We start from the raw sequence: 72,089 nt of genomic DNA, 5'->3' as shown, positions 1-72,089 counted from the left end.
GAGACGATCTGCTCTGTACCTCTCCGAGCTTTGCGCGACCTCCCAGTCAGTCAGACACAGTCAGACGCGCTGTCACTCCTGTTAGCAATGTAGCTAGGCTCAGTATGGCTAATGGTATTTTTTGGGGCTGTAGTTAGATGCGACCAAACTCTTCCGCGTTTTTCCTGTTTACATAGGTTTATATGACCAGTGACATGAAACAAGTTCAGTTACACAAATTGAAACGTAGCGATTTTCTATGCTATAGAAAGTCCGCACTATAATGACAGGCGTACTAACACCTTCTGCGCGCTTCGGCAGCGCATTGATATCTGAGCTCCGTATCAATGCGCTGCCGAAGCGCGCAGAAGGTGTTAGTATGCCTGTCATTATAGTGCGGACTTTCCATAGCATAGAAAATTGCTACGTTTCAATTTGTGTAACTGAACTTGTTTCATATCACTGGTCATATAAACCTATGTAAACAGGAAAAACGCGGAAGAGTTTGGTCGCATCTAACTACAGCCCCAAAAAATACCATTGGCCATACTGAGCCTAGCTACATTGCTAACAGGAGTGACAACGCGTCTGGCTGTGTCTGACTGACTGGGAGGTCGCGCAAAGCTCGGACAGGTACGGAGCAGCTCGTCTCAACTCAGATAAGAGCATATTTCATTATGGAAGTATGGTGGACTGTTCCTTTAAGCTGTACACTCCACAGAGCGGGGCTTTATGGAAGAGTGGCCAGAAAAAAGCCATTGCTTAGGAAAGCACATTTGGAGTTTGCCCAGCAGCATGTGGCAGACTCCCCAAACACATAGAGGAAGATTCTCTGGTCAAATGAGACTAAATTTGATCTTTTTGGCCATGATGGGAAACACCATGTGTGGCGCAAACCCAACACTCTGAGAACACCATTCCTACAGTGAAGCATGGTGGTGGCAGCATCATGTTGTGGGGATATTTTTCATCTTCAGGGACAGGAAAGCTGGTCAGAACTGAAGGAAAGATGGATGGCACTAAATACAGGGCAATTCTGGAGGAACTCCTGTTTGAGTCAGCCAGAGGTTTGAGACTGGGACGAAGGTTCACATTCCAGCAGGACAATGACTCTAAACATACTGCTAAAGCTACACTGGAATGGTTTAAAGGGAAACATTTAAATGTCTTGGAATGGCCTAGTCAAAGCCCAGACATCAATCTAATTGAGAATCTGTGGCATAACTTGAAGATTGCTGTACACCAACGCAACCCATCTAACTTGAAGGAGTTGGAGCAGTTTTGCCTTGAGGAATGTGCAAAAATCCCAGTGACTAGATGTGCTAAGCTAATAGAGACATACCCCAAGAGACTTGCAGCTGTAATTGCAGCAAAAGGTGGCTCTACAAAGTATTTACTTTTTTTTTTTTGGGGGGGGGGGGGGATACCTATGCACACTCCAGATTTCTGTTTTTTCATCTTAATTATTGTTTGTGTCACAATAAAACAACAACTTTCACCTTTAAAGTTGTAGGCATGTTGTGTAAATCAAATGGTGCTAACCTCCCAAAAATCCATTTTAATTCCAGCTTGTAATGCAACAAAACAGGACAAACACCAAGGGGGATAAATACTTTTGCAAGACACTGTGTATGTTGCAGAGTAATGTAACAAACTTTCTCTTGAATGTTCTGTATGCCAACATATTTTAAGCAAGCTAACCGCGACCATTACACTTTAGGATTGATGTATAGTACCAGTCAAAAGCTTGGACTCACCTACTCATTCATGGGTTTTTCTGTATTTTGACTATTTTTTACATTGTAGAACAATACTGAACACATCAATACTATGAAATAACACATGGAACAAATGTGGAATTATCTGATAAACAAAAAAGTGCTTGAAAACATCTCATTTGAATGCTTTTCAATTAACAGGTGCCTCATCAAAAGTTAATTAGTGCAATTTCTTGCTTTCTTAATGTGTTTGAGATCAAACAGTAAATAATAAATATACAGTAAATAGCCCTATTCCACAAGTGTAGTAATCCATATTATGTCTAGAGCCGCTCAACTAAGTCAAGAGAAATAACATCCATCATTACTGTAAGACATGAACTGCTTTTTAATTAATAAAAATAAAGGAAAATTATTGCAGTCAAAGGTATGTGCAAACTTTTGACTGATACTTTGCTTGTTTGTTTGTTTGTTATTGAGAATTGCTCACTTCATACATAACATTTGTGCTTTTCATTCTTGCTGTCCATTTATAGTATTCCATTTTCAGGCAAATTAGATTTGATGTATCCTCCAAACCAATAGATGGCAGAATCATGAGATGCTTTGCTGTAATACAACAATGACTGTTCTTTCTTTCTTTCTTTCTTAATTTATTTTTTAAGTGCTAAGGTTTTGAATCTAAGATGGTGGACAGTACCAAAAAATGTCTCTAGCATATGTGTTCATGAAGAAAATCTCTGCATTCTCAGAAACCTAAATAATTTACAGCCTAAAACCTATCCAGAGTTACCATGTGATTAACAAGCCTGAATGTGTTTGCTGAGAAAAGCACAAGTTTTACACATGAAGTCGACCTTGACATGTTAAAAAATAGAGGTAAACTGATTTATTATATATCAGTCTTATTATAGCATAGTGGTAGAGGTTAGCTTGATTAAAATACTGTACGATGGTGCAGAATGTGGCATACAGAGCATGAAAGCTTGATATGTTTCTATGTGTTACGGGTCCCGTGAACGGGGACCACGGCGACAAATAAATTACCTGTAAAAGCAGGTGAAAAGCAGAATAAGGAAGACAGGATGCGTCTCCGTTTTCCTCCAGAATGTGTCTGAGTCTGATTTATTTTCCACAAAATAAAAGTTTTGTAAACAATAAACATCAGTCTTTGCCATACAATTCAGCCAATTCTTTGTTCACATCATGGACATTTAAATATTCCACATCTGTTCTCTATAGACTCCTTCAGTTTCTCTAATCTTCACATTTCTCTTTACAGTTATATTCAATAACCAAAATAAGTAAATACATTATATGTTTGTCTTTTTCAGTAATTTACTGGTAGAAATCACTATTCACAGTGCATTATGAAAATCCAGCATGTTGAACGCATTGGCCCTTTAAGCGCGTCTCTCAGCTACACAGAATTGCTAATCGAATGCTTGTGCTACATCAGCTAATCAACTCAGTCACTTTTAAATATAACATGAATTATTCACATCTTAACAAAAAAATACGTTAAAGGAAAGATACAAATAATAACCCACCGTTTGTAAGCGTGTAAAGTGTACAGGCTCACGTTAGCAAGTGCTAAGCTAAGATGATCTCGACCTGTAATGGTGGCCATGCGGGAAATTTCTCCCTTTACTATTACGTTTCTCCTGCAATAACTTCGGCGAACCATCTGAACCTCTCTTGTTTATGTTAGTGGTGATAAAAAACAGTAAAATAAAACATTTTTTAACACACCGTTTACCGACCTGTAAAAGCAGAATAAGGAAGACAGGATGCATCTCCGTTTTCCTCCAGAATATATCTGAGGGAGCGGCGGGAGGTGGGGCTCCCTTACCGTACCCCTGAACACCTGAAGCAACAACAAATGTTCCGCCCCACTGCTTTTAAACTAAAATTACCCCTTTAACTGGTTCTTCACTTTTAAACTGAAACTGAAATTGAAACACATACATTAATGAAATTGTCCCATTAATTTGCATAAAATAACATTAATGTGGCCATTCCCTCCCAGGGGTGCCACATATGCAACATAGTATTCTAGGAACAGAATGTTGATATTCAACATATAGAGCACGTGCTGCAGATAAGTTTTTCTGCAGAAAGTTTTTCTGTGAGACTGGGTTGAGTAAAACACATGTGATAGGTAATAGCAGTGTTGTAGTCAAGTCCATGGGCGCCGCCAGGGGGGGAAAGGTTAGAACAATTCTAGGGGCCCAGCACTGCCATGGGGCCCTTTAAGGGGCTGATAATATGCTTTTAATGATTTTAATAAGACTTTTGAAATAACAACAATGCAATATTCCATCTGGTAAAATGAGCTAATTGAACAAGGTTGTCTATTTCTTGAGTTCTTCAACATATTGTCATTTAACCCTCCCCCTTTTGCGAAATGGTACGGTCCAGTTCTGGTAGAAGCGCGATGCGTTAAATCTGTGTGCTGATCAGTGCAACGCTACTTGCTGCTGTGTCGCGGTGCAGCAGCCAGCCAGCCAGCAGTGGAGTGCGTACAGTCTATGATCGCTAAATATGAAGAGTGGCTGTCAAAAACGTAAAGAAAGGCAGCTGAAAGCTGAGAGGGACCGGAGAGGCAGGCAACTGGTCACTCAGTTTTTCCCAAAGAAAGGTAGCTATCGCTCACATGTGTGTTCAAAATATTAGTGAATGGTAAATGAACAGTATGAACGTGGTTGGATTAGCCTATCAAGAGAACACTTTTACAGTTTGTACAGTGACATTTTTTCCATTTTAATAACTGAACTGACTTGTGTGATAAACAAGATGAAATATTACATTATACTGGTGCTAATGACTAGTGCTAATAACCAGTTTCATAACTAATGGGATGCCCTAAATATGCACAGATTCAGCCTCAGGGGTACCTCCGCCCTACCAAACCACTGAACCCCCCTTTGGAGAAGGAGGTAAGCAGCAATACAACCCATAAATGCTTTAGGATTGAAGTTTTTAATGAGCGAGCACCATATACAGTTTGCTAGATTAAAGTGTTGCTAATAATGGACACCAGTCAAATGTTTGACATGGTTACGTGTGTGGAATGTTCACACGTTCTAAACCATTGGTTTCAAATTGAGGAGCTGGAGAAAGCGCAGCACACATAAAAGAGGGATAGAGGTTACAACATATGAAGAAATACGTACGTAATTGATCAAACATATTCCCTTTTTGCAGAACAGTACACACAGCTTTCTACCTAACACATAACAATCCATGGGATTTCCATAGGTATTTTGATGCTGCGTAGAAAACTTTTTCTATGATTTATTAGCAGTCACATTTCACTACCAATTGTCCTAGCACAAGAAGGCATGTGGCAAAATCTTGAATTTTCATTTGTGATTGTAAATGCACCAGAATTAGTCACTGACCAGTTTTCATCTAGTCCCTGGTAGGTTAATACATAAAATGTAATAACAAAGTCACAAACTCAAGGTCCATGGGCTATCAAAAGTCAAATAATGACAATAGTGCAATTGTGACGAGGGTGGGCAAAGTTGGGGGGCCCAAAATTCTAATCTTTCATGGGGCCCAAAATTTCTGGTGGTGCCCCAGGTCGAGTCACTCAACCTTGAGTCTGAGTCCAGTATCGAGTCCACTGTGTTGAAGTCCAAATCAAGTCCAAGTCAAGTCTGAGAACAAGACTCCAACTTCACCATTTGACGGTGGCTGTTGCTGCCTTTATGTGAAACTGTCTCTGCTGCTGTGTTGGACTAATGTTACTGCTTGACTGCCCCATTTTAGTTAATAGGCGACAGATAAAAAGCTTGTTCATTGCTCAGCAAGCCCCGCCCACTATCAACAGGGCAAATAACATGAGAGAGGGTTAACACTCACTAGTTCATCGGTCAGCAAGCCCCGCTTATCAACAGAGCAATGAACATAGTGTGTCACTTCCTTCTCTGGGGGGAGTCTTGCCAAATGGCGATTGAAGTTCGAGGTTGTCCCCGTCATCTCCTCAATAGTTCTTCTGCATATGGAACACATAGCAGTGCATTTTTCCCACTGCATGAGAAGTCTGTATAAGCAAAGTGGACAATCCTGGGGCTTCTCTCCAGGCATTTTAGCGCCATTAACATTAGTTTGTTCCTGAACATAACATATGAACAGGTGAATGTGCATTCTCTTGCACAAAATTAGAATAAAATTAATGTTGATATAAATATCTTATACCAAATTATTATGGCATGTTACAAAAAATAAAGAAAAAATCAGAGTCCTCGTCTCCAATTTATGAGTCCGAATGCCCTTAGTGCACGAGTCCAAGTCCAAGGCCGAGTCATCAGTGCTCAAGTCTAAGTCAAGTCACAAGTCCTTAAAATTAGGGCACAAGTTGGACTCGAGTACTACAAGCCTGGGTAATAATTTTGAATGTCATCACATGGAGGCTCCAGTTACCAGACATGTACAATTCCTGCTAGAAACAGAAAGCCATTCTTGACATTCTTTATACATATAAGATAATAACATTCATTTGGAATGTTATAACATGGAGAAATATGTAAAAAAGAAAAAAAGACACATATTTAAATCATTTTAAGAACAAAAACAATGTATTTATAACCTCTCTTGGGTAGTGTTTTCCAAAACAGTCACATGATTGGTGTGAAAGCTGAGAAAGTACATGATTGTGATTCCTTGTTCTGTAAAGCTTGCACTTTCATTTATATATAAAGAAATAATCTCTGGTATATACACTGCATAATCTTCTGTGTTTTAATGAAATGTGATCCTTTTGTAAGAACAATGTTTGTGTCTGTGTTTATATTTCTGTCTTCGTATTTCTAAGTAGCTAAGCTTCTCACAATCTGGTGTAATTTCTCTGACTCGTTCATTAAGCTGTATTCCAGTCATGATACTTTCTTTAATATTCAGATTCTGCTTGTCATTCCAGGACTCTCTCTCTCTCTCTCTCTCTCTCTCTCGTGCGTGCATGTGTGTGTGTGTGTGTGTGTGTGTTTCACACCTGTGTGAGACCCTTGCTGTGCTACAAGCCTCCCTGCATAGAGACACAACACCAGTAAACACACATCAGTGTCCCTCAGCAGGAGAGGACAAACAGAGAGAAAGAGAGAGAGAAAGAGAGAGAGATTAAATTACACTTCATGGAAGGTTTTTCAAATATAAGGTTCCTTTTGTTATTATAGGAGGAAAAACAAATCTCATTGCAATGTCAAATGTTTCATTTTTGTTTATTATTTTCAGGCAAGTCTCTCTCTCTCTCTCTCTCTCTCATCTCACTAACTCTCTTTCTGTCTATCTCTCTGGTTTTGGGTCAGCTCCAACTCTCTGACGCTTTCTGACAGTATGCTAATAAATGTAAATGAGATTTCAGGCGAGCCAAGCGGCACCTGACCTGCAGAGACCGGGAGTGACCTGTGTGTGTGTGTGTGTGTGTGTGTGTGTGTGTGTGTGAGAGGTGAGAGAGAGAGAGAATGACCGTGCCCCTTCTAACACAGCACACTTTGTAACCCACACCATCCTCCTTGCTCAGAGCCCTGTGTATGCATAAGGACATCAGGACACCTACCACATTATATGGCTTTCATCTTAGCATGGCGACAGTGCAGTAATTGTATGTGAAGGTCACAGTTGATTATCTAGTTATGGAAAGTGACTACAAATTAACATTTCTTCAAATATATCAGATTCAGAAAAGATTAATTAATTTTATTTTTAAAGGCGGCACTGCTGAATAGTATATGTATGAATTATATATGAATTATGCTTTTTAGGTTGAGGCCTGCTATACATTCTACAGCCAATATCCAGTATAATTTTGTTTAGCTCCTACCCAACAGGACCTTAATGCACAACCTTAATGCGCAAGAGGACTTTTAACTTTTCACCATGCATAAAAATCGCTTATAAAATCCAGCATGACCATACACTGTCAGAAATAGGGGTACAGTAGGAGTCCATTTCTGTCCCCCAAGGTTCAGTCTAAACTAATGTACCCCCTAGGGCTCATTATTGGACCTCGAGGTAACTATTGCCGCTTTTCCACTACAAACGTGGCTGAGTCGGGCTGAGCTGTGCCGTGCTGAGTCGGGCTGAGCGGGGCTGTTGGAGTTGCATTTCGACTACAACCGCGCTGAACCGTGCTGGCTGGAAGTGGGTGGACACATTGGGTGGAGTTAGTGAAAGTGGGTGGACGTCAGGTGATGTCATTAAGCAGCGCAAACAGTGACATCAGTGATCTTTTAAGCGGTAGTCTCACGACCCGAATAGTAAACAATAAACATGGAGGACATGGAGTCGTTAGTGTTGCTGGTCTTGGTGCTGTGGCTTGTTGTCACCGACAACGCGGACAGATACTGGCAAGAGCGTATAGATGAGGCGAGGCGCATAAGGCTTCAGAAATTCTCGTAATTCTTCTCCTTCCGGGTTTGCAGTGTTTACAGATCCCAGCGCGCTCGCGGGGCGTGTGTGAGCATGTGAGGACACTCCTCCTCACCAATCAGTGCACAGGGGAGTGTCTGCTCATGCCCCCAGCCTCACTCGGCTCGCTTTGGCTCGCTTCAGCCCCACTCCAAAACGGTGCGAGTTTTAGGGGCTAAGCAGGGCTGAAGCGAGCTGAGTCGTGCTGGTTTTTGGTAGTCGAAACGCGAGCCGTGTCGGGCTGAAGTGAGCTGAAGTGAGCTGAAGTGAGCTGAAAAAGGGTAGTGGAAAAGGGCCATAAGTGTACCCTTTTTAGGGCCAAGGAGGTACATATAAGTTCCCAAGCAGTACATAAAAGTTACAGATAGAAGGCACTTAGAAGGTACTGCTTCAGTGACACCCCTAAAGGTACAATAATGTACTTTATTTTCTAAGAGTGTAGCTGCTGAATGAAAAACACAATCCTGGTGGATAGCCAATTCTCACTCATGAAATAAACAAAAGATGAGCAGCCACTAAGATAAAATAAGTAATATTATTTTTTTCATGGTGCGGTTTCCATCAAATCCTGCTCTCTGATTGGCTGGCAAGCGGGTCCGTGTCCTACGGTATGGACCCCGGTTACGGACCCTGGTTATGGACCTCTGGCGACTCGCTCATTTACAATAACATAGTAGAATTTTTTTGTCAACATTTATTTTTTTTAAATATGATTTATTTATAAGATTATCAAAAATCTTATACATTTTTGCCAGCATTTCTCAGGAGAATAGCATTAATTTTACAGCATGGATAGCGATAACGACAGTGTTCACAGTGAAAGCGAGTTTTACTACCCTGAGGAAGAAGAAATAAAAGAAAACATTTCAGGAGAAAGCTAAAAACCTCTAACTTGCTAACGCCGAGCAAAAACATGGCTGAATCCTGAATGACTCAATTTTGTATAAATAGGGGACTACATAGGCGGCAAAATGTAGTTTTTTTTCCCTGCCATGGAAGTGCACTTGTATACCAAGGAGGAAGCAATTTGCATTACAGCCATGAATGAGGATTCAAAATGGCGGCTCTCCTCGGCTCGGTTTTCCCTTTCGGGTGCTCTCATTTTCTGTTAGAATTTGGTAAAGAAAAAATATATTATTTACCAGCTTAAGGTCGGTCCGTATGGTGAAATGCTGTGACCTCGGCCTTAAATACTGATCTCAGCCTAGAGGGCCTCAGTCAGTACTTTCAAGACCTCGGCCACAGTATTTCACGATACGGACCTCTCAGCTGGTAAATAACATATATTTATGTAGGAACATAAGGAGGCTCTATAGCTCACCAATGAATCTAACTTTAAAGGTTGTATGTGCTATCTTTGCTGTTGTATATCAAAGCCCACAGTAGAAATGTAAGTAACTTTGTGTAAACTAAACTAAACTAAACTAAACTAAACTAAACTAAACTGTGTGTGCCACTAAATGGTCATTCCTATGGATCAGTTGTTATTTCCAAATCCACATGGACTCTCTCTGCCCTTACAGCTCTCGGATGGTTTTTAAAAATTAGTTAAAAAAAACTCATTTAAAATGGCTACTTGTTTGTTTGTTTGTTTCCCTCTTATGGCTCACTCGCGTCACATAGAAGTGACAGCTAACTTTATGGAAAACGCATGTCCAGAAAATGCAATCAAGAGCAGATAACGCTTACACTGTGCTGGTTCTGAGAGTCATGTTTAGGACACATCTTTGTGATGGAATGTGGAGTAATGATTTAATATTTTGTACATACAGGGAATTCTGATTTTATAGGTCTTACTTGATAAATAAAACTGATTCTACTTCTCTAATTCATAAATTGCACCAAAAATAGCTTGTTTTTGAAGACGTCAAACACCAGCACAAAGGCATTTTGTTGTTTTGCTTCTATTGCTACTTTTAAATATTGATTAAAAAAGTGTGTTATTGATGTATAGTAGCTATTTCAGTGTCTACTGCAGGTGTAGACTGATAACATCTCTGGTTTCTCTCAGTGTCTGTGAATGAATTATTACAGGCTAATTAAGTCACTATCACCACTATAGAAAAATTCAGTCTATCTTGTCTATACAAATGTGCAGCCACGCCATAATTTGTAAAGTTGGGAGTAATTTACATTATGGCCCAGTTTAAGAGGACAGCCACATTTATGAATTCTGCTGAGCATCACGCTTTGACCCTGCCGGCTGGTTTTGGCATTCCAGCAGGCTGGAGAAGAGAAGGTCTGACCCTGCTCCTCTCATCTCTCTCTCTCTCTCTCCCCTTCTCTTTGTCCTCCCTCATGTTCCCTCTCTCCCTCCCTGCAACTGCCCTTGGGCCGCTGTGTCTTCAGGTTTGTGCTGGTCAGCACAACGTCTGTCTGCCTTCTGGCTGAGTTCTGCTGTCAGTACAACTCCAGAGGGTGTGTGTGTGTGTGTGTGTGTGTGTGTGTGTGTGTGTGTGTGTGTGTGTGTGTGTGTGTGTGTGTGTGTGTGGTTTGGCACTGATGTCCGTTTGCCCCAGAAGAGAAAAGAGGTGTATATGTTTGGGGAGGGTGGAGGGGAAGAATGGTGGAGTGTGAGAGGAGGTTGAGGTAAAGTGGCTCCAGTCCAGACCTTGTCTATAAATGACACACTCACACACATAAACCGTTTGCCCTTTGCTGTCTCCATCTCTGATGTGCAGCAGAGTGCACCAGGGAGATAGAGGAGGGCAGGACAGCATCACTCACACTTACAGCATCACTTGTTCACATAAACACTTGTGCTCTCTAACACACACACTCACACACTGCAACCATTTCCTTTAAAAGTAATAGGGATTATAATAAAACAATTTTGGTTTGATATAAAAGAACTATAGAAAATTAGATAATGGAAAAACTGAAAATTTAATAATAATAATAATAATAATTATTATTATTATTATTATTATTATTATTATTAGTAGTAGTAGTAGTAGTAGTAGTAGTAGTAGTACTATTTAATATAATAACATTTTTGCAATTGAATATACTAATTGACTTTATTGTCTCTCCAAAATAACAGCAGTATTTTTCCCACTTTTTCATAATCACATGAAAAATCTAACTTTTACCTAATGTGTGAAAAATCCACTTAAAGAAATATAAATAAAGAGTTCTATTCATAACCTATCATTTTATTTATTATACTGGGTGATGTTCAATTAAACTGCATCAGTTACATTTAGATATACTGTATATATTACTGTATTTGAATTAAATTACTATATATGCTAACTGAAAATGTAAATAAAATAAATATTAAATTCATTTTTATTTCTATATTTTAAAAAAACACAGAGCTCAGTAAAATTTGTGCAGTGAGAGTAGAGCAGAAAATATCTTATAGCTTATACAGTAGTTTTATAAGCCATTCAAATGATTAAAAAAACTACATAAAAAACATCCTCAAGGTCACAAATGCATTTTACATTTTACATGCATGTTTATAATTTTAAATAAAACATTTGAATTACTGCACTAACTAAATCATGTATTCATGTAATTTTTTTAGAGTAAAAATGTGAATATGGACACACACACACACACACACACACACACACACACACACACACACACACACACACACACACACAGACACGCACGCACACACACTATTTACGATTCTCTTAAGTAGTGTATTGTGCCTTTCTCCTACCAGTACTTATTCTATGTGCTTAGCTCTTACGGTGAAGTGAGATATATAGCTAATGTTGTTTGGGAATCACTTGTAGAGAAGTGAGATAGATAGTGTTTGCTAGGCTGCCTCCACAGAGTTCTTTATTTCTCTAGACCCTATTAATGAGGTGGACCTCTGGGGTAAGCGCTTGTGGATTGGTTCATTTATGTTTTAGCCTAAGCAACAAATCCTCGGCTGTTCTCAGATTGGTACAGTTTATGATGACTGGCTTATATAATATTGAGTCGCTGATCATGTTGCTGACATTTCAGGTACAACTGGAAAATTATTTGATCAGCATTTCATGAATTTAATCATATTGACAGTAATGTGTAACATTCCTTAATACATTGAAACCTCATAAAACATAGCTCTCTTCTTCATATTTTCTTCCCTAATACAGTATAGTGTGCATTCACAGTCAATTAAAACTCTTGATTTACAAAATTATATCAAATTAGATCTAAGGCTTAAAGGACATATTTAAGGTCAAAAACAATGTAAGGCATTTAAATGTAACGATTTTAAAAGACTATTGTAAATAGAAGCATAGCCTACCAAACTATATATATACGGTATATTCCATGAACTCGAGTTGTACATGAGCTGATAGCTGATGAGTCACATAGCACAGAGTTAGCTATAAGCCATTTACAACAAGATTGAGTGGAATAACTGTTTTATTCTATCCACGTTCACTGAATTTTGAGAAACTGAGCATTTTTATTTTTTGCAAATTCAATAAATATAAACTTTATACAAAATGTCCGACAAAATCATTTCCACTGAGAATGTAAACAAACCGGCAAAATGACAGTAGCAATTTGTGGGGAAATGCTATAATAATAATAATAATAATAATAATAATAATAATAATTCTTGAAAAAAAGATACGTTCTTACCATCAAATACTTTCATTCCATATTTTCTTGCTTTTTTGTATTTTTTTGGGTTTTGTTTTTGAGTAGAGTTTTTATTTCATCTTCGGTTGGTTCAATAACATGCGCCACCATTTTCTTCTTCATTTGGCAAACCAACTTAAAAGTGCATTACTGCCACAGACTGGGCTGGAGTGTGGAACAGGCGATATTGGGGGTGGGACTATATTCTTTTAGCTAAAATTCTATTTCTTTTAAATACTTGATAACAAGGTGATATATCTGACTTGATGTGTTAGGCCACATTGTTTTTCTCTACTCACGGTATATGAGCTGATATCCTAGCAGTAGAGTAGCCAATCACATACAGTGGTATGCAAAAGTTTGGGCACCCCGGTCAAAATTGCTGTTACTGTGAACAGTTAAGCAAGTTGAAGATGAAATTATCTCCAAAAGGCATAAAGTTAAAGATGACTCATTCCCTTTATATTTTAACCAAAAACAATGTTTTATTTTCATCTTATACATTTTCAAAATGACAAAAAAGGAAAAGGGCCTGAAGCAAAAGTTTGGGCACCCTGCATGGTTAGTTCCTAGTAACACCCCCTTTGGCAAGTATCACAGTTTGTAAATACTTTTTGTAGCCAGCTAATAATCTTTCAGTTCTTATCTGGGGGATTTTCACTCATTCGTCCTTGCAAAAGGCTTCCAGTTCTACAAGTTTTTTTGGGCTGTCTTGCATGCACTGCTCTTTTGAGATCTATCCACAGCAGTGGCGGCTGGTAGTCTTTCAAACAGGGGAGGCTGGTCGGTTACGATATTTCCAGATTTTAAAAGAAAAAACACATCAATTTTGCCCATACTCTTGCCTCTGATCTGGCTGATTGTTGGCAGCGTCACAAACTGTGAAATAACAGGTTCTTTTGGCCCATTAGCCTACTGTCCAATATACATGATGGTGGTGCTGGGGGGGGGGGGGGGGTATATTTTAACATTTTATATTTTAAAATTGTGGCATGTTGTTTAAAAATTGATCATTATTGAAAGCAGCTCTTTGTCAGGAACCTCAGCAGTAGGGCTGGGTGCCACACATTTCATTCAATGACACTTTCCCTATATTTTACTTATTTTGACTGAGAAATGTTTTATTGACAATTTTGATAACCCTTCACTTTTAATCCAGGTCTGTAGTGTGAAATGTTCTCGGCTGTGTTTTTGTTTAAAAATGTTTTCCAAATTGTAGCTGTGTTTAATTCATATCCAGAAAAATATATACTCCAATATAATATACTCAGCATAAACATTTTAAATAGATTCTATATTTTTGGTCCATCCATGACATATTACTAAAGTAGCCTATTTACTGTTGTTGATGTGGGTCACTTGCTGTTAGCCAATTCATTTTCTCGTACCAGGAGAGCTGAAAGGAACGAGTATTATTCCCTACCTTTTTCACCAAGTCAGTTTGAGGCGTTGGTCTACCCTGCTCTTTAATTTTAATTTTTTTCCTCGAAAGGAAGACTGGCAAATGGCTTCACCAAAATTAAATCAGCAATGCTTGGCATCCGTGCGCAGCTTTCTTGCTAGCTGACTAGCCCCCTCAAGTTCAAGTTCAGTCACTCAAATAAATGAAATTTCTGGAACTAAGATAGCAAACTTGACAACACTATATTTACACTTTATTTACAATGAAAATATATACAAACTAAAAAAGCTGGTAGAAACCGTATGTAATGAATGAAATCGAAATGTAAGCCGATCTCTTACAATACACCACAGCACTCGCGAATCCGCATGGGACTGAACTGATGTTGCCAGATACTGCCGACGTTATCCAGCCCAAAATATGTTCAAAACCCGCCAATATGCACTTAAAACCGCTCAATTGAGCGAGAAACCCCCAATCTGGCAACACTGTACCGCTGCCTGTCTATAGTTGAAACGAGCTGTCAATCAAAGAAAATATCCGGCTGCTTTCACCAATCACCAGTCTCCTCGCGGAAACTGCCATGTCCCTCCCACTGTGAGGCTTGGAGTCCGTGGGCGGGCGTTTTTGCAGTATTTGTCCAATAACCGTCTTGCATTTTGAGATTGAAAAGCGCAGAGCTCCCAAATGCCATTGAAGTCCACTGAGGCTGGGAGTCCGTAGGCGGGCATTTTCTCAGTATTTGTCCAATAATCGTCTTGCATTTTGAGATTGAAAGCGCAGAGCTCCCAATGCCATTGAAGCCCACTGAGGTTGCGCTGCATCGCGCTGTCATGAGGGGGAGAAACTCACGCACACATTAAAGTTATAAGGGCATTTTTAGAGGAGGCTGAGCCTCCCTCGTTGTCTTAGAGCAATCGCCCGTGATCCACAGATTTTCAATGATGTTTAGGTCAGGGGACTGTGAGGGCCAGGGCAAAACCTTCAGCTTGTGCCTCTTGAGGTATTCCATTGTAGATTTTGAGGTGTGTTTTGGATCATAGTCTTATTGTAGGACCCATTCTCTTTTTAACTTCAACTTTTTTACAGATGGTGTGATGTTTGCTTCCAGAGTTTGCTGGTATTTATTCGAATCCATGCTTCCCTCGACCAATGAAATGTGCCCTGTGCCACTGGCTGCAACACAACCCCAAAGCATGATCGATCCACACCCATGCTTCAGAGTTGGAGAGGTGTTCTTTTCCTGGAATTTGGTACCCTTTTTGCTCCAAACATACCTTTGCACATTGTGGCCAAAAAGTTCTATTGTGATTTCATCAGTCCACAGGACTTGTTTCCAAAATGCATCAGGCTTATTTAGATGGTCATTTGCAAACTTCAGACGCTGAATTTTGTGGCTAGGACGCAGGAAAGGTTTTCTTCTGATGACTCTCTCATGAAGGTCATATTTGTTCAGGTGTCGCTGCATAGTAGAACAGTGCACCACCACTCCAGGGTCTGCTAAATCTTTCTGAAGGTCTTTTGGAGTCAAACAGGGGTTTTTATTTGCCTTTCTAGCAATCCAACGAGCAGTTCTTTCAGAAAGTTTTCTTCATCTTCCAGACCTCACCTTGATCTCCACTGTTTCTGTTAACTGCCATTTTTAATAACATTACAATCTAAGGAAACAGCTACCTGAAAACACTTTGCTATGTTCTTGTAGCCTTCTCCTGCTTTGAGAGCATCAATTATTATATTATTCAGAATGCGAGGGAGTTGCTTAGAGGAGCCCATGGCTGTTGATTTTAGTTTGAGGAGTCAGAGAATTTATACAGCTTTGAAATCTGCATCATCTGACCTTTCCTAATGAAGAATTTGAACAAGCCACAGCTCAATAAACTAATTAAGGTCTGGAACCTTGGTAAAAGTTACCTGAGAACTCAAATGTATTGGGGTGCCCAAACTTTTGCATGGTGTTCCTTTTCTTTTTTCACTCTCCAATTGTACAAAACAAAAATAATACACAAATCTCATAGAAAATGCTGAAAAGAAATGTGTCGTCTTTACCTTTATGCCTTTTGGTGATCAGTTCATCTTCTGCTTACTTAACTATTCACAGGAACAGACATTTTCAGTAAGGGTGCCCAAACTTTTGAATGGCACACACACACACACACACATATACACACACATATACACACACACACACACACACATATATATATATATATATATATATATATATATATATATATATATATATATATATATATATATATATATATATATATATATATATAAAACTGCCTATAAATAAATTGCTCTAGGAACATACTGCTTAAAGCATATATGCAGAGCCATGGCCTCACTTTCGTTTATAAATGCCTTGAGACCTCAAGAATGGCACAGGAATAGTTTTAAGCATTAACAATATATCTAATATAGTAATTTTTACAATTAAAGTGATTCATATAGGTAGCGGTCTGAGTGAATGACCTTGACGTCCATAACGTCACAACAGGAAGTCTATCGGTCTCATCGCCATTTCCGCTATACTAAAACACAGAGCTGACTGCAACTCTGATCCTCCATTTTGAGCTATTTTATCGCCATGCCATGTAGATGTGTTGCTGCACCCACCAGAAACACGACAGAAAGTGGATTTACGTTGCGTTCATGGCCCAAGAATGTTCAAACTACAAAGATTTGGATGCGTTTTGCAAGAAGTTCATGGGCACATTGGGCGCCTATGAAGTGGTCTCTTCTCTGCTCTGCATATTTTACTGAAGACTTGTACGAGACCTCTGATCTGTTGAGGAGCGTTGGCTATAAGCCCGTATTGAAAGAGGGTGCAGTACCTACAATTAAAGAAAAAGAAAACAAGAAAAGGAAAGTATTCATTTAATTTTATTTTTTTTAAAGTGAGTTCAGTTGCACAAGTTCTCCCGGAGCGTGAGCTGAGGGTTGTTGGTAAAACCTGGGATGGAACAGGACGGGACATACCACTCGGGCAGTGACCTCCCTGCAGTTGTTGCTAAAACCAGTGACGTCCCGTTCTGTCCCGGGTTTTAGTAATTGCCTGAGCCAAGCAGTAATGGCGGAGTACTCAGTATGGAGAGAATGAGTGGAGCAGCCATCTGATTTTCTCTACTGGATATTGCTGCCATCTCGCCCTTACGTGGAATAAGTGAATGAATGAAGAACTGAACGAACAACTCAAAGTCAGATTGTTTCAAAACAATCGGCCACAAGCTCGGCCTTCAAGAAGCGAGAACACAGACAGGTAAGTTCCGACTCTCATTTGGATAAAAAAAACAACAAAAACCACACTCGTTCTTTACCTGCATTTAGATTAATACATGTAACTTGCATTGTATGTTTAAGTTACTGGTATAAGATTATTTAATTTGCTTCAGAATGTGATTGTCTCAGTTCATCTGATTATTTAATTAGCCTTTTACGTTTTATCAGTGAAAATGCATGTATGTACATGTATGTTGTATAAGTTATAACACCTATCCTGTTTTAATGAGAGTCAACCCACAATCAATGAAGTCAAATCAATCTAAGTTGAGCAAGTTGGTAACAGTATTTCTTATTTTCACCATAAATATTTATTTATATGACTTTGGTTTATAGCTGTCAAAGACCTCGGCCTTAAAACCGATTACCGCTGTGACGTCATGCACTCAGGGCTGGCTGGCAGCTCGAATGCCAACTTTGTGGTCAATTTTAACTCTCAAAAATATGCTTTTTTTTTTTAATTCCCATTGATGCAGCATACAAGAGTCAAAGATGGAGATACTCTCCACTCAGAAATTTATTTAAAAATAAAGGCCCTGCGTATATCCTTTAAGAAACTAATTGTGACTAAGGTAAGTCTTCTGATAGTAAAATATTGCTGATGAGACAATATTGCCTAAGTAAATTTTACAAGACCCTAAAACTGGATTAGGAATTTGGCGATAAAATTTTGTCATCCTAATTCTGTCCCTGTAGAATGTCTAACCAAGCAGCACTAACTGTGAAAAACTAACCCGTCTTGCAGGGCACAAAGGCCAGCTAACCCTTGCTCGGTGTCTTCCAACACACACACACACACACACACACACACACACACACACACACACACACACACACACACACACACACACACAGACTCCCCACGACGTGGCGGCGGGTTGACAAGCCTGTCTGCCAAACAACTCAATTAAGCAGAAAAGAAGGGGAAGAAAAGCCAAGAGAGAACAGAGGAGTGAGAGAAGGGGAGCGAAAGAAAGCGGCCTGTTCCCTGTCAGCTGCACGGCCAGGGTGAAAGGGGGCTCACCAAGAGAAAAGAGTGGAGCATGGAAGAAAATGCAGAGTGAGAATAGAGGCTGAGCTCTGTGATGTGTTAACTGGCATTGCTGCCCTCAGGCAAGCTCAGGGACACGGGTCAAAGTGGGAGCCACAGGGTTATTGCCACGCCAACACAGACACCCAAGCTGGAAAGTGTGTTATTAAGTGTATGTGTGTTTGCTCTTCTCTTCACGTTAACTGAGTTAACTGTGCCAGAATGGACACAAGAAAAGTGTGTTTGTTTGTTTTCCTCTAGACAGACTGAAACACTTAAGGATCTCATCATAACTTTCAAGCATAGCTTATTCAACACTATAAATCACCAACACATAAACTTTTAAATAATTGGCACTGATGCTCATGATGTTATGGCATGTGGATTAGGTTTAACAATAGCAATATGTGGCTTGAATCCCTCCTGGAGGCTCCATGAGAATCTTATGAGAAGTCAGTATCCTGAGTTACAAAAAAAAAAAGTGTGTGTTAGGAGTGGGATAGAGTGGAGGGTTAATGGCACAGGTCACTATCAGACCCAGTATAGTGAGAGTACTGGGTTGAGCTGTGCTGTGGTCAGGAATGTAAGGGGATTGGGGGGGGGGGGTACAGGAGGTGTTCAGTTAAAGAGATAAATAAGAGGGGTGGGAAACGAACAGGGTCTGCAGGTCCACCCTCCTCCTCCTCCTCCTCCCCCCTTAGCATTCACATGCTCAAATTTATTGCTCAGCATTTCCTATCCCTGAGACTCCCCACGTTGCATCCAATGACTCTGAGAAAAGGTGGAAAGACAGTCAGATGAGAAGAGAGGAGAGAAGAGAAGACAAGAGAAAAGCACAAAGCTAGAAGACAGTAGCTTTTTGAAGAAGAAGAAGAAGAAGAAGAAGAAGAAGAAGAAGAAGAAGAAGAAGAAGAGTTATTACAGTGGAGGAAAAAGAAAAGCTTAAAAAAAGAGGAGCAGATTCCAAACCTACATTGTTGATAGGACTTATCTCCAGAAGAGCCTTAGTTCTGCCTTAATCTGGGAGTCACTCAACAGCCCTCTTAGAAATTGCTAATCAAGATAATCTGTTTTAAAGAAATAAATTTACTTTTGTTTGTGATTTTCCCCCTTCTACATATATGTGTTATTTTGTGTGATACATAGAAGACTCTCATCCTGTGTGACGCAGTGGGAGGTTAGAGATTTGGCTGGAGTAACGAAAGAAAGAATCCAGGTCAGGGAGAAATAAATCTTCAAAATGTCCAGTGGGTCTGAAAGGAGGAGTGGAGGCCTTCTCACACTCATTCTTTCACCCAAAAGCCAAACGATGGATGGCCCTCAATTAGTCTTCAGCTATGTTCACACACAGGGAAATAATTATAAATAAACCAGAACTATACATTTTTACAATACTACATAAAAAAATCTGTATGATGTAAAGTTATTGCAAACTAATAATGCACATTCTCAGTTATTAAAATATCTGAAAAGCTCTTGATGGGCAATGTAGATTTTCACAAAAACATTTTATCAACGTGCTGCTGAAAATCAATTATGATTAATGAGAAGGTGTTGATTAATTTTCTTTAACATTATGGAAGCACTTATTCTAATATACTAATCATTTCTATAGTAACAGCTTACGCAGGTAGTTGTATACAGTGGTGCTAGATAAAGAGAACTGAGTTAAACAAATCAGACAAAAATATTATACTTGGTCATTTATTTATTGAGGAAAATGATCCAATATTACATATCTGTGAGTGGCAAAAGTATGTGAACCTTTGCTTTCAGTATCTGGTGTGACCCCCTTGTGCAGCAATAACTGCAACTAAACGTTTCTGGTAACTGTTGATCAGTCCTGCACACCGGCTTGGAGGAATTTTAGCCCATTCCGCCATACAGAACAGCTTCAACTCTGGGATGTTGGTGGGTTTCCTCACATGAACTGCTCGCTTCAGGTCCTTCCACAGCATTTCGATTGGATTAAGGTCAGGACTTTGACTTGGCCATTCCAAAACATTAACTTTATTCTTCTTTAACCATTCTTTGGTAGAACGACTTGTGTGCTTAGGGTCATTGTCTGAGGTCCACAGAAATCTCCTTTTTTCATGCCATGATACACTTCCACAAACATGTGCTGTGAAGATCAGACTTTGATAGATCACTGTTCTTTAAATAAAACAGGGTGCCCACTCACACCTGATTATCATCCCATTGATTGAAAACACCTGACTCTGATTTCACCTTCAAATTAACTGCTAATCCTAGAGGTTCACATACTTTTGCCACTCACAGATATGTAATATTGGATCATTTTCCTCAATAAATAAATGACCAAGTATAATATTTTTGTCTCATTTGTTTAACTGGGTTCTCTTTATCTACTTTTAGGACTTGTGTGAAAATCTGATGATGTTTTAGGTCATATTTATTCAGAAATATAGAAAATTCTAAAGGGTTCACAAACTTTCAAGCACCACTGTAGTAGATGTTCCATGAATGAATGAATCAACTGCTTTTGACCAATCAGATTAGAAAATTCAACAGAGCTGTATAATATATTATACATTGATACAATTATGTTCTACAATACACAGGCACCTAGTCATGTACTGTATCAGTGGGCTACCAATGACATATGGGCATTTAGTAAAGAACAATGAGACAGCCCTCTTGTCTCCTGCGTGTTTCTCTTTATTTTGGCTGAATTGCATGTGAGTTAAAGCCAGAACACAAAGAGAGAGAGAGAGAGAGGTCTGAGTTGAATAAGATAGTAAAACTTGAAGCAATCCATGTCAGGACAGCTATATGTAAATATAAAGAAGCACAAGTTAATGTGCATTTATATGTGTCCTTGCAAGAATTGAGATTTCAAGTCGGGAATCTTTGATCTTTCACACTTCTTAGCAACCCCCTCCTTTTTTCCTTTGTAAGAAAATCAAGCTCTATTAGGCTTAATCTTGCTTAATGGCATCTACCTCACTCTTTGTCTCACCCTAAGGGTAACAGGCTCTCTCCATTCAACCTGCTGCCCTCTTTTACTTGCTTGTCCAAGATAATCCCCCTCTCACCACTGGGCCAATTATTCCTACTATTTTATCATCATTATTATGATTATGATCAGCATTATCATGCACACCGCCCTTGTCCCAGAGCTGGGACTGTCTTCGCTTTCACCGCTGCCTCCTTTTCTATTCTGAGTGAAAAGAGGTGCTCTTTACCACTGGGGTGCTAGATGTCAGAGTCTTGGGTGCTTGTTTCTAGTTTCACAGGGTGAACTCTTTTGATAGAAACACATTTTCTGGGCATTTGAACGTATTGTGAGGAGAGCGTAATGAGTAATGAGTATGCAGCACACCAGCCCAGCTAAACGGCCCTTTACCTCTCCAAGCAAGGGATGAAGGAGGGAGGGGAGGAAGAGAAGGAGTGTGCAGTAATTATGGGGGCAGGTTTTGATGTTGGGGTTTTATTTAGCAGGACTGAATGGAGGTTTGAGGTGGGGTAAAGAAGTAAGGCTGGGGGTAAGAAGACGGTTATAGTGTAAGCTGTAAGCTGGACCTCCTTATTGCATGAAGAGGGTTGGAGTAATTATTTCAACCTGCTAGGTCTTGCATTCACTTATATGAGGAACACACACACACACACACACACACACACACACACACACACACACACACACACACACACACACACACACACAATGAAATGGGCACAAAAACAGGATGGAGGAAAATGTATAAAATGGAAAAGACTATAGTGGGTAGCTACTGTGTTATTTATCTCTATGCTACAGGAGTACACACATACACACAGAAATATATATACTCTGCTCTTTCTTCATAAATGTTTATTGTATTTGATGAGGATGATCAAAGTCCATAAAAAGCTGCCGTTTTTCCATCTTTGCACATTTAACTAACTGTCAGATTTTGGACTTATTAAAATTCATTTCCAAAACAAGTATATTTTGTCAAAATACACTTCAGAAAAAATAACTAAATAAATTGTTATAATATTGCTCTATATGTTTCAATTGGATACCACACTACATTGTTTTATAATGATTTTATAAAAACAATTTTTCACACAATCAAAAGTTAAAAAAGAAGTCAACAAGAAAGGAAATATGAACAGCAGAAAAAGACAGGATTACTAACTTGGTTGTATAAAAGCAATTTTAAAAAAATGAGCAATTACTGTCATTCACTGATAACATTTTGACGCTCATTTCTGGAAGCGAGATGTAGGAGCTGCATGCACCACTCTGGGTACTCGACACACTCGACAAGGGCATAATGGTGCCCCCACCACCCCCCGTGAACCCCATGGTGTAGACTCTTCCAGGGCCGGGGCACCATTCAGTGGCAGTGAAGGACACTGTGCTAGACCAAGTGGCTGTTCTGGTGAACTGAGCAAGAGCTGTCCTGGCCCAGAGAGAAATGGCCACCCTCCTGTCAGGAGCAGGTGTGGTACAGTCCCCCCGATACTGACCTCACCTAGCAGCCGCCTCATCTCCTGGAGGGAGGAGCCAAGGAGCAGGATGTAGTTGCGGGCCAAGACCAGTGTGGAGATCTTGGAAAGACGGCGGCCATTCGGAGACGCTCCAAGGGGTAGATAAGGGTGTTGCAGCCCTCCTCCTGCACCCAAGGATGAGGTTGGGGAGGAAGAGTATGGTACCATCACCTCCCGCAAAGCATCCATGGCCAGGTTTAGGTCTTGCATTCTCTTTCTCTCACGGCTGTTGATTTTCCGTCTGAGTTCCTGCTGCTCCTCCTGGCTGAGCTCTCGAGGAAATTTAGGGTGTCTCTGAGGTCCCTGAAGACCCCCAGAACTAAAACCTGATCCTCCTGCTCCTGTACCCCCAGTAACCATTCCTGATCTGGGGATGAGCTCGTGAAACGTGCCCTCTCCCTGTCCGTTGCCCCTGAGACTAGACACAGGCTGCATGCTTCTGAAAGCTCAAATGCACCTCCTCACAACTACACTTGCACCACAGACCAAGGATCTGCTCACAAAAGTCCTATCCACAGCTAGACCACAGCAAAGATCCAGGAGAGTCTAAGTCCATCCAGGAGAGTGATAACTCTTGATCCTTGATTAAACACGTCCACATGGATTAATCCAATAATGATTCCAGAATTTACCCTCCAGTGAAGCAGTTTCTGAAGTTCATACTCATCCACTGAGTAAATGCCAGTTATGAAATACTGAATGAATGAACACAATACAAAAGGAATATAAGGCAAATAAAATGTGATCTTGTAAGTCCTCTAGATGATATCCTTTTGCTGATACTTTAGTCCTATGATGACAGATCTGTCCAAGTATACATCTCTGTCAAGCAGTCTCTATCTGGCTGGACCACATTCTCAGCGCATAGGGAGCAAATGAGGAAGAGAAGACACAGGTAATGAGCTAATGCTGTAATTAACTCGCTCTCTTCTTCCCCTCTCCTCTGAAGGCAGAAAGCTACAAAACAGTCACATCCTATATTTTGACATTCTGTCTATGATCCTGCCCCTTAAGGGATGTTACAAAGAAAAGAGGGAGAGAGAGAGAAAGTGTGAATGATGCCATGTTCAAAACAAGGAAATGAAGGAAGTGTTTTTGAAATGAAAGGATGCGAATGGTGAGGAGGTTATAGCAAATGGTTAGAGCAACCGGTGCTGTCTGACTGGTGAATGGTATTATGGCATACACACACACACACACACACACACACACACACTTTTACACATAAGCAGAGACAGGAACTGCATTAAAAGCGCAATCACCATGCCAGGCACCTGCAGAGCAACAGAACACAACCTGCCTGTATTATGTGGATGTGTGTGTGGGGGGCTGTGTGTTTTTCTACAATCTAACCTATAAAAGCCAGCCTGTGATGGATTAGAGCTGGGTGTTTGTCCGCTGTGTGTGTGTGTGTGTGTGTGTGTGTGTGTGTGTGTGTGTGTGTGTGTGTGTGTGTGTGTGTGTGTATACATGTCTGTGTGTGTGTCCATGAAAAGAAATAGAAACAGAAAGAAGGAGCGAGGGACAGGCCAGAAAGGGACACCTGCACTGCCACAGAGACAGAGAGAGGAGATGAAAAAGAGGGGCAAAGAAAGAACCTGGTGTCCACCCACCCCACAGGCCCCCCTTCCACTCTCTCCATCCTTCCTTCCAGCTTGCGGGGGCTGAATGGGGTGGTGTGGGGGGATCACATCCGTACCCCTGCCCCCAGCATCCACTGCTCCCCTTTATCACCAGGCTGATGTGGGTTAGGGCCCGTTGGAGCCAGGCAGGGGCATGAGGGCTGTCTTTGTGGGGTTCTCGGTGTGCTCCGGCTGGGCCAAGCTGGCCGGCCAGGCCTGGGTTTCTGGAGCTGCACCTGGAGCTTCAATCAGCTCATTCACATCAAGTCTGTTTCCTGTGGACACTATTAAACATTACAACATGCCTACGGTAGATGAGCACGGCTCTGCTAGCTGTTTTCAGACAGACAAGTCCATTTATAAATGTAACCAGCAACATACATGCACACATATTCTAAAACTCTTCTAAACGGACATCATCTGTATATTATCTTCCAGTGCAATATACTTTGTGCAATACACTTCGGGAGATTTCACACCTGTTCGATTCTATCTGATTCATTTGTTACTTGATTTGGTTTATTTATTTATTTTTTAACAAAAAAGTTGACTGGAGGATGTGTAGTGTTGAAAACGTAATCATAAAAATCTTTCATTATTTGGTCAGAAAAATGGCATCATATGAACCTTTGCCAAGTGAGTGTGTAAGTCATAAAAGCTACCCAAACATGGAGAACACAGAATCAGCACGAAATAAATTGCTCTACAATTACAGTACATAAATAATCTGTTTAAAAAAATGTGTATGTGTCTACCATTTATTTTCTCTTTTTATATAGTGGTCCAAATTTCTAAAATGCATTGCATTTATGTAGCACTACAGCTCTGGGGTGGGTTTCCAGAGCCTCTTAAGGCTAAGAGCATCTTTAATTACCTCTTAATATCCATCGTTAAGCTAACATGGTTTTCCCGAACAACATCATAGTCAAAGTAGTACTTTAATTTGCTCTGAACTTACAGTGGACCCAGACCACTCTTTCACAACAAAGAGCATCTCCTCACAGCCGAATACACAGAATGCGCATGCGCCTCTGAGGGACTCTCACCGTCAACAGGGGAAACTGGTGTTGAATCTGCTGCCGGTGTTCAGTTATTTTTCTTGTACATTGCAAGTACATTTTATATATATACAGGATGTTTCAAAATTTTTTAATTTAATTTCACAATCTAATAACTTTGCCAATTCTCGTTCAATTGAACTCAAATTTTAACAGCATGTGTGAAAACAGGTCAAAATTTTATGTTTAATGTTTTTTTGTTTTTATTTTTTAGGTATAGAAATGCCATTCACTGGAAAAGAAAAGGCGTTTTGTGTGTTAGAGTACGCTTGAACACAGTCGAACAAGGCTGCAGCGTTCATTTATGAGAGAATTCTCTAAAAATGCACCAACTGCAATGCAGATTTGGACACGGCACAAAAAGTTCAAAGAAGAAGGCTGTCTGTGTGTCTGTGTCTCAGGCGGCATGCATATTGAAAATTTGTGAAATTGTTCATGGAATTCACATACCTTTAAATTTTTCATTCAAAATTTGAGGAATAAATCTTATATTGCTCAATATTAAGCCTGTTCAGTTTCATTTGCCTAGACTATGTAGTTTCTGGGATATTTACATCTCAAATAATATCACATTTTTTAAACACCCTATATATATATATATATATATATATATATATATATATATATATATATAATCTCATTATCTCTAGCCGCTTTATCCTGTTCTACAGGGTCGCAGGCAAGCTGGAGCCTATCCCAGCTGACTACGGGCAAAAGGCGGGGTACACCCTGGACAAGTCGCCAGGTCATCACAGGGCTGACACATAGACACAGACAACCATTCACACTCACATTCACACCTACGGTCAATTTAGAGTCACCAGTTAACCTAACCTGCATGTCTTTGGACTGTGGGGGAAACCGGAGCACCCAGAGGAAACCCACGCGGACACGGGCAGAACATGCAAACTCCGCACAGAAAGGCCCTCGCCGGCCACGGGGCTCGAACCCGGACCTTCTTGCTGTGAGGCGACAGCGCTAACCACTACACCACCGTGCCGCCTGGTGTGTATATATATATATATATATATATATATATATATATATATATATATATATATATATATATATATATATATATATATATATATATATATATGTGTGTGTGTGTGTGTGTGTGTGTGTGTGTGTAGATTGACATTGTGGATAACAGTTGAAATAATCCTGGGTAATAGTGAAATGAGCAATGATCAGGCACAGGGAACACATTTACTAAATTATTTAGCTTATTATTTGCTCATTCTTTTCTGTGGTGTTTTGCTCGTTCAACACGCTTGGAATAAAAAAGTGTTTATCCAAAAATGAAAAATAGTTTAAATTATTAATTACCACATTATATATGTAATGCTTAACAATAATACAATATATTAATATTTTAACACTTTATATTTCATTGTTTTTTTGTTAAAAATGAACACCATGTGACCTCATCGACTGGATTTAGCAACTACTAATGCCTTCAGCAACTACAGTACAAATGCCTTTCGCAACTACTAATGCCTATATCAGTGATGCACATAGCAAAGACTCTCTTAGTAACATTGCTCTTAAGAGACCTTAAGGTTCGTTGCTTAAGAGCGTCTCTAAACTCATTCTTAGCCCAAAAGGGCAATGTTGTCAGGAAACCTATCCCTGTCTTTTGGCTCAATTTGGACTTTTTGTGGCTCAGAGTAGCAGCTCATATCTACAAAAAAAAAAAAAAAAGGTGACCCATGACAGAAAAATGCCTGCCATTTTTTAGTTCATTTCCTGCAATTTTTTTGATTCAAAGTCAAAACAAGTGCTAGAGGTCAGTTGGAAAGAAAAGAAAGAAAGCACAACTTTATTCATCACACACTTGTGAAATTTGCTCTCTGCATTTAACCCATCTGAAGCAGTGAACACACACATGCACACACGTGAGCAATGAGCACACACACATACCCAGAGCAGTGGGCAGCCATGCTAACAGCGCCCGGGGAGCAGTTGGGAGTTAGGTGCCTCGCTCAAGGGCACCTCAGCCCAAGGCCGTCCCATATCAACCTAACCGCATGTCTTTGGACTGTGGGGGAAACCGGAGCACCCGGAGGAAACCCACGCAGACACAGGGAGAACATGCAAACTCCACACAGAAAGGCTCTCGCCAGCCACTGGGCTCGAACCCAGGACCTTCTTGCTGTGAGGCGACCGTGCTAACCACTACACCACCATGCCGCGCAAAACCAGCTCACTCAGACACTTCCAGTGGATGTTTTGATCCACATCCAAGTGCAAATGCTGTGTTCCCATCTATCTAAGTAAAGCACCCCAAAGGGGAAAACATACCAGGATTTGATTCAAGTTGTTTAATCAGTGCATATATAAAGATCACAACAGGACACTTGTTCAGAAGTAATTCTTAATTATTTACTTGGATCAGGCTAAGTCCATAGGTGTTTATTACTAAAACAGCACCATTGCCTACCCCGGAATCTCTGAGACTAAAGCTCACTTTAACAGGGTCATTGCAGAACAAATTATTTATGCTGGCAGCATTTACTGATTGAAGGATTCTGAATGGATCACAGTCCAGCAGCCAGATTTACACCAACTTCTAAAAAAAAAAAACTGGCCCTGGAGTTTGGCTAATGATGCACTGCATATGGATGCGAAAAAGCTATGCTGCCAGGCCTGTCAGCTTAATTACACCATACAAGCAAATGAACAAACAAACAAACAACCAGCCTCACAGAAATTTGGCTGGTTTTGAAGTTTGACAGCGAATGCAAACTCCCTTTCCTACAACCTGAAAGGTCAAAACAGATAACACACTGAAATCAGCAACAAGGAAACAGAGAACGTCTGTTTCCATATTCATAGCTAGGACACAGACGTTTCGGAGCGTCTGCTAAATGCCGACTGCACTCACTCACCCGCCGGCTGCTGGGCCCTCGCCAGCTTGTGGCCACACGGTGTGCTGTACTGAGCTGTCCTGTGCACCAGATAACCTGCATAAAGCAAAGTTCTAATGAGAAGTTAACAGATGTCAACAACTATGTTCTCTCATTTCCAGCTCTATAGCGAGACAGGTGCAGAAACACACCACAGGGCCTCTAAGTCAGATGGTTGACTCAGACACAAAGCAATAAAAAAAAGACCCTTCAATCGAGGGAGAAAGGGTAGAGATTGGGAAAAAGAGTATGTAAGTGATGGGGACAACATCAGATCTATGTAAATCCAGATTGCTATATGGCTTCAGGCTCAGGGCCATAGCTATGAGAAGTTTACAAGCTGTTAATAGAGCGGAACCAATGGGTTGAAGGCTGGGCATTGTGCCTCCCAGCATGCTGTGGGAAATGTTGGCCTGGGCAGAGCTGGAGCCTACTCAGATGGATAAGGAGCCAGGGAGGGATGACCTGTGGGTCTTTTGTCCCCATGGCCGAAGCACAGTCGTCACATCAGAGCCCAAATCAAAAACTCACTGTCACACACTCACAGTTAGACATGGCCCGCTGAGGACACACTGATTAGAGCTGTCACTAACTACTCAGTGACAGCTGCTGGACGTGTCATATTTCGCTAATGAGAGCTCTCACTCAAGAAACATGTGCATCTTACAACTGAGCTCTGAGAGCATCACCACTGGTGGACACTGTTTGGAAGATGAGCCCATGCACTGCTTTAAAGGAGAACTGAAGGCAAATTTTTTATTATCAAAATTCTATTTATCTCATTTTATTAAATATAGGAATGCATTTTTGATAGCTATTTTGTCACTGCTATAGCAAGTTATGAGTGTTTGAAATATGCTATGTAATATATCAGTCCATATGTCAAAGCAATGGCCGTAAACGAGATTCGTTGAGACCTGTGCGAGACTTCGTAGAACGGAAGTAAAACGTATAGTGGAAATCAAAGTGACCAACATCTGCCAACGTTGTCAAAAGACGCGCGCGCCCCCTTTCGAATGCTGATGTAATCAAGCTGGAAGTTTTGTTTGTTTTGATAGCAATCAGGAAAGTTTGAAAAAAAAAAAGCAGTAATTGTCATTTAAACTTATTTTTGTGCAATATTTAGTTTGGAAAACAGTTTTCAAAATGGTGGCACTGACACCTGGCTAACACTTGACGTTTCGAAGTCTCGCACAAGTCTCGTGAAGATTGCGTGGATAAGTGACGCCTGCCGTGGACCAAACAAACTACATTCAACATGGCTGAAAACCGAATAGGCTGATAAGTATAATATTTAATTGCAATTAGTTGCCAATACAAGTCACGATATAAGGTTACTAAAACCCGAAAACGTAATTGAATAACATGTTAATTAAGAAATAAAGCACATTTTAAAATGACTTCAGTTCCCCTTTAATGATTCATATTTTTCTTGAGTACAGACATATATTGTGCCCAACAAGTTATATACTTTTGACAAAACCTTTAACACATACTGTATTTGGTATTTTAAGCTGCTTTAGACCATCCATATGGAGAGATCAAGAAGTTATCCCCATGCAGTGTGCTTTTTCATCCTATCTCTGACAGTGATGAATCTTTGCCTGACTCTGACATCTTTAACACAGCTGCAAAGCAACCACACAGGGCCCTGGTCAACCCTGTATCGGAATCGTAAGTTCCTTGTTTGTATGCGTGTGTGTGTGTGTGTGTGTTGCACTTTACTCCCTAACTCTATGGGAAGGGGCAAGAGCAAGGTTAGGGAGGTAAAAGAAGAGTGAAAGATATGATGGATGAGCAGGGTTGGTCTACAGATGAGCGAACAAGCAATAAGAAACGGATGGAAAGAAAGGATAGAGACATGAACAGAAAACACCCTGGCAAAGGAATGCACAGTTGAAAAAGGCAGTTCAACAAGAAAAGGAAAATCGGAAACACACCGTGCCCACAGCCAAGGTCATGAGGAAATAGGCAGAGTTACTTGGGAGGAAGTGATTCATCACACTTTGTCATTTTTCCTGAAAATTTTAAGATTGTATTAAGATTATAAATCATGATTTTTTTTTTACACTGTTACAGTGGTGTAGTGATCAAGTCACAGTAATCCGTGCTTTGAACTTTGTTAGGAGATCATTAGCTAAGTGGATAGTGACGACAGCATGGTGTGATGAGTCTCAAGTTCTCAGGCACTGATCAGGATAAATTAAAAGAAATGAAGATAAATTACAAAAAAGCAAAGTGAGATGATTAACAATTTTGGGTGACTGATGTCAAGCATCCATAAAGAAGCCTTCACAGCACAAACATAAAAAAGAGAAACTATATTTCACATATTCAAGCATTCTTACAATTTTTTTGGTTAATATTGTACTTATAGACTTGCAAGTTACATTCAACAATAAATCATGAAAAACATTATGTATTTAGAACATGGATTACTTATTGTTCTTATTGTGCTTTATTTAAGAATTATTAAATTTAATTTAAATAACTGTCAGTCATTAGTTATACTTACTTATTTGTGTAAGCTCCATTGTGCAGTTGCTTTGTGTCTGTTTAATCACCAGAATATCATCAAATCAACAGTTTAATAAAACTAACAATTAAAATTTATTTAAAATTTTTTTTTTGAAAAACATGAAGATTTATTTAATATTGTTGGAATGAAAAAGCTGAAGCAAGTTAACAGCTAACAACTTCATCCTAACTGGCGCAAACATCTCTGTTAGCACTATTGTTAATTTCCTTGTTCATTGTTAGACAATTCAATTTATTTATAGTGTATGTTGTGAATAAGTAAATAACTAAATATTAACATATTGCTAATAGTCTTCAGTCATTTTAATCACTAAAGGAATTCTAGCAAGAAATGCAGTGATTATGAGCTTCAGTTACGAATATACAGACAAGCAGACTAATCATTTGTTACAATTAAACAATGAAAGTTGCTCCCACATAATCAATTTAATGTAATACCATTTTGAATTAAAGTGTTTTCCCTAAATTAAGTAATTAAGTAATCTGGCTGGAGTCTCATCTCATCGCTCCTGTGGATGACGGCCCTATACGGACAGTCGAAGGTTTCACTTGAAAGATGCTCTGGACACTTACAGTAAAACATTTATGTCTGAGGACTTCAGTTGACTTGCTAAGTTTAGGACTGCAGTTGACATAAGCAGTTTTGCACTCAAGTCTCCATCAATGAACATTTTATAACATCAACAAAACAGACTTCATGTTAAAACTATAATGATTTTCCTGGTTTCACAGTTATACTTTGTGACTATATAGGATACAGTTATAGAAGTGAGTTATTTATAATCACTCAATCTGTTATCACTCAAATGAGAATGGGTTCCCTTTTGAGTCTGGTTCCTCTCAAGGTTTCTTCCTCATGTCATCTGAGGGAGTTTTTCCTTGCCACTGTAGCCACAGGCTTGCTCATCGGGGATAAATTAGAGATAAAATTAGCTCATGTTTAAAGTCTTTAATTTTCTGTAAAGCTGCTTTGCGACAATGTCTGTTGTTAAAAACACTATATAAATAAATTTGACTTGACTAATTTTCCAGTAATTCATTTCAGTTTCACACTTGTCACTTGCTTGGCTCTATGTACACATTCATACTATATATTTGAAAATTACAACTATTGACACTATACACTAAATTGAACTGCATGTGTATGTGTGTGTCCTTTCTCTTTTGAATCAGAAAATTTTAAATTGAATTATTGTTCTGAAAAAAATATAGATCTCATCTCATCTCATTATCTCTAGCCGCTTTATCCTGTTCTACAGGGTCACAGGCAAGCTGGAGCCTAAAAATATAGATATTTTACATAAAAAATATGTACTGGAAGCAAGATGCAAGTGTCAGAGTGAACACTGAAATAAGTGAATTCCAAAATATCAAAAGAGGCGCTCGCCAAGGCTGCGTACTTTCTCCTGATCTCTTCTCATTGTACTGTGAATATGTAATGCGAGTGATACAAAATTTACCAGGTATCAAAATAGGAGGTAATAATGTGAACAACATAAGATACGCTGACGATACAGTATTGATAGCAGAAAGGCAAGAGGATCTACAGAAACTATTAGATATTATCAATATTGAGAGTGAAAAGTTAGGACTATCCTTAAATGAAAAGAAAGCAGAAACTATGGTGGTATCAAGAAAAAGAATCCTTCCAACATGCAAGCTCAGAATAGGCAATATACCACATTACAGCAGGTCAATGTTATAACATCAGATGGAAGGTGTGAAACTGAGATTTAAGTAAGAATCAGACAAGCCAAACAGACATTTCAGAAAATGAAAAGCATCCTGATGAATGAGAAAATATGGTTATGTGTTAGAAAATGGGTGGCATGGTGGTATAGTGGTTAGCACTGTTGCCTCACAGCAAGAAGGTCCTGGGTTCGAGCCCCGTGGCTGGCGAGGGCCTTTCTGTGTGGAGTTTGCATGTTCTCCCCGTGTCTACGTGGGTTTCCTCTGGGTGCTCCGGTTTCCCCCACAGTCCAAAGACACGCAGGTTAGGTTAATTGGTGGCTCTAAATTGACCGTAGGTGTGAGTGTGAATGGTTGTTCATCTCTGTGTCAGCCCTGCAATAACCTTATCATGCTCCACCCCAGACATCCACTCTGGAGATTACGGATCTCCCACCCCAGCACCGATCCGGATCCGGGATGGGAATTCCATCTCACCTGAACTCACTTCCTGGTTTTCACCGCTGCATATATAAACACTGTTCTCAGACTCTGAGTTTGCCAGAATGTCTCGTTTTGCTACTCTAGCTGTTTCTGTGCCTTATTGCATTTCATGGTTTTTCTGTCTAGCTTATTTTTCTAGTTCATGGTTTTTGCACTAAGGTTTTTTTCTTGTTCATGTTTTTTTTGCACTAGTGCGTTTTCTTGTTCGTGGCTTTTTGCTCTAGTGTTTTTGTCCTTACCTGTCTTGTGTTTTTGTCAAGTATTTGTCTCTTTTTACCCGGACTATTTTTGCCATTTGTGTTTTTGTCCTGTTTGTTTACCTTTTTGCCATGCCCTTTTTTCCTTGGATCAAATCACCTTATTTATTGGATTACTGTCTGTGTTCTGCTTTTGGATCCTTATCTCACCACACCTCCACCACCCCTAACAGTACGTTCTGGCCAACATGGATCCAGTGGAACTCACCTGTCTGAGAACGGCCATCCGGCAGCAAAGGGACTCTCCTTGGGACCCATCAACAAGACCTCCAGCAGATCACCCAGAACCTCGCCACCCTGTCCAACTCACTCAACCTCCTCACCACACAGATGCAGCGCTATCAAGCCGTGCCTACCCCTGCCCAGCCGTCTCCTACTTCAGCTCCTGCCATTGCTTTTCTCCGCAAGCCGAGACTCCCAGCGCCTCAGCCCTATGATGGAGAGCCAGGTACTTGCAGATCGTTCCTATCTCAATGCTCATTGATCATGGAGCTGCAACCTCTGACCTTCCCCACAGAACGCTCCTGGGTGGCATATATCATCACGCTCCTCACCGGCAAGGCCAGGGAGTGGGGAACAGTGGTATGGGACACCGATGCTCCCTGTTGCTCCAGTTTCAAAGATTTTTTCTGAGGAGATGGAGTGAACTTTTGACTGCTCTCTGTCCGGCCAGGAGGTGGCTAGGGAACTCATGGAGCTGCGGCAGGGGTCCCGGTCTACCTCGGACTACGCCATCAAGTTCCGGATGTTGGCGGCATTGTGCAGTTGGAACGAGAGTGCCCAGGTTGATGTGTTCCTACATGGCTTGTCTGATGCCATTAAGGATGAACTGGTATTGCGGGAACTGCCGTTGGACCTCTCCAGTCTCATGGACCTCGCCAACCATATCAACACCCGGTTCCAGCAACGGAGGAGAGAGAAGACCCAACCCAGCTTCACCTCCTCTCCACCTCCCACCTTGTCCGTTGAACCCATGCAAGTAGACCGGGTGTGGGTGTCAGTGGAGGAACGACAGTGCCGGTGGAGCACAGGGGTCTGTTTCTACTGTGGTCAGTGAGGACACATCTGCTGAGCCTGCCCGCTAAAGGGAACAAGACCACTAGTGAATCGAGGGGCCCTGGTGGGCAATGCTTGGAACCAGCCCCCCGCTGATTGACCGTTACTCCCTGTCATCATCATCCATGACAACCAGCATCACCATCTCTAGGCCCTCGTTGACTCAGGGGCAGACAGGAACCTGATCTGCTCCGCCATCGCCAAGTGTCTGGGAATCCCGCTACTCGCCCTCAAGGTCCCTCTCACTGTCCTGACACTCAATGGCACCAGCTTGACCACCATCACCCACCTTACCACCCCACTCACCCTGAGGATTTCCGGCAACCACTCAGAAACTATCCAACTTCACGTCATGAACGACCCCCACGTACCCATCATCCTAGGATTACCCTGGTTAACGCAGCACAACCCCCATCTTAATTGGGCCGACAACACCATCCTAGGCTGGAGCAATTCCTGCCTAGCTTCCTGCCTGAACTCCGCTCTGCCTCCCGCCAAACCACCGCAGCCTTCATCCAGCGAGTTTCCTGACCTCTCTCACATGCCTCCGGAATACCTGGACTTAAGACTCATCTTCAGCAAGACCCAAGCAGTGTCCTTCCCTCCTCACAGACCCTATGACTGCGGAATCGACCTCCTGCCCAGGACGGCGCCACCCAAAGGGTGACTCTACTCTCTCTCTCCCATCGAAAGGCAAACCATGGAGAAGTACATCTCTGAGTCTCTGGCAGCTGGGATCATTCGCCCTTCCTCCTCCCCAGCAGGGGCGGGATTCTTCTTCATGGAGAAGAAGGACAAGTTGCTCCGCCCCTGTATTGACTACTGAGGTCTCAACGTCATTACAGTCAAGAACCGCTACCCACTACCGCTCATGACCATGGCCTTTGAACTACTCCAGGGAGCCAAGATATTTTCCAAGTTGGACTTACGCAATGCCTACCATCTCGTCAGGATCAGGGAGGGGGACGAGTGGAAGACGGCCTTTAACACCACCATTGGCCACTACGAGTACCTCATGGTCCCTTTCGGCCTGACCAATGTGCCCGCAGTCTTCCAGACACTCGTCAATGACGTCCTAAGGGACTTTCTTAACATCTTCATTTTCGTGTACCTGGATGACATCCTGATCTTCTCTCGCTCCCTGGAGGAACATCGGGGCCATGTCTGGCAGGTCCTCCAGCGCCTGCTAGAAAATAAGCTGTTCATCAAGGTGGAAAAGAGTGAATTCCACCAGAGTTCTGTCTCGTTTCTGGGGTTCATTATCTCCCCAGCTAGGATCCAGATGGACCCCCTCAAGCTTGAGGCAGTCGCTGACTGGCCCACCCCATCCTTGCGACGAGAGCTCCAGCATTTCCTGGGATTTGCCAATTTCTACAGGCGCTTCATCTGCGACTTCAGCACGGTGGCTGGACCTCTCACTGCATTGACCTCGATTAAGACCCCATTCAAGTGGGGGGAGGAAGCAGAGAAAGCCTTCTCCATACTCAAGCACAAGTTCACCACAGCACCCATTCTCACCATACCCGATCCAACCAAACAGTTCATCGTGGAGGTCGATGCTTCCGAGTCCGGGGTCAGAGCCATTCTCTCCCAGAGGGCCAACGATAACAAGGTCCACCCCTGCTCCTTCTTCTCTCGCTGGCTGTCCCCTACTGAACAAAATTACGACATTGACGACAGAGAGCTGTTGGCTGTCAAGCTAGCCTTGGAGGAGTGGGGGCACTGGCTCGAGTGGTCAGATCTCCCCTTCCTTGTCTGGACCGACTACAAAAACCTAGAATACCTCAAGTCTGCCAAACGCCTTCACTCATGGCAAGCCCGATGGTCTCTCTTCTTCTCCCGGGTCCTATTCATGCTCTCCTACCACCCAGGCTCCAAGAACGGCAAACCCGACACCCTGTCCAGGATATTCTCTGCCTGCCAGGAGGAGTCTAGTATGCCCGAAACCATCCTTCCTCCACGCTGTCTGGTGGGGGCCACCCTACTTGAGATGGAGACATTAGTACAGAAGGCTCTGGAGCAGGACCCCAGAGAAGGTAACTCAAACAACATACCATCTAACCTTCTGTTTGTTCCCTGTTCTGTGCGAACCCAGGTGCTGCAGTGGGGTCATGGCCTCAAGTTGGCTTGTCATCCGGGGGCTGCTCGAACCTTGGCGCTCATCCAACAGCGCTTCTGGTGGCCATCCATCAAGGAAGACGTCCAGGAGTTCGTGGCAGCCTGCGACACATGTGCCTGAAACAAGACAGCCAATCGACCCCCTGCCAGCTTGCTAAGACCCCTCCTGACTCCTCATCAACCCTGGTCTCACATTGCCCTGGACTTCATCACAGGACTCCCCAACTCAGGTGGCAACACATGTATCCTTACGGTTATTGACCGGTTCTCCAAGACAGTCCATTTCATCCCTCTGCCCAAGCTTCCCACAGCTAAAGAAACCGCCAAATTACTCATCCTTCACATTTTCCGCCTACACGGACTCCCCACTGACATCGTCTCCAACCGGGGTCCTCAGTTCACTGCGCAGTTCTGGAGGGCCTTCTGGAAACTCATTGGGGCCTCCTGTAGTCTCTCCTCAGGGTTCCATCCTCAAACCACCGGCCAGGCGGAACGGCCAACCAAGATTTGGAGGTGGCACTCAGGTGCATGGCGTCCAGGGATGCCAGTTTTTGGAGTAAGTACTTACCTTGGGTTGAGTACGCTCACAACACTCTCCCTTCATCTGCCACAGGTCTCTCGCCCTTCCAGTGCTCCCTAGGTTACCAACCACCACTCTTCCCCAACCAAGAGGAGGAGGTTACTGTACCTTCAGCCCAGACCTTCATACGCCGCTGCAGGAGAATGTGGGCATTGGCCCAGAGAAGACTCATTCGCTCTGCCCTAGCATCCAAGAGGCAGGCCGACAAACGCCGCTCTAAGGCACCCACCTACTGGGTGGGGCGGCGAGTTATGCTCTCCACGCGCCATCTGCCACTCAGAACGATCTCCCGTAAGCTGGCCCCCAGATACCTAGGACCCTTCCTCATCAGCAAGGTAATTAATCCATGTTCTGTCAGACTGGCATTACCACTCACCATGCGATGTATTCACTCCACTTTCCACGTGTCCCAGCTTAAACCTCTGGTCTCTAGTTCTTTGGGAATTCCATCTCACCTGAACTCACTTCCTGGTTTTCACCGCTGCATATATAAACACCATTCTCAGACTCTAACTTTGCCAGAACGTCTCGTTTTGCTACTCTAGCTGTTTCTGTGCCTCATTGTGTTTCATGGTTTTTCTCTCTAGCTTATGTTTACAGTTCATGGTTTTTGCACTAGGGTTTTTTTTCTTGTTCATGGTTTTTTGCTCTAGCGTTTTTGTCCTTACCTGTCTCGTGTTTTTGTCAAGTTTTTGTCTCTTTTTACCCGGACTATTTTTGCCATTTGTGGTTTTGTCCTGTTTGTTTACCTTTTTGCCATGCCCTTTTTTCCCTGGATCAAATCACCTTATTTATTGGATTGCTGTCTGTGTTCTGCTTTTGGATCCTTATCTCACCACACCTCCACCACCCCTAACAAACCTGCCAACTTGTCCAGGGTGTACTCCACCTCTCGCCCATAGTCAGCTGGGATAGGCTCCAGCTTGCCTGCGACCATGTAGAACAGGATAAGCGGCTACAGATAATGGATGGATGGATGGATGGATGGATGGATGGATGGATGGATGTTAGAAATCATGTATTACTATCTTATATTTTTCCTGTTCTAATGTATGGCTGTGAGTCATGGACAATAAACAAACAAATGGAAAAATGAATAAATGCAACGGAAATGTGGTTCACAAGACGAATGCTGAAAATACCATGGACAGCTAAGAGAACAAATGAAAGTGTGCTGAAAGAAGCCAACAAACAGCTGTGCCTCCTACAAAAAAAAAAACTCCAAGCAAAATTTTTCAGACATTTTATGAGAAAGCATAGTCTTGAGCACACAGTTACATGTGGGAAGATCAATGGAAAAAGATTACGGGGAAGACAAAAAGAGAAGAACCTGGATGGCCTAGCAAAATGGATGGGGGCAAACAAAGGACTGGACCTGATCATCACATCTGAAAATAGAGATGAGTGGAGGGACATGGTCACCAACACCTGTCAGCATGGCACATGATGATGATTTTTATTTTGTCAATGGATATGTCCTTACTCTAAATTAAATAAAAGCATATAGACCATTTGCACTTACGTCACGAATCTCCCATGATGCTCTCCGATTTTGTAGTGTCCACCATTTTTGTGGTGTAGCATCCATGGTGACCGAGGAGAGTACATTGGCGAACTGTAATTTTTTGCAAATATATTACGAATTGAGTAATAGTGACAAGGTCAAGTACAGGGAAAAGATAAAAGAATGTTCAGAGGTGGATCCATACAGCAATGTTGTAGAGTATGAAGACGATGTATGGATGTGGCCAAGTGTGAATTACACAGACATCATGAATTACCTGGTTTTAACTACTAGCTTCGTCACTGGGAAGCAGATGAAAGCATACAAAAGTTTAGCACAAGTTTACTGTAAGAATCTAGTAGGTTCCTGATGTGGGCAAATGTTACACAAAACACAAACCAAAAAAAACCCCAACCTAGTTATTGATGTCTTCTAAGGCAACATTTTACCGAGCTCAACTATCTACATTCTACTGGGGCTTTGTGCTATGCATTTGTAACTGCAATATAAATTGGAGTAGCGCTTACATGTATATCACTTACAGTATGTCACATCTTTATATATATTTTGTCTATGGTTCACATAAATGGTAGAAATATAAACTTACCCTTTACGAAATGATCTGCACATAATCGTACATATTTGTAGCTGGTCTCTTTTATGTCTGATCTGTTCAGATTTGCAAGCCACTGTCTCTGCCGTCTACGGGTTAGATCTTCCATTTGGGGTCTTTCTCGCATTTTAACAGTGGGTAAACTAAACAATCTGACTCCAGCCTTAGCAGAATTGTTCGAGCAGCCAATAACTGCACAAATTTGCGGCACTTCGTATAAAGATACTTGTTGCTACGCGTGTGTTATTCCGTAAAGATGGCGGACATGGCTAAATCAGAGAAGGTCATGGGACATGTGACATCATGTGCAAACGGTTTATTAAATATGTCACATCAACTTTATATATATATATATATATATATATATATATATATATATATATATATATATATATATACACACACATACACACATTATCTGTAGTCGATTATCCTGTTCTACAGGGTCACAGGCAAGCTGGAGCCTATCCCACCTGACTACGGGTGAGAGGCGGGGTACACCCTGGACAAGTCACCAGATCATCGCAGGGCTGACACACAGCTCATGTTTACATTAGACCGTATCAGCGGATCATCAGATTAACGTTTTTAAAACGATTAGTGTGCACACAGCAACACCAATACACGATTTGCGTGCACACAGCAATACCAATACACGGATACGCTCGGCTCCGCAGGCATCCTGCGCTCCAAATCACTCCGCCCTGAACAGCGAGTGCCCTCTGGAGGGTGCGCACTCCGGCCCTGCGCAGCTCACAGAGCACGCGAGTGAAGTGAACAAGGATTCGGGACTGAGCCGCTGTGTGTGTGATCTCAGTGCATGTCACTTACCACTTGCAAGTGGAAGGATGGCAAGCCTAAAGACAATCATAACTACACAATGGGCAGTATTTGCATCAGTATTTGCAGTATTTTCATACTTTTATACTCTTTAAATGAAAGGTGATACAAGGCGGAAGTCCGCGCCATTTTTCAGCAGTCGCGTCACATGATCAACGCCAGCGAATCAGGAAGGTGGATGTCACAGTGACGTTGTCCAATGAGACGCCAGCTAGAGCTCAGCACAGCGTATCCGCGTATTCTGAATGTTTACACAGGACTGGAGCTGACACGATCTGGATTGAATACGTGGACGCTGGCGGATTCCCGTTTCCCGGCGTTTCCAGGCGGTTTAATGTAAACGGACAGTGCATCCGCGAAGAAAACGAGACAGATACGGTCTAATGTAAACGTAGCCATAGACACAAACAACCATTCACACCTACGGGCAATTTAGAGCCACCAATTAACCTAACCTGCATGTCTTTGGACTGTGGGGGAAACCGGAGCACCCGGAGGAAACCCACACAGACACGGGGAGAACATGCAAACTCTGCACAGAAAGGCCCTCACTGGCCGCTGGGCTCGAACCCAGAACCTTCTTGCTTTGAGGCGACAGTACTAACTAACTAACTAACTAACTATATATATATATATATATATATATATATATATATATATATATATATATATATATATATATTCCCATTTTAATTATTCAAATTCTGATTATTTCATCTACTTTGTACATGTAAAGAAGTGAAGCAGTTACTTTGGGAAGATGAGCACAGAAAGTTAGTACTAATATAATTTGGGGTTGAAAAAGGTTAGCGTGTGTGTTCCCTCAGGGTTAGACTGAAGCATATGCTTGCAAACGCTCAGATTTCAGAGGCTACAGGACTAATCCAACACTCACGCATTCACTCTCTCTCAGTCTCGCATACACACACACACACACACACACACACACACACACTCTTGGTGCAGCTTTTCTCATAGAGGGATGAACACTCATCAGATCATTTCCACTCTGAATGGTTTAAGCCAGACAGCCACTAACAAAGGTCTTGTAACACACACACACACACACACACACACACAGGCCTGTGAAGCTCTCGTGGTGCTCTTTGATGTTACGTTGTGACCAGGACATGTCCTCTTTTCATAGAGTGTCCACACTCGGCCAGTCATGAATATCCAAGAGTCCAGTTCTCTTCCAGGATTATCCCCTCTTTCTTTAACTGCTCAAACACTCTCAATGCCCAGCTCTTTCTTTCTCTTTCTATCTCCCTTTCTTTTACGCTTTCTTTTATCTCTTTCTCTGTCTTTCTGTCTCTTCTCCATCTGTCTTTGTGGTTCTGAAGAGTTCAGTAAACACATTGATCCATCATGTATGGGGAGTTCATCAGCTTTGGATCATAGACCTTTGGATGCACACATAACCTCTACTCATGACCTGACACCCCAGCTCTCTCACACACACACACACACACACACACACACACACACACACACACACACACACACACACACATACACACACACACACACACACTAATGTCCAGCTGGTTTGGAAAACATGCACAGTTTGAAACATTACTGAACATTCACTTCCTGAACTCCCAGTTATGTCTTCTGGTATTAAAACATTCTCGTCAGTGCCATGTGCCGTTTAAGGAAGAACAGATGAAGGAGAGAGCGAGCGAGAGAGGATTAGTCCTCCCCAGGGAGAAGAGTGCTCATATGGCTACTGTATCAACACCCCCACACGCACACATCCACACCACCTCAGTCCATGATGGTTTCTTGGCATGATCATAGTGACTGAATAACATTAATAGTGAAAATGATGAATAAATCAAGCACATCTCTACACTGTACCGATCCCAAAAGAACTGGAGTTGCAAACCACAATAAAGAGATAATCCTCTCTCAAATAGTGTCTATTGTCCTCCAGTGCTACAGAAACACTATTTTATTTGTTTATTTTTTCTCTTTTCTTTCTTTCATTTGGTGTTTGCACTGCTTCAATTCTTTCTAATCCTTTGCGCCAACACATACTAAGGTCTGAAAGAGACTGCATCTGGACTGGACCAGGGATTTAAAAATGGGTTTGGGAAAAGTAACACACACACACACACACACACACACACACACACACACACACACACACACACACACACACAAGAAGATGCACCATAAATATTCAAACAGTAAAAAAAACACAATCTGTCAGTTTAAGTCAGACTGCTGCTTTGGCAAAAAAAAAAAAAAGAAATATGAAAATGATCCTTACACTTTAAATCCATCCCTGAGTGGACAATGAGCAAAACAGTACCCAGCCTTCCATGATCTGTGAAAGCTGATGGTAAATATTACTTTATTGTTCAATATTATGCCATTTAAACCGATCATGGGAAAATAGACTGATGTTAGGAATAATCTCGATCTTTCATTTAATTTGAAAATGTCATATCCTTCTTCTCAGGTCTTTAAATGCTGAACATGGTACGTATTTGTGAGAATTCGCACAGGCCACCTCTTGTGAAAAGTGCTGCTCTACAATTTCAACAAACTCAGCTATAATTCCAACAACTTAGTTTCTTGTCTAAATTAATTTTAACCTGAATGCAACCTGAAATTAAATATACGACAAAGTCAATTGACTACATTCAACAAGTCAGTTTATCTCATATCTATCAAGTGACATTTGCAAATTATTATTCAAGCATTCAACTCATGCCTTATGTCACATTTTACAGGTTTACAGATGAGCATATTGTGTTTGGATTATTACCATTAATATGACACAATAATCACAGTTTGAGTAAAATACATAATTGTTATGGAAAAGCCCATTTTTAAAGCAACTTCTTCACAATCAAAACAACGTTGCAAAAATAACTGATATCCAGCTAGAAATTTAAGTCGGCTGGACATTTTTGAAATGCTGCAATTCTAATAGATTAGTTTTCTGTTAGGTGGAAATCACAGTTGTGAATTTCCCAGTCTGATTATGGATTTATAAAATCACAGTCGCGTTGTTGTATTAGTGACTGAATAAGTCTGAGAGTAAAAGAGCTCAATAGAAGTCATTCATTAGGCTTCATATTTTAACGAGAACCTGCTCCTCTGATATGATCCACTTTACCAATAATACAGCAGCAATCACATACTGTTCTAACAATCAGCAAACATTGTAATTAACACAGTTTAAGTTTAAGTCGTGGTATCAATTCATGCAACATATTCGCGGCATTTTGGCCTGCATAATCTAATATTTGCACTTTGTGCTCGTTCATTTAGGCAGTGAAGCGCAGTTTGGTTGCAGATAATTACGCACTTTCCTGCGGTACCTGGTTCATCATGGCCGTGTATCAGCGCTTAATTGGCACTGAGGCTGTGAAGAACAGAGAGAGAGAGAGAGAGAGAGAGAGAGAGAGAGAGAGAGAGAGAGACGTGATGATTAATTTGGAAAGGCGATAGCGTGTAATTGTCATTACTTTTCTGCGTAATTGCATTTTTACGCACAGCAAATGGGCGAGGCGGCGAAGATTGCTAACAAGCAGATGTTTGTAAAAGGAGACAAGACATTTAACAGACCTCTTGCTTCAGTTTAATATGGAGTCAAACTCATAAACCGTTAATACTTTATTATGCCTTCAGATATTTGACACTTGTTAATGTTATAGGCCGAATACAGAAGGTGTTAACTTGAATGAACTACCTGTTTAAGATCTGGAGTTTCTCTCCTCTCTCTTTCCTGAAGGATGTACAGGGTTTGGGACCGTTTTCAGGGGCTCTGATTAACAAAAACGACAAAGTGATACACTTTTAGCCTGCTATTTGGGTGATACTCACTTTTCTCTGACGAGCTATCATTATTTTTCTGAGACTCTACTGAGGGAACATATGAAATGATGACCGGTTATGTGCTGTACAACGCTTTTCACCTCCCGGATTTCACTCAAACTCTGTGCGCTCTGGAACTGGTGGATTTTCTGTGTTCATAAATCCTTTAATCTAGGCTAAACACAGAGGGAAAAAACAAACAAATGCTCGAAATGAATATTCAGATTCCATCTCGTTCTAGCTAAAAAGGTCATTGGAAACATTTGTAAAAGATGCGAAAATGTGCTATCCAGCTGCTGTAGTTTAGTTATGTATTCCACTGTATCCTCCTGGATTTATTCTCTCTCAGCTCTGCCTGCACTCACTCTGGGTCTTATCCTTTCAAGTAGGACTTCTGGATCTATCTATCTATCTATCTATCTATCTATCTATCTATCTATCTATCTATCTATCTATCTATCTATCTATCTATCTATCTATCTATGTATGTGTGTGTGAGAGACTTGTTTTGTTTATTAATTTAACTTTATATATTTAACTCTGATTTCCCCCTGAAAACATTCAGAGGATTAATAAAGATAAATTAATGAAAAGCTCTTATGAAGCTCAACTCAACTCTGTGTAGAGACGTCAAGAATAATTCAGATAAAAATGTTATAGGTGTCACACTGCACTGACAATTTTGCTTACATTTGATCGATTCGGCTTCTTCTTATTTTCTTCATCCTCCTCTTCTTCTTTATAATAATAATTTGTGGTATATATATATATATATATATATATATATATATATATATATATATATATATATATATATATATATATATATATATATATAAAATGTTTTGAAGATATTGTTTTATTGATATATTGCTATTGCTGTACACTTTATTAATTTTTGTAGTCGGGACTTAAACTACTTGTTAACCTTCAATTATCAAATTCATAAATGTACAATTAATGTATTATTATTATTTATAATGATCATCATCGTTAGTTCAATGTGTGATAGTGCACTTATGATTCGTGGGATGTGATGGGACTTTATATATATATATATATATATATATATATATATATATATATATATATATATATATATATATGTGTGTGTGTGTGTTGTGATTAGTAGACTCTTCAGCCATGATTTAAATGAGTCTTTTTTTTTCCCGTGAATAGATATCGAGATCTAGCTTTAACTGAAATAGGCTACATATAAAATAAATGGTGTCCACATCGCACAGATAATAATAGCCGACTTATAATAATAATAATAATAATAATAATAATAATAATAATAATAATAATAATAATGCAGTTTGGGAGTGTGTTGAGTGTTGAGTGAGGGTGAGTCAGGTGCGCAGATTCACGTCTCAGAACAAATTACTGTCAGTTTTGGGGGTTTTTTGGAACAAAGTTTTGGTTGACTGAAATAAAAAAAAAGTGCAATTATTATTAATTATTTTTTATTTAACTACATTTACAATTTCAACACATTCCTAATTCATTTAACATATCATCGAAAATAAGTAAATAAATATCGTTTCACACTTTTATAAAAAATAAAAACGATCATTCTTTGTGTCGGACAGTGACTACAGTAAAACAGAATAATAAGAAAAAAAACAAGAAAAAGGAAACAAAGAGAGAGAGAGAGAGAGAGAGAGAGAGAGAGAGAGAGAGAGATGAGCAGGTGCAAAACGACTTCAGTCTCAGGTAAACGAATTCACCCCAAACCTAATATAAAAGCTCTCATACTGTACAAACACTACATATGTACATATTCATTTACACCTATCGCCGAGGTTGGGGTTCTACATCCCCAGTTTGTTTCTTGAAAGAGACAGAATAGAGTCGGAAATAAATGTACCCTGCTGTGAAACCTAGGCCTATTTCGGCTAACGGGTTAGTAAAACATCTAAGTTAGTGTCGCTGAGCTGTGTTTCTAAATGCTCTAATTCACCCGCATCTCTTTTTGGGGATAAAGCCGGTTATGGCACGAAAAAAAAAAGTGTGTGAGGCGGTATCAAACCAGGAACTGTCTTTAAGTGTCTCTTAATATAAAGTCTTAGTATTTATCCGCATGTTTAAAAAGGTTCTTGAGTCACTTGGAGTCGCTGGTCAGGCGCGGCATGCTGACCGAGCTCATGGCGGGCACGTGAGGCGCGGGGACTTGACACATGCTGCACGGGCACGGCATGCTCGCACCCCAGTGCTGGAAGCCCGAGGTGAGGGGGCTCACCCCGGCCGCCGGGGCCTTCAAGAGTCCGTGATGCGGTCTGACTGAGGCCACGGCTGAAAGGCCTGGCGCTGGTAGAGAAGCGGCTGCGCTGGACACGGTTGGCGGGAGCAGTGCGTGGTGAACCGGATGGGATCCAGCGGAGGCAGCAGCAGCAGCAGCTGCATGGCTGGCCAGTGGAGTTGTGGCGTGCGCCAGAGTGCCGCAGGCAGACGGGTGGAATGTTGTGTGGTGGGCACCGCTGCCCCCTCCACCTCCACCCCCGTAGATCTCGCTGACGAGGCGCTTCATCTCTTCGAGCGAGTTACTAAGCATGAGGATGTAGTTGCGCGCCAGCAGCAGCGTGGCGATCTTGGAGAGTTTGCGCACCGAGGGCCCGTGCGCGTAAGGCATGACCTCGCGCAGGCCGTCCATGGCGATGTTCAGGTCGTGCATACGTTTGCGCTCGCGGCTGTTGATCTTCAGGCGGATGCTCTGTAGCTCACTCTCAGACAGCAGCTTGCGGTCTTTCTTGGAGAACATCTTTAAACCGAGTGCGTTCTCGTCGCCGCTCGAAAGGCCGCGCATGTCCGCGCTCAGCTCCGGGGGTGAGTCACTCTGCGTAGACGAAACTGCGCCCGAGAAACCCGCCGATTTCTTCACGGCAGACAGGAACAGATCATCTCCTTCCGGAGAGGACGGCCGACTGGACACTCTGCTTGTATCGGAGTCCATGTCTCTGAGGTCAACTCTAGTTTTCACTCGATCTATCAGCCAGTGTCTGGAAGTGGAAATAGAGAGTTGAAGCATCTACAAAATATCTAATTATAAGCATCATTACGCATCAACATCATCAGTATTTAACACAAACACTGCTGCATGGAAATCAGTTAGTGATTAGTTGCAGTGTTCATATAGTTTCAGTTGGATTAAATCAAACAGGTAGAGCTGCTTCTTTTGTAAGATATAAAAATCCGGATTGATATTTGAATTAAAAAAAAAAACGTCTAATAAATTGAGATGCTCATGAACTTTCTCACAAGGTGAACAGGACAACATGGTGATGCTCTCGAAGGTTTTTGGCACAAGATAAAAAAATAAAAAATCCGGAATATATATATATATATATATATATATATATATATATATATATATATATATATATATATATATATATAAACTTTAGTAAAAATTTCCCCATCTTCACAAAATAACGGTTTATTTGAAAAACTTACCGAAAGTGGGTGCAGCGCGTGCAAGTGCAACTTGCGGTATTGACTTTGTTATTCCGGGTCGGTCGTGACGGCGTGTTTGGCCCTGAGGAGAGAGACGCGCGCGTTTTATAGCGGACCTGAGGGAAGTCAGCGGGGACGGTGTGTCAGCTCCTTACCGACGGCCCGTGCACAACCAATAGAGTCTCTGAGAAGCGCGGGGAGGGAGGAGGCTCGCACGGGGCGGGGGTCTACAAGTCTGATGTCATTACAAAGAAACGAGGCTTCATTAACTAAATTAGACACACTTCGCATATGGCACCCCGGGAGCGCGCGGCTGGGTTTAGATTACGACCCATCAGAGCGACAGACTGTGGAGTCAGTCATTAAGAGTCGCTCGGGCAATGGGCAAAAAATTTTATATATTCCCGATGTGTACAAATTGTTTAATACAGTGCATAAATATTTCCGGGTAAGTAGGTAAGGCAAGGCAAGTTTATTTATATAGCGCATTTCATACACAGTGGCAGTTCAATGTGCTTTACAGAGGTAAAGGCAAAACAGTAAGCAATAGAAAATAAAATTACATAAAATAAAGGGGGAAGAAGAGAGAAAGTTCAGTAAAAACAGCAGAATAAAATGGAATAAAAGTTAAGTAAAGTTTAAAACATGCAAAGACTGTAAAAGTTAAGTAAAGTTTAAAACATGTAAAGATGATTATATTTATCAGTTAGTAGAAAGCATCTGAAAACAGCTTGGTCTTTAGTCTAGATTTGAAGCTGCCAACAGCAGGAGCATTTTTGATGTCCTCTGGGAGTTGGTACTGTACTGTAGTTGGGAGCTGTACTGCTTCATCACACTTTGTTTTAACAACAGGTTTTACCAGTAAATTTTGCTGCTGCGATCTGGTAGATCTGATTGGGTTAGGCCGCTGCAACATATCAGTGAGGTAACTGGGCCCTGTACCATTTAGAGATTTGTACACCAGCAGCAATGCTTTAAAGTCAATTCTGTAGCTTACTGGAAGCCAGTGAAGGGACCTTAGAATTGGAGTAATGTGCTCTGTTCTTTTTGTTCGTGCGAGAACCCTAGCCGCTGCGTTTTGAACCAGCTGAAGTCGTTTGATGGTCTTTTTTGGCAGGCCTGTGAAAAGGCCATTGCAGTAATCAACCCTACTAGAGATGAAGGCATGTATAAGTTTTTCCAGATAATTTTTTGACATAAGTCCTCTTAGTTTGGAAATGTTTTTAGGTGATAAAATGACGGTAGAGTATAGACTTTTAAAGTTGTAGCTCAATAAACAGCAGGCAACCAGTTAGCAGTAATTCCCAAATACATAGACTTAAATAAATCAACAACTCCATGATCAAAACAAGCAAGGTGGATATTTGGATTTTATTAAGTATTAAGATTTTCGGGCGGCATAGTGGTTAGCACTGTCGTCTCACAGCAAGAAGGTTCTGGGTTCAAGCCCAGCAGCTGACAAGGCCTTTCTGTGTGGAGTTTGCATGTTCTCCCCGTGGGTTTCCTCCGGGTGCTCCGGTTTCCCCCACAGTCCAAAGACACGCAGGTTAGGCTAATTGGTGGCTCTAAATTGACCGTAGGCACGAATGTGAATGTGAGTGTGAATGGTTTGTGTCTATGTGTCAGCCATGCTATGACCTAGCGACTTGTCCAGGGTGTACCCCACTTCTCACCCATAATCAGCTAGGATAGGCTCCAGCTTGCCAGCGACCCTGTAGAACAGGATAAGTGGCTACAGATAATGGATGGAAGGAAGTATTAAGAATTTCATTAAGTATTGGGCAGCATGGTGGTGTAGTGCTTAGCACTGTCATCTCACAGCAAGAAGGTCCTGGGTTCAAGACCAGCAACTGACGGGGGCCTTTCTGTGTGGAGTTTGCATGTTCTCCCCGTGTCTGCGTGGGTTTCCTCCGGGTGCTCCGGTTTCCCCCACAGTCCAAAGACATGTGGTTAGGTTAACATGGAGCAGCCATGGGCTGAGGTTGGGCTGAAGTGCCCTTGAGCAAGGCACCGAACCCCCAACTGCTCCCCAGGCGCTGTAGCATAGCTGCCCACTGGGTATGTGTGTGTGGTCATTACTCACTTGTGTGTGTTCACTGCTTCAGATGGGTTAAATGCAGAAGTTAAATTTCACTGTATGCTTTCGTCTGTGCTCGAGTGTACGTGTGACAAATAAAGGCTTCTTGGCTTGGCTACTATCACCAATTCTCTCTCTCTCTCTCTCTCTCTCTCTCTCTCTCTCTCTCTCTCTCTCTCTCTCTCTCTCACACACACACACCTGCAGCGCACAGTGAATGAGCCTCTTCTCAGTTTAACCCCACGACCCCCCCCCCCCCCCCCCCCCCCCCCACACACACACACACACACACTGCCCAGCCACTGATTGGCGCGCGCGCCTCATTTCAGCCGTTAAAACGCATTTAGGACGTTAATAACCGAAGCGTGCAAAACTGTGTTAACGGTTATGATCTGTCACATTTCAATTAGCGCAATATGGACACGCAGCATATAGACAGTTACAGAGAGACAAAGAGCTCATAGTGTTCCAACGACTACAAATAACTACTACTACTACTACTACTACTAATAATAATAATAATAATACATATAGTCATATTAGTGTCACCTTAGTGTTAGTGGGTGCAGATTATCTAAATTATAAAAGCACAACAGTGATGTTTATAATGTAATTATATAAATTATTTATATATATATAACTTATTTATATAAATATAATGTACACATGGGTGCAGATCCAGGGGGAGACGGGGGGGGGGGGGGGGGGGCATGACCCCCCCAATTTCTGAAAAACATGAATTGTCCATTCCAATAAAAATCCCCTAAATTATTCAAAATTGTACAAACAAATGTATTTTCAGACAAATGATTCCCTGTGCAGTACTTTTTGAATGATGTGGCGAGCCTCTACGAAGTTGTGATTTATGGTTGTATGGTATGAGTTGCATACGGGCAAAAAAAAAAAAAAAAAATCACTTTTGCGTCCCCCCCAATCCTGACATCGGATCTGCACCCCTGTATATACATTATAATGTAATTGATTATTTCAGCATTCTATCATCATATTCCCCAGCCCTAATAATTATCATGCCCACCACTACAATTAATATTAGTCCATCCTTAATTGCCAACTTTTTATACCTTGCATTTCTGTAACTTCTAGTCTTCATATGCAAAAATACAATTATCTTAAACACACACACACACACACACACACACACACACACACACACACACACACACACACACACACACACACAGTGACCCCTGAGGCAGCATGAGATGGTTAAAAGTCTGTACAGTGAGGCTGCGGCATCATCCTGGAGGAGACAGAAAAAAAGCAAGCAATAGAAAGAGCAGTCACAAACGGCACATAAAAAAAAAAGTTCCTGTGACTTATGAACTATCTCTCGCTGAGTCAGGTGCTCCTCTCACGCATGCGCACCACCACAGGTCTTCACTATTCCTAACCCAAGGTCAGTATTATGGGTGTTTTCACCACTGCTGCACTTTTATCCGTCTTTTTATGCGTGTCAATGAGCTTATGCTAATGAGATGGTTCAATGGAGAGAAGTTGTTGTCTAATCACAGCTCTGTTAATTATGAATTCCAGTAATCTTACTCTGTTAAATGAGGCTGAGTTGTAATATAGGCCGCGGCTGTCTGGATTAGAGTAATGATGAGTTCGAACAACTGAAAAAATGCAGGCTGTTTGTCAGGATGTAGTACTTATGATAATGGGAAAATGTCAGCCTGGGAGAAGATTCGCGACATCAGACGATGCAAGTGCCCTGGGAGCAATTACACACCGACAGCAAGTCCACTAGCCTAGTCTGTTTGAGGATGCCGTGTCTGTCTAATTAAGGACACGAGCGACAACAGTTCACATTGGAAAACTGGCTTTCTGTACTGTGTACGAACCTCCCTGCTCCCATGCACTTTAATGAAATTTGTGATTCTGCTCCCATGCACTTGGCCTTCAGACAGCATAGCCTATGTTACAGGTTTTCTCTAGAAATAAGGAGACCAAACTTTACTTTTCCTTGTATGGGGTGGTAACATCAAGGGGACTTTGTTTTTTAATAACCTTAGTATTCACATTTCACACGGAAACCTTTAAAAATAATTTATTCGTACCTTAAGTACCTCTGAAAGCTAGTTAAATGTGCACCACATGCACTTTCTTTGATAAAAGATACATAGCAAAGGTACAAACCGTGTCCCCCTTAATGGTAACCACCCCAGAGAAGTACAGTTTGGTACAATTATTTCTGAGAGTGTGTCCATTAGTTAACCTATTACAGTGTGCATAAAGGATGCACTGTTCATTCCCTAACAGTGCACTAAAGTGTTCATGCACAATGTGGGTCCTGATATAGTCACTGGAAAAAGTTCAAAATGTAAAAAGGCTAGGCGTTTCGGTCCTTTTGATTAAAAAAAAAGATTATTGTTAAATTAAGATTCACATTTGACAGTAAAATTAATAAAACCCAGCAACTCCATAATAGCGGAAAAGTGGCATCAAGCCAGCATGTTAGAGCCGAACGTCACAGTTCAGGTGCAGAAAATGGAAGAGGTAAAGACAGAAGACATTAGCACATACATTGCTAATCTAATCAAGCTATTTGTAGAGTTTGAATTCTTCAATTAAGAGAGAAACAGAAATAAAGAGATAGAGGAAAGTGAGAAACAGAGAGAGCTTTTGCCACCTGTAGGTGGATGAGTGTGGGGTGTTGAGATGGTGCTTGAAATGAGTGTTAATTATGAATGTTGGCTCAATCAGGCCCTTTCTTGTTCCAATTACATTTATGAGATAATGGCACATGCATGTGTGTGTGTGTGTGTGTGTGTGTGTGTGTGTGTGTGTGTGTGTGTGTGTGTGTGTGTGTGTGAGAGAGAGCGAGATCAATTTTAAGAACTGTTTCCAAACCCAAACCTACTTTTAATCCTCTATAGCACAAAGTCTCAAACTGAATGGTTCTGTATGAGCTTGAAGATTTTTTCTCTCTGTTTGTGTGTGTGTGTGTGTGTGTGTGTGTGTGTGTGTGTGTGTGTGTGTGTGTGTGTGTGTGTGTGTGTCACAGGGGGAGAGAGCAAAGAGAACAATGACAATATCTGCATAAATTAATTTTAATCCTTGAACACAATTCCACTCTTCAATCTTTTTGGTTTCTTGGTTAAACATTGCTTAACACACCTTCCATCCACTCTTCTCCAGTATGTCCAGTGTCTGTATGTCTAATGATGTCCAGCACAATTAGTCAGCTCTCTGTCACTCTTCCGTCTGGGTGGCAGTTGGCCCTGTGTTGTGGTGAATACCAATGGTGAGGAGGAGCATATGTGAGTCAGTCTTAATCCTGCTAATCTTCCTCCAAAGTAAAAAGAAAGAAATGAAGAAAAGGGGGAGGAAAAGGAGTGAACTTTCTCTATCAGGTTACAGAAGACAACTGCACAGACTCTCTCTCTCTCTCTCTCTCTCTCTCTCTCTCTCTCTCTCTCTCTCTCTGTGTGTGAGACTCTTACTCTCTTGGTAAAAGTTCATGATCTATTTGCTACAGAACTGTAAGATGAATAAAAGCTGCACCATGATTAACTTATACCTCACATAAATATATCTCTCTCTCTCTCTGTCTCTCGCCACCCCCTCCCAGATCTGATGGCAGTGTGAGTTGTGGGGATTTTGTCCCTACAACAACCATTAGTAGGTAATTAAGTCTTAACGTAGCCTCCTCTCCCCTGGCTACTATTACACCCTGCTCAAATGGAGCGGCTTACAAGCTCCTTTACATGCCCGAACAAATTGAATGGGGCTCATTGGGCTCTGCCTATTATTCCTGCCACCCCATCTGGCTGCCAGCAGATAAAGGGGGGATTTGCGGGCCGTGGCAAGGGGTGTGAAGGGCGCGCGAGTTCTGGACTGGTGTGAGAGAGAGGGGGTCCACTGAACGAGAGCTCCTTTTAGGAGGAAGGTGGCTACTTCTTTTCAAGAGAAAGCTGTGGGATTTGCTCTCACCAAATGTTACAAATGTTTTCACAACCTGCTCCCCTGATCCCTTTGGGAGGAGGGTTTGTGTGTCGTGGGGTCTTGAGTGTAATGTAACCATGTCCCATGTCTCTCTTCTGCTATGTGAATACATTGCCTTACACAGCTTTTATGTCTAGATGCAAGATGTGTCAAGATGCATGGAATGTGTGCATGAATCACCTGGATATATGTAAATCATGTAAATTAGGGAATTTGGAAGTGTTTGGTTTTTTATTAGTATGTATAACTTGGTAATTTTGAATTTGCCTTTCATATTAACATGTGGACAAATTTTATATGATGTATGATAAGAACACTTGATAAAAGATGATTAAAGATATATGATAAGGACATTTTACAGCATCCCCTACACACACACACACACACACACACACACACACACACACACACACACACACACACACACACACACACACACACAGAGAGAGAGAGAGAGAGATAGAGGGATAGGATGAAAGAAAATTCTCTTCAATTGCTGGGTTTCACGTGACGTCACATCCGCCTCATTAGTTATTCAAAACTTTAGCTGGTGGTCTACCAAAGCTCAGCTGACAAAGCGTTTGTACGGAGAAGGTGCTTTGCTCAATTGAAAAATGCCTTACACTTGTGTTGTTTTAGGTTGTTCGAATCGATCAAACTGTGAAACTGATAAAAGTTTCTTCAGGGTTCCCCGTGAGCTAATAAAAAAGGGTGAATGAACACAGGATTTCACAAAAAGACATCGAGAAAAGTGGCTTTTGAACCTCTTACTGAAATCGAAGGGAGCCGAGTCAAAGCATGCTTGGGTTTGCAGTGATCACTTGGAGAAAGGTTTGTATTTCCCTCTCAGCTATAGCCTTAGTGTTTTCCAAGCACTTTTCTTGCTATGTGTCGTTATTTTACGATACTTTTTTTAGTCACGAAGCGCTAAAGTCCCCAGCTGTTTCTTTGTTTACTCCTCACTCCTCACAAAGTCCATATGCATGAAGGTCGTGACAAAATTCTTACCCAGTCATACAGTTACAGTGCGCCATGATCACTTCTCCGTCCTGTTTAACTAAGTTCCAGGTCTTTAAAGGGGTTTCTGATGATCTTTGTGAATGATTTACCTGAGAGTTAAGAGCAAACACAAGTGAGAATCAAGCAAACTGTTGTTTGTTTACACTTCAACTTGCAGCGCTTCGTTGTAAAGACGCGAATGAAAAGCTTAAAAACACACACTTACACAGGCAAAAACAATACAGGATTCATTCGGCAGTGACTTGATAACAAGGTCCTTTACCCAGCCACGTACAAAAAAAGCTGTAATCCTCCACACTCTTCCACGCTTTCATCTGTTTTGTGGTGTAGAAGGATGCCTGCAACACCAGATAGTTCGAGATGTCGGGGAACTTGACTGAAGGGTAGTTTTCGAGATCGTATGACAAATCCTTCTTTCCCAGACTGTCGGGGTCGATTCCATTGCACATAGCAATCTTCTGAATATATCTAAAGCGAGCAGTGGTTTCTAGATTATGAGCATACTCATAAGTTATTGCTAGTTGTTTGCACTACGGCAGCTGTTTAGACCACCAGCTATTTCACTTTGGGTAAAACCGCTAAGAAAAGTCACGTGACTGAAACCCAGTAATTCTATACTGTCTTTTAGCTACAACCCCGATTCCAAAAAAGTTGGGACAAAGTACAAATTGTAAATAAAAACAGAATGCAATGATGTGGAAGTTTTAAAATTCCATATTTTATTCAGAATAGAACATAGATGACATATCAAATGTTTAAACTGAGAAAATGTATCATTTAAAGAGAAAAATTAGGTGATTTTAAATTTCATGACAGCAACACATCTCAAAAAAGTTGGGACAAGGCCATGTTTACCACTGTGAGACATCCCCGTTTCTCTTTACAACAGTCTGTAAACATCTGGGGACTGAGGAGACAAGTTGCTCAAGTTTAGGGATAGGAATGTTAACCCATTCTTGTCTAATGTAGGATTCTAGTTGCTCAACTGTCTTAGGTCTTTTTTGTCGTATCTTCCGTTTTATGATGCGTCAAATGTTTTCTATGGGTGAAAGATCTGGACTGCAGGCTGGCCAGTTCAGTACCCGGACCCTTCTTCTACGCAGCCATGATGCTGTAATTGATGCAGTATGTGGTTTGGCATTGTCATGTTGGAAAATGCAAGGTCTTCCCTGAAAGAGATGTCGTCTGGATGGGAGCACATGTTGCTCTAGAACCTGGATATACCTTTCAGCATTGATGGTGTCTTTCCAGATGTGTAAGCTGCCCATGCCACACGCACTAATGTAACCCCATACCATCAGAGATGCAGGCTTCTGAACTGAGCGCTGAAAACAACTTGGGTCGTCCTTCTCCTCTTTAGTCCGAATGACACGGCATCATAAAGAACTTCAAATTTTGATTTGTCTGACCACAGAACAGTTTTCCACTTTGCCACAGTCCATTTTAAATGAGCCTTGGCCCAGAAAAGACGTCTGCGCTTCTGGATCATGTTTAGATACAGCTTCTTCTTTGAACTATAGAGTTTTAGCTGGCGACGGCGGATGGCACGGTGAATTGTGTTCACAGATAATGTTGTCTGGAAATATTCCTGAGCCCATTTTATGATTTCCAATACAGAAGCATGCCTGTATGTGATGCAGTGCCGTCTAAGGGCCCGAAGATCACGGGCACCCAGTATGGTTTTCCGGCCTTGACCCTTACGCACAGAGATTCTTCCAGATTCTCTGAATCTTTTGATGATATTATGCACTGTAGATGATGATATGTTCAAACTCTTTGCAATTTTACACTGTCGAACTCCTTTCTGATATTGCTCCACTATTTGTCGGTGCAGAATTAGGGGGATTGGTGATCCTCTTCCCATCTTTACTTCTGAAAGCCGCTGCCACTCCAAGATGCTCTTTTTATACCCAGTCATGTTAATGACCTATTGCCAATTGACCTAATGAGTTGCAATTTGGTCCTCCAGCTGTTCCTTTTTTGTACCTTTAACTTTTCCAGCCTCTTATTGCCCTTGTCCCAACTTTTTTGAGATGTGTTGCTGTCATGAAATTTCAAATGAGCCAATATTTGTCATGAAATTTCAAAATGTCTCACTTTTGACATTTGATATGTTGTCTATGTTCTATTGTGAATACAATATCAGTTTTTGAGATTTGTAAATTATTGCATTCCGTTTTTATTTACAATTTGTACTTTGTCCCAACTTTTTTGGAATCGGGGTTGTATTAGCATATAAGAAAAGAGAACATTCCACCACTGCCCTCCTCCCTGCGCACACACACACACACACACACACACACACACACACACACACACACACACACACACACACACAGGAGAAGTAGCAGGTTGTGGTTTTATTTTTGGAGTAGGCTGGTGATTGTGGGTGAGGGCTGCCCTCTGTGTCACCCCCTCTATAATCCAACTGCTTTAACACAACTCCACGACACAATAGTCTCTTCTCGTGTACTAAAGGAACGGCAGGTGCATCTTTACGTCTGTCTCACTCGATATATCCTTCCCTAGCAGGTCATCAATTTCTTATTGGAATCTCACCTCTATTTGTGTAAACAATAGTGCTGTTAAACTGAAAATAATTCTGACAGACCACTGTGTTTTGACGTCATGAACAAAATTCCTAGTGTGATCCTTTTAAACCACCCTTTAGGTCTTTCTAGGTTAGTTACTCACAACTTAGTATGATTGCTTTTAATGATGAATCATGATTATATTAATCATTTAATCTTTTTCACTCACACAAATAGGTAGATTGGAGACATATACAATGACAAACCCAGTTTATACATACAATGATGAAAGTCCTTGTGTTAGAGAAATACCAGAAGGAATAAAAAAAACAGTAAAACGTTAGTGATTATTCTTCATGCCGCTTTGCTAATATGAATATGAATTATAGTCCCCCACTGTTATAGCCCCTCTTCCACCTGTTACATTCCCGCTCTCCTCCAGCTCCTTGTTTTCACACACACACACACACACACACACACACACACACACACACACACACACACACACACACACACACACACACTGCTTTAACCAGACAGATGGGCTGCAGCCCCATCCAACGTGTCGTCCAGCAGTCAAGAGATGGAGCAATATTGGGGCTCGGACAAAAGAAAGAGGTGAATGGGAAGGCGTGTGTATGCTGTGTCCAGTCCAAGTGGCTCTTAGCTCTTTGTTCTCACTCCATTTCTTTAGGTTTACATGTCTCTGGACACACTGGTAAGCGGTATTCCACTGTCACCCATCTGCACAGATGTTTCAATTTTAAAGGCACTCACTCTGAGGATTGGGGATGGGAACTCATGAGGATTCTCACAAATTGAAACGATACTGAAACTGTCTACTGATATACAAAATAATGCCATGTGAAGTAATCTCTTGCTTCTTCACCTTGCAGTCATTTCCATTTACAATTTCTTCTTTCCTCCTGCAATAATAATAATAATAATAATAATAATAATAATAATAAACTCTTGCTATGATTATACATAGTTGCAAACCAACTAAACTCTCATTCAACAGAGTCAGTCCTGGGAGCCTTTCGTCTGTATGACCTGACCATTGTTATAGCTGAATTAAACAAAATTTCACTCTCCACTTTTGAACCAGAAAAGGATGGGTTTGTTCCTTAGGCCTGTTTCTGCCACAGGAACATTTTCAGGAAGCCAGGACAATTTGGTGAATTTCCACTGGAGGAACCTGTAGTTATAAGTTGTTTGAGGGTGTTTTTACAAACACAAATCAGAAAAAGCTGGGATGGTCTGGAAAATGCAAATTAAAAAAGAGAGCAGTGATTTTGAAATTTACTTTGACTTGTATTTCACTGCAGACAGTATGAGCCTAAGATATTTCATGTTCTGTCTGGTCAACTTCATTTCACTTGTTAATATACATCCATTCCTGTGTTTCAGACCTGCAATACATTCTAAAACAAGTTGGGATGGGGGCAATTTATGGCTAGTAATGAGGTAAAACAATTAAAAAATTATGTGATTTGAAACAGGTGATGTCACCAGGTGACCCTAATCATGATTTGGTAAAAAATCAGTAACCAGGAAAGGCCCAGTCCTTGAGGAGCACAAACAGGCCGAGGATCTCCAGTTTGTCATCAAATGTGTGAGTTAAATTATTGAAATGTTTAAAAACAATGTTTCTTAAAGAAAGATAGAAAGGGATTTGAATATTTCACCCTCTACAGTACATAATACGATTAAAAGTTTCAAGAAATCTGGAGGAATTTCATTTCATAAAGGGCAAGGGCGCAAGCCTAAGCTGAACACCTGTGATCTCTGATCCCTCAGACGGCACTGCATCAAGAACCATCATTCATCTATAGCTGATATAACCACATGGGCTCGGGATTACTTTGGCAAACCTTTGTCAAGCACTACAATACAGAGTCATATCCACAAATGCCAGTTAAAACTTTACTGTGCAAAAAGGAAGCCTTGTATTAACTGTGCCCAGAAACACTGTCAACTTCTCTGGGCTCAGAGGCATCTGGGATGGACCATCACACAGTGAAAATGTGTATTGTGATCAGACAAATCAGTATTCCAGGTTTTTTTTTTTTTTTTTGTAAGAAATGGACACTGTGTGCTCCGGACCAAAACCAAAAAGCACCATTTAGACTGCTACCAGCAACAAGTCCAAAAGTCAGGCTCGATCGTGGTATGGGGTTGTGTTAGTGCCCTTGGCAAAGGTAACTTACACTTCTGTGATGGCAGCATTAATGCAGAAAAGCACATTGAGATTTTGGCGTAACATATTCTGCCTTCAAGCCGACATCTTTTCCAGAGATATTTCAACAAAACAATGAAAAACCACATTCTGCACACATTACAAAGGCAGGGTTGTGGAAGAAGAGGGTGCGCAAATCCCCTCTGTCCGCAGTAGAGAATATGTGGTGAATTTTGAAACGAAAAATATGACAGTGAAGATCCTTTACTCTTGCACACTTTAAGACCTGTTTGCAGGAAGAATGGACAAAATAACACCTGAAATGCTTCATCACTTGGCGCATTCAGTACCTAAACATCTTTTAAGTGCTGTCAGAAGGAATAGCAACATTACAAAATGGTAAGTGCTTTATCATCTCAACTTATTTTTAAATGTGTTGCAAGAATCAAAATTGAAATAAATGTTTGTTTTGAAAAAAAATTCACAAGGTAAAACACCAAATAATGTGGTGTTGTATTGTTTTGAGTGCAATACAGGTCAAAGATTATTTAAAAATCATTGTTTTCAGTTTTAATTTAAATTTTAACATACCATCCCAAATTCTTCTGATTTGGGATTGTATATTGGCACTGTTTAGTGTGTTTGTGTTGCTGAAAACGCTACTTTAAAGTCATGTGTGACAATTAATAAACATCAACACAACTTCTCAACCTTTAAAAAAGTCTTCACTTCTTTTAATGGGCCTAGGCTTTGCAATGAGGTGATAATACAAATCAGAGACTCATCCGGGAACTGTATATTTCTCATTCAGGACAAGGTGCTTTTGGACCACACTGCAGGAACTGAAGACAATCATAGTCCTTAGAAGGGTGTTTTGAGGGACCTGTTTAGCTCCTGCTTCAGGGACGGCACTTTCTAGGACAAGAGGAACCATGAGTGATGTAAAGGCCCTTTTCCACTACCCTTTTTCAGCTCACTTCAGCTCGCTTCAGCTCACTTCAGCCCGACACGGCTCGCGTTTCGACTACCAAAAACCAGCACGACTCAGCTCGCTTCAGCCCTGCTTAGCCCCTAAAACTCGCACGGTTTTGGAGTAGGGCTGAAGCGAGCCAAGCCTTGCCGAGTGAGGCTGGGGGCGTGAGCAGACACTCCCCTGTGCACTGATTGGTGAGGAGGAGTGTCCTCACATGCCCACACATGCCCCGCGAGCATGCTGGGATCTGTAAACACCGCAAACCCGGAAGAAGAAGAATTACGAATTACGAGAATTTCTGAAGCCTTATGCGCCTCGCCTCATCTATACGCTCTTGCCAGTATCTGTCCGCGTTGTCGGTGACAACAAGCCACAGCACCAAGACCAGCAACACTAACGACTCCATGTCCTCCATGTTTATTGTTTACTATCCGGGTCGTGAGACTACCGCTTAAAAGATCACTGATGTCACTGTTTGCGCTGCTTAACGACATCACCTGACGTCCACCCACTTTCGCTAACTCCACCCAATGTGTCCACCCACTTCCAGCCAGCACGGTTCAGCGCGGTTGTAGTCGAAATGCAACTCCAACAGCCCCGCTCAGCTCGACTCAGCACGGCACGGCTCAGCCCGACTCAGCCGCGTTTGTAGTGGAAAAGCGTCATTAGTGTACGTTGATTGGTCGACCACATGAGCCAATGCAGCATTGGCAACTGCCATTTTTAACAATCCATGTAAAACATTAACCATGTAGACAACAGCACTTAATGCATTGAAAAATGGAAAATAAAAAAATGACTGACAGAGAAGTTTAAGCTTTACTGAGCCTATATGTGATGGAGGAAAAAATAACATGATTTTGACATGTCAAAGCAAAATGAAAAAAAAAAAACAACCTTCATTAAACTAAATGTGCTCGTCCATAGGTATGTTAGCTTTCACATAAGAAAGCCAGTTATAAAATAATCTACATTAACATGTTAGGTAAACATATTTTAAGCAATCATCAACTATTTTATACCACAAATTTGCTCTTTATAGTATAAAATAAAGAATTCATTGTCAGCACATAACACTTCCTGGTCTCCCCCATTCTAAGGTCAGGTGAGATGATCCATTTCTCTAGAAACATGTGACGGAAACACAACACATGAAAGTGTCCAAGTTAAATCTCAATATTTGTACATCAGCACAAGATAACATTGGTGGATAAAACATGAAAACAAACAACACACTAGTGATGTCACTGGCAACCACTGGCTGGTTTACGTCACTTCAGCATTCCTACTAGCAGTGCGAAAACAAGCAGGGAAAAAAAAAACCCTGGAAGGTATGTAGTTCTCAGGGGAGCTCCCCAGTGGGTAGAGGACAGTGGGGAGACTTGGGACAAGTTTTCAGCTTTTGTAGATTGTGTGAAATTCTTTGCAGGTCATGTCACATTCATATTGTATTAGAGAGTATTTACTATACCCTCTTCCCACAACATTAGTTTCTCAGCTTGTAACATATACTGGCTATCAGGATTCACTTTTTCTGTCATTATTTTTTTGCAGGCAGACATGAGACATTGTGAGGATATATGAGACATTATGTTGGGAGACTTGGAACATAGTGTTAGGGTTTTGCTGGGATTCGAACCTGGTTCGTTGGTGTGATAATCCAGCAAACCCCCACTAGGCCACCAGGGGGATGACTCAAATGCAGAGGCGTGAGGCGGAAGTAGAAAAAGAATCAAAAGGTTTATTTAAACTATATACACTATATACAGGGCAAAACAAAAGACAAAGAAAAACCAAAGAGTATAATCCAAAAGAAAAGCAAAGTGCAAAAATACAAAAGCTAAGAAGATCAAAAAACACAGTACAAAGGAAACTGGAGATAAACATAACAGCACAAAGACTCCGTGACAAGAGGACTGAACTCAGGGGTATAAATAGACAAACTAATTAAGGACACAGGTGAAGATAATTAGGCAATTAACACAAACACAAAACACAGGAACAGTGGCGGTCTCTAGAGGCCAAAATAAACACGACATGAAAAGGAAATAACAGCGGCCTCTAGAGGCCAAAACAGTCCTAGTCCTAACAGGACCCCCCCCTCTAGGAGCGTCTCCTGACGTTCCCAGGGCGATCCGGATGGGCCGAATGGAAGTCCCGACATAGTTCTTTATCAAGGACATCCCGAGCAGGAACCCAGCAGCGCTCCTCAGGACCATAGCCCTCCCAGTCCACCAGATATTGCAACCCGCCGCGGACCCGGCGGGAGTCAAGCAGGCGATTCACAGTGAACACAGTCTGCCCCTGGAAGATGCGGGGGGGTGGGGGGTTCCTAGGAGCAGGGGCATACGTAGATGTCAGTACGGGCCGTAACAGGGAAACATGGAAAGTGGGGTTGATCCTCAGAGTCCGGGGCAACTGGAGCCGGTAGGAGACAGGGTTCACCCTGCACACCACCTTGAAGGGGCCAATGTAGCGAGGAGCAAGCTTGCGGTTCTCCACCCGCAGTGGAAGGTCCTTAGTGGACAGCCAAACACGCTGCCCAGGGCGGAAAGCGTGTGCAGGTCTTCTATGGCGGTTGGCCTGAGTCTGGTTGGTTCTGGAGGTCTGTATGAGGGTCTTCCTGACCTTGCTCCAGGTCTTGCGACACCGTCTCACATATTGGTTGACCGAGGGCACCCCCGCGTCCTCCTCCTGGTCCGGGAACAGAGGTGGCTGGAACCCGAATTGGCACTGGAATGGCGACAGCTTGGTGGCCGATGACTGCAGGGTGTTGTGGGCGTACTCCGCCCATGGCAGCCAGGTGCTCCACGATGTCGGGTTATCCATAGCCAGGCCTCGCAGGGTGGTTTCCAGGTCCTGGTTGAGCCTCTCCGTCTGACCATTGGACTGTGGGTGAAACCCAGAGGAGAGGCTGGCAGTGGCTCCGATGACCTTGCAGAACCCATGCCACACTCGGGAGGAGAACTGGGGCCCTCGGTCTGAGACGATGTCCTGTGGAAGACCAAAGACTCGGAAGACATGATTAAACAAAAGTTTCGCAGTTTCAAGAGCAGAGGGGAGTTTGCACAGTGGTATGAAGCGGCAGGCCTTGGAGAATCTGTCAACTAAGACCAAAATGACCGTGTTACCTTGTGACTCAGGGAGACCCGTGATAAAGTCGACTGCCACGTGGGACCAGGGACGCCGGGGAATGGTCAGAGGATGCAGGAGACCCTGGGGACGCTGTCGTGGGTTCTTGGTTCTGGTGCAAACCTCACAGGACAGGACAAATGACCTTACTTCCTTCTCCATGTTAGGCCACCAGAAGCGTCTTTTCAGGAAGTCCAGGGTCCTCCGAGCTCCCGGGTGGGCGGTGAGAGGGGAAGAGTGACCCCACTGGAGAACCTTGGCCCGGGCTTGATGTGGGACGTACAAGAGGCCTGGTGGCCCCGTCCCAGGACCGGGGTCCTGGCGTTGGGCTCGTCGGACAGCCTCCTCAATACCCCAGCGGACAGGGGCCACAATCCGGGACACAGGGATAATAGGCCCGACTTCATTCTCCCTGTTAGTGGCAGAGAACAGTCTGGACAGTGCGTCAGGTTTGGTGTTCTTGGAGCCGGGGCGGTATGAGAGGGTGAAGTCAAACCGACTGAAAAACAGGGCCCACCTAGCCTGTCGAGGGTTCAGTCTCTTGGCTTGCTGGAGGTACTCCAGGTTCTTGTGGTCAGTCCAAACCAGGAATGGATGTTGTGCTCCCTCCAGCCAGTGCCTCCACTCCTCAAGGGCCAGTTTGACCGCTAGCAGTTCTCGATCCCCCACATCGTACCGGGACTCAGCAGGACTCAGGCGGTGGGAGAAGTAAGCGCAGGGGTGCAGCTTTCCTTCCGAACGTTGAGAGAGCACCGCGCCGACACCACTGTCCGAGGCGTCCACCTCCACGATGAATGGTTGGGAGGTGTCCGGGAGAACCAGAATGGGTGCCGTGCAGAAGCGGTCCTTGAGGTCTTTGAACGCCTTTTCTGCCTGAGGAGACCAGCCATAAGATCCACCTGTCCCTTTGGTGAGGTCTGACATGGGTGCTGCCACAGAACTGAAGTTCCTGATGAACTTGCGGTAGAAGTTAGCGAATCCTAAGAACCGCTGAACCTCCTTAACGGACTTGGGAGTAGGCCAGTCCCGGACGGCCAGGGTCTTGGCAGGGTCCATTTGGAGTTGGCCTGTCCGTACAATAAATCCCAGAAAGGAGACCTCGGGAACATGAAATTCGCATTTCTGGGCCTTGGCGAACAGATTGTTCTGTAGCAGCCTCTGGAGAACCTGGCGGACATGGTGGCGGTGCTCCTGCACGGTCTTGGAAAAGATAAGGATGTCGTCGAGGTAGACAAAAACGTATAGGTTAATCATGTCCCTTAAGACGTCGTTGATTAGGGCCTGAAAAACAGCTGGTGCGTTGGTGAGTCCGAAGGGCATCACCTGGTATTCGTAGTGCCCAGATGGGGTGTTAAAGGCAGTCTTCCACTCGTCTCCCTGTCGGATACGGATGAGGTGGTATGCGTTCCGTAGGTCCAACTTGGTGAAGACGGTGGCGCCTTGGAGCAGGTCGAAAGCTGTGGACATCAGCGGAAGGGGATATCGGTTGCGCACAGTGATCTTATTCAGGCCCCTGTAATCAATACATGGTCGGAGCCCCCCATCCTTCTTGCCGACAAAGAAGAAGCCGGCTCCAGCAGGTGAAGTGGAGGGTCGAATAAACCCAGAGACCAGGGCATCTTTGAGGTATTCCTCCATGGCCTTGCGTTCTGGCTGAGAGAGTGAAAACAGTCTGCCACGAGGAGGGGTAGTCCCAGGGAGCAAGTCGATGGCACAGTCGTAGGCCCGGTGCGGAGGAAGAACGGCGGCCCTGCTCTTGCTGAATACCTCCTTGAGATCCCAGTACTCTGTGGGAACTTGAGATAACTCGGTGAGATCAGGGGGCTCGGCAGGAGACACAGGAGAGCTAGAGAGCAGACAAGAGGCATGGCATGCAGGGCCCCATTCCACAACCTGGCTTGTTACCCAGTCTATGCGAGGGTTGTGGCGAGTAAGCCAAGGAAGGCCTAGAATAACTGGGAACTCAGGTGAAGGAATCAGGTGCAGGGATATTTCTTCCTTGTGACCTTGAGACTGGAGGAAAACTGGAGAAGTAACTTGGGTGACTCTTCCATCACCTAACGCTTGGCCATCGAGGGCAGACACAGACAGTGGGACTTCAAGAGGTGCAGTCGGAATATTGATGCTTTGGGCGAAGTGAATATCCATAAAGTTCCCAGCCGCCCCTGAGTCTATCAAAGCTTGACAAGAGTGGACAGACTCACCCCAGGAGATGGAGACCGGGATGTAGATTCCTTGGCCAGGGAGTCCGGGAGAGAGGGTAGGCCCCGTCACAACCCTCCCTCGGCTGGACGGGGCGGTCCTTTTCCCAAGAGTTCGGGACATGATGCTCGGAAGTGACCAGGTTTGCCACAGTAGATGCAGCACTTGTCCCTCCTTCTGCGCTCCCTCTCAGATGCGGAGAGGCGAGTACGACCCACTTGCATGGGTTCTGGACAGTCACTGAAGGAGGTAGATGGTCTCCAGGTAGAGGTAGGGAGGCTGGGGGGGCTCAAGGCTTGGTGGCGTTCTCTCATCCTGTTGTCCAGACGAATAGCATGTGAGATGAGGGTTTCGAGGTCACTTGGGCATCCAATAGAGGCCAGACCGTCCTTGATGGGGTCAGACAGACCATGGTGGAAGGCTGACACCAGGGCAGTCTCGTTCCATCCACTTACTGCTGCGAGTGTTCGGAACGAGATGGCGTAATCTGCGACGCTTCCTCCTTGCCGGATGGACATGAGCTTTCGGGCTGCGTCGGTACTGAAGTCTGCCTGATCGAAGACCCGAAGCATCTCTTCAGAAAACAGCTGGAAATCAAAGCACTCAGGTCCCTGTCTTTGCCAGATAGCAGTAGCCCAGGCTCGCGCCTTACCAGCTAATAAGGTGATCACAAAGGCAATCTTGCGGCGATCCGTAGTGTAGGTGGTAGGCTGAAGCTCAAAGGTGAGTTGACACTGGGTAAGGAACTCTCGGCACTCACTGTGCTTGCCGTCATACCTCTGTGGTGCAGGAAGGCTGGGTTCGCGAGGTGAAGAAGGCAGCATTGCAGGAGGCACTGGAGCAGGAGTGGGAGCTGGATCAGGAGCAGGAACTGGATCAGGAGCAGGAGATGCAGGCAGAGATGTCAGCTGTGCCAGGGTTTTCCCAATTTGCTGAAGCAGTTCCTCGTGGCGAGCGAGGGCCTCACGTTGGCTGGTGAGCGTACGTCCATGAGCGTCCATGGTCGCTCCGAAGCGTGTCAAAGCTGCCATAATTCCCTGAAGGTTAGCCGGGTAGACAGTTGAAGCAGCCTCTGCTGAGTCGGTCATGACGGAGTCTTTCTGTTAGGGTTTTGCTGGGATTCGAACCTGGTTCGTTGGTGTGATAATCCAGCAAACCCCCACTAGGCCACCAGGGGGATGACTCAAATGCAGAGGCGTGAGGCGGAAGTAGAAAAAGAATCAAAAGGTTTATTTAAACTATATACACTATATACAGGGCAAAACAAAAGACAAAGAAAAACCAAAGAGTATAATCCAAAAGAAAAGCAAAGTGCAAAAATACAAAAGCTAAGAAGATCAAAAAACACAGTACAAAGGAAACTGGAGATAAACATAACAGCACAAAGACTCCGTGACAAGAGGACTGAACTCAGGGGTATAAATAGACAAACTAATTAAGGACACAGGTGAAGATAATTAGGCAATTAACACAAACACAAAACACAGGAACAGTGGCGGTCTCTAGAGGCCAAAATAAACACGACATGAAAAGGAAATAACAGCGGCCTCTAGAGGCCAAAACAGTCCTAGTCCTAACACATAGTGGGGAGACATGGAACAAAAATAAAATACCTAGGTGTCAGGGTAGGTTGGTGGAGACGGATGTAGGTGCAGAAGATATTGATTAAGAGTAAGACAATCAGGCAAACAATCCAAAATGGCGGGCATAAATTGTGAACGGAGAAACAGGCAATAGGTTGAGTGAGGCACAAGCAGACTATCAAAGGCACAGACTAAAATGGAATACAAAAGACCAGGAACAGGAAATCAGGAAACCAGGAGATCAATCAGAAAACAATACAAAAGGCACGGCTCGGTAATGTGTCACAAACAACTCAATACTTCACGAATTGAGTGTGCATTCAGAGTCCTTATATAGGTGCGCTGATCGCACCTTAATCCACTGCTGGTGCGAATCATTAGCGGCGCACACGTGAGTTAGTTCATAGCATGAGTGTGCATGAGAGTCAGCCAGTGCGCATGGGTGTAACACTAGGCCTACATGTTTAATTTTTATTTATTACCAAAACTTGTACCATATGAACTGGATGAACATAAAATGCGGGTACAGCGACAGAAAAATGTCAGTTTACCAAAACCTGACTCGACAAAACAGTTCCGTTCTCAAGAAGGGATGAAATAAGATTAATCCTCATGCAGGTACATGCCCACAGGTTTAAAAAAAAATTTTAAACAATTTTATATTTGTAAACCACAAGAAAAAACTGTAACATGAACTGTCCCAACTCTCCCCATCTGGCCATTTTAAAAAAATGCTTAATTCCCCCCCCCCCCAGAATTTAAGTTTAATAAATAATACTATATGTGGTAACTCTAGGCTACATACTTTAATTCCTAACACATCCTGAATTGACCAGCATACATTACACCATAGAATGGAGATGGAGGCAAAGTAGAAAATACAAGTTTTGGTTGACAAAAATATTAAACTGCACAGACCTTACTGCAGTGTCCAGCTTCATGGCTCCACAGGAAGTAGGTTACTCTAAGGGGCAACATCTAACTTCTGATGTAATCTAAAACCTGATTGGATTAAATTAATTTATAGGAATACAAACTGCCCCAAGTCTCCCCGCTCTCCCCACTTCCTTGCAATGAGTCTCTAGAACTGCACCTATAGTTCCTGAATTGTGTAGTTCCTCAAAAGATTGAGACACCCCCCTCTCAAGCAGTTTCTGTGGAATTTTACCGATCCACAAGGCTTGCTCATTAGGGGTTTTGTAAATTTGCTTTGTAACAATGTGTGGTGTGTTCTACACAGAAAATCCAATGAAACTAAAGTATGTCATAGAGTAGCTGAAGCCCTGTCTTAACAGATCACAGGTCTTTCTTTTTTATTTTATTTATTTTTATTTTTTATTTGTTTTTACAGGCATCTTACACTTAAAAAAAAAAACCTGGAGACATTCAGTATCTTGTCAAAGAGGTACGATAAAAGGAGTCTAGAGTGTGTGCGTCACCATGTGTATCACTGCAGGGGAATGCCAGTGGGCTTTTTCTCGTCTTTGGCGGTAGCCCTCATTCAATTCTTTTGCAATTACATTGTCATCAAGCCATTTGGCTGCTGAGGCCTCCAAAGATCGGCACAAGAAAAGCGCTTGCTGATTGAATTAAAGCAACACCAATTCAGCCCTGCTGAGAGCCAGAGAAAGAAGGGGCTTTAGAAAGAGAGAGTGAGTGATAAATAAAAGGTACAAAATGAGAACATTCGGAGAAAATGGATCGTGTACACTGGTAGTTGTATTAGCATGTGTCAGTAGTGTGTGCACACAGTGTCTTGCACACACAGTGTATTCATCCCCCTTGGTGTTTGTCCTGTTTTGTTGCATTACAAACTGGAATTAAAATGGATTTTTTTTTTTTGGAGGGGGGTGATTTACACAACATGCCTACCACTTTAAAGGTGATTTTTTTTTTAAAAATTGTGACACAAACAATAATTAAGATGAAAAAAAAAAACAGAAATCTGGAGTGTGCATAGGTATTCATCCCCTTTCATATGAAACCCCTAAGTAAGAGCTGGTCCAAACAATTCACTTCATAAGTCACATAATTAGTTGATTAAGATCCACCTGTGTGCAATCAAAATGTCACATGATCTGTCACATGATGTCTGTATAAATCAACCTGTTCTGGAAGGACCCTGACTCTGCTGCACTACTAAGCAAGCAACATGAAAACCAAGGAGCCTCCAAACAGGTCAGAGACAAAGTTGTGGAGAAGTATAGATCAGGGTTGGGTTATAAAAAATATCCCAAACTTTGAATATCCCAGGGAGCACCATTAAATCCATTAGAGCAAAATGGAAAGAATATGGCACCGCTACAAACCTGACAAGAGAAGGCCGTCCACCAAAACTCACAGACCGGGCAAGGAGGACATTAATCAGAGATGCAACAAAGACACCAAAGACAACACTGAAGGAGCTGCAAAGATCCACAGAGGAGATGGGAGTATCTGTCCATAGGACCACTTTAAGCTGTACACCCCACAGAGCGGGGCTTTATGGAAGAGTGGCCAGAAAAAAAGCCATTGCTTAAGAAAAAGATAAGAAAACATGTTTGGAGTTTGCCCAACAGCATGTGGCAGACTCCGCAAACACATGGAAGAAGATTCTCTGGGTAGATGAGATTAAAATTGAACTTTTTGGCCATTATGGGAAATGCCATGTGTGGCGCAAACCCAACACCCTGAGAACACCATTCCTGCAGTGAAGCATGGTGGTGGCAGCATCATGCTGTGGAGATATTTTTCATCTGCAGGGACAGGAAAGCTGGTCAGAACTGAAGGAAAGATGGCTGGCACTAAATATAGGGCAATTCTGGACGAAACCTGTTTGAGTCGGCCAAAGGTTTGAGATTGTGATGAAGGTTCACGTTCCAGCAGGACAATGACCCTAAACATACTGCTAAAGCTACACTGGAGTGCTTTAAAGGGAAACATTTAAATGTCTTGGAATGGCCTAGTCAAAGCCCAGACCTCAATCCAATTGAGAATCTGTGGCATAACTTGAAGATTGCGGTCCACCAATGCAACCCATCTAACTTAAAGCAGCTGGAACAGTTTTGCCTTGAGGACTGGGCAAAAATCCCAGTGGCTAGATGTGCTAAGCTAATAGAGACATACCTCAAGAGACTTGCAGCTGTAATTGCAGCAAAAGGAGCTCTATAAAGTCTTGACTTTGGGGGGTGAATACCTATGCACACTCCAGATTTCTGTTTTTTCATCTTAATTATTGTTTGTGTCACAATAAAAAAAACAACAACAATTTGCACCTTTAAAGTGGTAGGCATGTTGTGTAAATAGAATGGTGCTAACCCTCCAAAAATCCATTTTAATTCCAGCTTGTAATGCAACAAAACAGGAGAAACACCAAGGGGGATGAATACTTTTTCAAGACGACACTGTATGTGGTCACCATGCACAGATGCAGAGGTATGCATGCAGGGAATACTGTTGTCTGTGTGTGTGTGTGTGTGTGTGTGTGTGTGTGTGTGTGTATGAGGCACGGCGGAACCCGTTTGTCACTGTGAATAGGCTCAGGGTGGTTCACATCATTGGGGCATTGATGGCGTCTCCTCCCCTGTTGTAAAACAAGGCTATGAGTCGCATGGGGACACAGGGGGCATTGTGCTTGCTACAGGGGCCAGCGTACCACCCAGAGTGTTCCCCCAAAACTCCATCCAACTCCTTCTGACCCTCACAGGCCAGGAACCAGTCTCACTGTCTACTGCAGAGAGAGAGAGAGAGAGAGGTGTCTGGCCAAAAATAAAAAAATAATGTACGGTAGGGTGGAAAAGACAATGTGGTACTTCCTAAAACTTGTGTGTGTGTGTGTGTGTGTGTGTGTGTGTGTGTGTGTGTGTGTGTGTGTGTGAGAGAGAGGGAGAGATGAGAGTGTGGAATGATGCTTGGGGTTGGAGGAGGGGAGGAGGCGTTCCTGAGAGTTTCCCCTAACACGTTAGGTTAATAGGATGATTGATGGCTGTAGCACTGAAGACAAAACGAAAGGAGGTGATAAAACCAGACAAGAGAAAAATAAAAGAATAGAGAGGGGGTAAAGGGGAGCTTGTATCTGGGATGTGTGTGTGTGTGTGTGTGTGTGTGTGTGTGTGTGTGTGTGTGTGTGTGTGTGTGTGAATATTTACTGCCATGCAAGAGAAGGAGGGTCTGAGGTGTTGTTAATTAGCGGGGAGGCTTCTGGACTCTTTGGACAAGGTGTGTGTGTGTGTGTGTGTGTGTGTGTGTGTGTGTGTGTGTGTATAGACATGATGAGTGTGAGGGGAGACAGGATATTAGGGTGAGAAAGGGGCAATCTTGACCACCAAGGATGACACACGCACACACACACACACACACACACACTCTTCTTTCCTTTTTTTCCCTTCGGCCCCTAGTCCTCGCACAATGAAATAAATAAATACTGTGTCCTTTCAATACAAGCAAATAATTTACTGCATGCTTTGGCCCTGCATGCCTGAATTTGATCACACACACACACACACACACACACACACACACACACACACACCCCTCTCAAGCTGAAGAGTGCAGGTTTGTGTTTTTTAAGAAGCCCTCGTCTCCTGGAGTACCTTTAAGAGGATGGACAAACACAAATTGCACTCACGCGCGCACACACACACACACACACACACACACAAAGTCACATCTGTTTGTCTTTGGATCTTTGTTCGCTGAATACACTTGGGAGAAGAGGAAGTATCATGATCATCTTGGTATAAAACAATGTAAAAGGTTTGTGTTTCACATAATTTTCATTAATGATTAATTAGATAATCAAATGGAAAGAAAAAAGAAAAACAGCTGGAACTGTATAATGTTAGCTTCAACAGGCACAATTCACTAACAGAACTGGTCACTATTACTGTTGTCAATTGTTTTTCAATATCTGAGTTTTAAAATATATAATTTACAATTATTCGCTAAAGGTGAAGTGAATATTGGTGAATAATAA

General features: G+C 42.3%; 2 protein-coding genes across 2 annotated transcripts; both read right to left on the bottom strand.

Annotated features, from left to right (window-relative positions):
* Positions 1-22,633: 22,633 nt before the first annotated feature.
* olig1 (oligodendrocyte transcription factor 1) lies at positions 22,634-23,356 on the bottom strand. Its single transcript, XM_060928691.1, has one exon. The coding sequence runs from the start codon at positions 23,354-23,356 to the stop codon at positions 22,634-22,636; it is 723 nt and encodes a 240-aa protein (XP_060784674.1).
* Positions 23,357-46,123: 22,767 nt separating this feature from the next.
* On the bottom strand, positions 46,124-46,972 carry olig2 (oligodendrocyte lineage transcription factor 2). The gene has a single exon (XM_060928690.1). The coding sequence runs from the start codon at positions 46,970-46,972 to the stop codon at positions 46,124-46,126; it is 849 nt and encodes a 282-aa protein (XP_060784673.1).
* Between the last annotated feature and the right edge of the window lie 25,117 nt (positions 46,973-72,089).

Source organism: Neoarius graeffei, chromosome 9 (genome assembly GCF_027579695.1).
Source record: "Neoarius graeffei isolate fNeoGra1 chromosome 9, fNeoGra1.pri, whole genome shotgun sequence".
Classification (NCBI taxonomy): Eukaryota; Metazoa; Chordata; class Actinopteri; order Siluriformes; family Ariidae; genus Neoarius; species Neoarius graeffei.
This window is presented reverse-complemented; position numbering and strand designations above follow the sequence as displayed.

What these genes read in the sequence shown, in the direction of transcription:
- olig1 (XM_060928691.1), bottom strand. Translation starts at nt 23,356, where the DNA reads ATGCAGCCTGTGTCTAGTCTCAGGGGCAACGGACAGGGAGAGGGCACG.
- olig2 (XM_060928690.1), bottom strand. Translation starts at nt 46,972, where the DNA reads ATGGACTCCGATACAAGCAGAGTGTCCAGTCGGCCGTCCTCTCCGGAA.